The sequence below is a fragment of the Pinus tabuliformis genome, chromosome 8 (assembly GCF_031772625.1).
Source record: "Pinus tabuliformis cultivar Carrire ecotype Pingquan chromosome 8, CPIR1, whole genome shotgun sequence".
NCBI classification, from domain to species: Eukaryota; Viridiplantae; Streptophyta; class Pinopsida; order Pinales; family Pinaceae; genus Pinus; species Pinus tabuliformis.
This window is the reverse complement of record NC_142294.1, coordinates 542,069,079-542,141,167: the sequence shown is the minus strand read 5'-3', so window position 1 is coordinate 542,141,167 and position 72,089 is coordinate 542,069,079. Positions and strand designations below refer to the sequence as shown.

Sequence of the window (72,089 nt, the reverse complement as noted above, 5' to 3'; positions counted from 1 at the left end):
ACTAGCACAACCACATTAGTAAATGTGGTTGATATACATCAATCAAAAACATTTTCCACCTTTTATATGTCAATCGGTGTGTGAGAATGATGTTGATCACCGTATATCAACCACATTTATTAATATGATTCTGTTGCAATTGTTTTCGAATGAAAACAAAAAACAAACATAAGCAATGAACACACATGTGATGGTATTAGATTTGAGATTAGCTTTAAATATAAATTTTAATATCATAGGATGGTAATAATCACTTTGTAAGCATTTTCTTCCTCAAATAAGCTTTAGTAGGTGATGATGGTTGAATAAATCATAACCTCCCAAATAGTGTAACCCATTTATATTTGGTGATTTCAACTTGTATCCTATCTTTCTATTACAACATTGTACATATATATATATATATATATATATATATATATATATATATATATATCAGGAATATGGCTATGTAAGGCAATTTGTATTTTTTTCATATCTTTTTGTGCTTTTAGTTATTAATTTTTATTACCGTCAAGTTCAAGACTTTAATTTTTGCACCATTAATTGGTCAGTTCTTGGCATTTGATGTAGCACAAAATCTAGTAGAAACAACGAAGAAGTTTGTGCCCAACTGAATTAATTTTCTTGATCACCTCACACCCCTATAAGTTGATATTGTAGTTAGCTTACATGTCGAACCATTCAACAAGAATCTCCAAAGGTTGTGTCAACACACATATATTTAGATGAACTTGCCCTTTATTTCATTATATCAGTGTGTTAGTGTGTTTTACCCCAATGACTCACACACATCTATATGAAACAATAACTTACATTCCTTTGAAACTAAATCTTAGAAAAAGAACCAAGGGAGAAAAATGAACAATAACATGGACTAAAGGATGGAACATCTCTGGAGGGAGGAGTAGAGATTTGCAATAGCATTAAGAATAAAGAGCTTAAGGTAGTCCCACACAATGTGTGACAAAGTGCCTCCCCCACTCATAATTTATCAATTAGTTTGAGCTTAATGAATAAAGATGGTTGTCCTCAAGCCTTCCTTTAGGTAATATTGTTGTTATCCTTTATTACACAATGATATTCTTAAGGTAAAACAACGTTTCTATTTTCAAATTGGAGTGGATGAATATAATTTATTTTATATTTAATAATTCTAACTTGTCGCTAAATTCTTTTATAGGCATATGTTACAAGATTTCAAGGTAAAATCCCCAAGATTGATTTCTAGACATTATCCCCATGAATTATAATGGAATGTAGCTTATAGTCAATAGTTAATTGAGAGCTTGCTTGTTATAACTTTTTCTAGTGGTTGGTGGTGTTTTCCAATATATTAGGTTATGGCATCATTGAACTCTACTCTGGGCTCTCTTTTGTGTATGCTTCCTCTTTTGATAAATTGAAAACTGTTATTTTTTTTGTTATTGAGGTGCTACCCAAAATAGCAACAAAGGTATCGATTATCTATTAGACATTAAACATTTGTATATGAGATTAAGCTCTTTAAAATATACCTCTTGAAATATGGCAATTTTTTAAATTTCCATCCTAGCTAATACATCAAATTAATTCCAACACTAATTATCATTACTACCTATTTTTGTGATGACCATCCTATTCACTAAAGTCAAACTATACATTATACATAATTAATGGCATTTGGTTAAAGTACTCCTATCAAAAAAGCACACTCCTTTTCATTTAGTTAAAATACTCCTATATAAAGAAAACACACTTCTCCCAAACAACAACAAAATGTATATCAACAAATGTACTTTGTCTCATATACATGCATAAATTAGAGTTCTTAATATAAAAATACAAAAAAACATCTAATGAAGAGAAAGAGATTTTTCAACATTATCATAAACACTTTCATTTAAAAAAATATATGATAGACAACATATGCTTTCCCTTTTTCGGCGGATTTCAAACTTATTTACGTATATCATATCTTTTAGAAAAACATTGAATTTGTTATTATACTTTATAGATTCATACCTTATACATTTAGATGATGTAAATTATGTTTTTGAAAACCATGAAAACAAGGGAAAATAGTGGCTGAAGTCCCTGCCGACAAAAGGCGAAACTGACACTATCGTAGTCTATCGCAGATTGTTGGTGGCCATACAAAAGGCGTAACAAACTGAAAGTCAGGACTGGAAATTGACGTCTTACGGGACGTATTTTAAGTTTCAGAATGTATTTTATAGATGGTTAAAGTTTTTGCACGTCAAGTGTGACGTCTGTAATATATTAGGGTCCTATCATTTTCACGTTTAATTAAAAATCCAAATTATAAAAATCTATTGTATTGGAATTTACAAATCTCGAAAATGATTTATTATATATAAGATTGAGTTTAGAAAAATCTAATCATAATGTACATATTACATATAGGTGATCTACATCGGTGATGCAGTCAAATTGCTTTGTACCTATGGACTACAAGGCTATGGCTAGCTTGCTATATTCTTTCAAGATGTGGTTGTTGAGAATTAATGGGACATTATGGGGACTACAGGGATATGGGAGGGCTATGGCTAGCGTGCTTTATTCTTTTATTTGGTTGTTGAGAATTAATGGGACATTATGGGAGTAACCGTCGGCCTAGCCATATGAATATTGATGACATAATTTAATGACCTATTTACTAGCATTGGAATTGACTCTCTTGCAAAACAACTTTCAAATTTACCACTTTTGCCTTTGGCATCTAACCATATGTCGTTTGATGAATTATGTGTTTTATGGCCTTACATTTTCCTTTGTCATTACTCTTTGTTTCTAATTGGGAAAAGCAATAACATCCTTGCAATCTTTTAATTTACCCTACTGCACTGTTGAATTTGTTAGCGTTTGAATATGGTATGCTTTCTCGTTCAAAATTGCTAGATTGGTGGTATCAGCCTATCAGGTATGTACTCTTTATTCTATTAGGTATGTACTCTTTATTTACTTATGTTGTTAGTTTATTGTAAAACCTAAAAAATTCTTAAAAGTTATGTAAAATTTGATATGGTACACAACCCTTGAGGAAATTTTGAAGTAAATTAAGGTGTGGTTGCTTTATTTACTTATGTCGTTAGTTATTGTAAAACCTTAAAAATATTTACAAGTTATATGTAAATTTTGATATGGTATACCACCCTTCAAGAAATTTTGAAGTAAATTAAGGTGTGATTTCTTCCAACCAGCTTGGGGAGTAGCTCAAACTCATGTTGGCAATATGATACACCCCCAAATTCAAGAAAAAAAGGTGTGTATTTATTTTTTGTATCTAATCTATTATGTGTTTTATGGTTTTATGTTATTTGGTAGTTTTTCGAAGTTGAGGATTTTGAATTTTCAAAATTGGAGTGGATAATAGATTTAATGTTATTTTTTCAAAATTGGAATAGATGAAAATTTTTTAAGGTATTATATTTATTTATGAATCAAAATTTCAAAACCATTTTTTTTCGATTTCTATCCATTTTTTTTTGCATGATGTTCTAGCAATTGTTTTAAGAACATCAATTTTTTGCATGATGTTCTAGCAATGGTCAAACTCATCAACCCTCTTCCACCCTCAATGTATCCATTATTGTAGCATTAATACTAAGATTAATGTAACATCAACCATGATCACCCACAGTCGACAAGTGCTAATCATGATCATCCTTAATTAACTCTCTTAAACCTTGGTCAACCTCATCAAACATGGTTAGCCTCATGAACTCTCTTCAACCATGGTCAACCATCAACAACCCTCAACTACCATGGTCAACCCTCGACAACCATTTTTAACCATAATCAATCAACATTAACCATAATCAATCATGGTTAATGAATCTGCCACATGCACACCAACAATCTACTACCACAACCACATTAGTAAATGTGGTTGATATACATCAATCAAAAAAATTTTCCACCTTTTATACGTCAATCAGTCTGTGAGAATGATGTTGATCAGCATATATCAACCACATTTATTAATATGATTATGTTACAATTGTTTTTGAATGAAAACAAAAAACACACATAAGCAATGACCACACATGTGATGGTATTAGATTTGAGATTAGCTTTAAATATAAATTTTAATATCATAGGATGGTAATAATCACTTTGTAAGCATTTTCTTCCTCAAATAAGCTTTAGTAGGTGATGATGGTTGAATAAATAATAACCTCCCCAATAGTGTAACCCATTTATATTTGGTGATTTCAACTTGTATCCTATCTTTTTATTACAATGTTGAACCAATTATTTTATATATATAAAAAAGGAATATGGCTATTTAAGACAATTTGTATTTTTGTCATATCTTTTTGTGCTTCTAGTTATTAATTTTTATTACCCTCAAGTTTAAGACTTTAATTTTTACACCATTAATTGGTCAGTTCTTGGCATTTGACGTGGCACAAAAGCTAGTAGAAACAATGATGAGGATTGTGCCCAACTGAATTAATTTTCTTGATCACCTCACACCCCTCTAAGTTGATATTGTAGTTGGCTTACATGTTGAACCATTCAACAAGAATCCCCAAAGGTTGTCTCAACACATACATATTTAGATGACATTCCCCTTTATTTCATTAGATCAGTGTGTTAGTGTGTTTTACCCTAATGATTCACACACATCTATATGAAACAATAACCTACATTCCTTTGAAACTAAATCTTAGAAAAGGAACCATGGGAAAAAATGAATAATAAGATGAACTAAAGGATGTAACATCTCTGGAGGGAGGATTAGAGATTTGCAATAGCGTTAAGAATAAAGAGCTTAAGGTAACCCCACCCAATTTGTGACAAAGTGCCTCCCCTACTCATAATTTATCAGATAGTTTGAGCTTAGTGAATAAAGATAGTTGTCCTCAAGCCTTCCTTTAGGTAATATTTTTGTTCTCCTTTATTACACAATGATATTCATAAGGTAAAACGACGTTTATATTTTCAAATAAGAGAGGATGAATATAAATTATTTTATATCTAACAATTCTAACCTGTCGCTAAATTCTTATATAGGCATATATTACAAGATTTCTAGGTAAAATCCGCAAGATTGATTTCTAGGCATTATTCCCATGAATTATAATGGAATGTAGCTTACAGTCAATAGTTAATTGAAAGCTTGCTTGTTATAATTTTTTTTAGTGGTTGGTGGTGTTTTTCAATATATTAGGTTATGGCATCATTGAACTCTACTATGGGATCACTTTTATGCATGCTTCCTCTTTTGATACATTGAAAATTGTTATTTTTTTTTGTTATTGAGGGGCTACCCAAAATAGCAACAAAGGTATAAATCATTCAACATTTGTGTATAAGATCAAGCTCTTTAAAATATACCTCTTAAGATATGGCAATTCTTTAAATTTCCATCCTAGCTAATACATCAGATTAATTCCAATATTTAACTTCATAACTAATACATCAAATTAATCCCAACACTAATTATCATTACTACCTATTTTTGCGATGATCATCCTATTCACTAAAGTCAAATTACATAATTAATGGCATTGGGTTAAAATACTCCTATCAAAAAAACACTCCTTTACATTTAGTTAAAATACTCCTATCTAAAGAAAACACACTCCTACCAAACATCAACAAAATGTATATCAACAAATGTACTTTGTCTCATATACATGCATAAAATAGAGTTCTTAAAATAAAAATACAAAAATACATCTAATGAAGAGAAAGATATTTTTCAACATTACATAAACACTTTCATTTAAAAAAATATATGATAGACAACATATGTTATCCGTTTTTCGACGGATTTCAAAGTTATTTTCCTATATCATATTTTTTAGAAAAACATTGAATTTGTTATTATACTTTATAGATTCATACCTTATAGGTTTGGATGATGTAAATTGGGTTTTTTTAATTAATTTTCAAAACCATGAAAACAAGGGTCAATAGTGGCTGAAGTCCCTACCGATAAAAGGCAAAACTGAGAGTATCGCAGTCTATCGCAGATTGTTGGTGGCCATACAAAAAGCGAAACACACTGAGAGTCAGGCCTGGAAATTGACGTATTTCAGCACGTATTTTATAGTTCGTTAAACTTTTTACACATCGAAACTAATGTGTAAAATATATTAGGGTCCCATCTATGGTTAGCTTGTTATATTCTTTCAAGATGTGGTTGTTGAAAATTAATGGGATATTATGAGGACTAAAAGGATAGGTGAGGGTTATGACTTGCGTGCTTTATTCTTTCATCTGGTTGTTGAGAATTAATGGAACATTATAGGAGTAACCATCGGCCTGGCCATATGAATATTGATGACACCATTTAATGACCTATTCATTAGCATTGGAATTGACTCTCTTGCAAAACAACTTTCGAATTTACCATTCTCGCCTTTGGCATCTAACCATATGTCGTTTGATGAATTATGTGTTTTATGGCCTTACATTTTCCTCTGCCATTGCTCTTTCTTTCTAATTGGAAAAAGCAATAACATCCCTGCAATCTTTTAATTTACCCTACTGCACTGTTGATTTTTTTAGCGTCTGAATATGGTATACCTTCTCATTCAGAATTGCTAGACTGGTTGTTTCAGCGTATCAGGTATGTACTCTTTATTCTATTAGGTATGTACTCTTTATTTACTTATGCTGTTAGTTTATTGTAAAACCTAAAAAATACTTAAAAGTTATGTAAAATTTGATATGTTACACAACCCTTGAGGAAATTTTGAATTAAATTAAGGTGTGGTTGCTTTATTTACTTATGTCATTAGTTATTGTAAAACCTGAAAAATACTTACAGGTTATAGCTAAATTTTTATATGGTATACCGCCCTTCAGGAAATTTTGAAGTAAATTAAGGTGTGATTTCTTCCAACCAGCTTGGGGAGCAACTCAAACTCATGTTGCTAGCATGATACACACCCAAATTCAAGAAAGAAAAGTGTGTATTTTATTTTTTGTATCTAATCTATTATGTGTTTTATGGTTCTATGTTATTTGGTAGTTTTCCGAAGTTGAGGATTTTGAATTTTAAAAATTGGAGTGGATAATAGATTTAATGTTATTTTTTCAAAATTGGAATAGATAAAAAGTTTTTAAGGTATTAGATTTATTTATGATTCAAAATTTCAAAAACATTTTCTTCGATTTCTATCCAATTTTTTTCATGATGTTCTAGCAATTGTATTAAGAATATTTTAAGTTTGGCAACCTTGTTAAATAAGGAACTTCATAACTAAGGATCTGCCAATGCCCACCATTGAGAAGGATCTGTGTATGCTTCGTTTATGAATTGAACTCTAGTCTTGATCTTCAAAAAAAAAACTTAAGTTAATGTTCTAGCAACATTTGGGATAATCGAATTGTCAACCCAAAGATAAATTTATGAGAACGATTTGTAATTGTTCAATCCTCTTGCTTTAATGGTGAAATTTTTTAGTTGAATGGTCAACTAAGACTCTGCTGCTTGAAGATTTTGTTTTCAAGTGTTATGTTTCTTGAATATTGTCCCGATTAGGGATCACCTATTCATATTTCAGCGATTTGTTTTTGTTATAGATGGATATATCTATGTGAAGTCTCAAAGTTTGCAATTATAAACACAACTTTGGTAATTTGGTTTAAAGAATGTTGTGTTAAGCATGAATAAATGCTGGTAGCTGTTACTTTTAGTAAATATCCATAATTCCACTACATTTTCAACAACATACAGTGTAAGATGATTAGTGTTATAGTCACATTGGAGGCTTGGATAACTGTGCTCATGCTGGGGATGTTGTACACTGCTCACTAGAATCTATGTGAAAACTATATGATTCTACCTTGAACCTTTATGAACAAACATAGAATTATTTCTTGATTATTACATAGAAGAGTTAAATGCGGAAAGATCCAATACTACTAGTTTAGTTTATTAGCGTGAAAAATGATTTATTGGAGTAAAATGTAAAGTGAAGGGTATGCAAAATGTAAAAATTTCATAATATTCTCAGTTGAGATGTTGTACACTACTCACTAACATCTATGTGAAAACTATATGATTCTACCCTAAAGCTTTATGAACAAACATAGAATTATTTCTTGATTATTATATAGAAGAGTTAAATGCTGGAAGATCCAATACTACTAGTTTAGTTTATTAGCATGAAAAGTGGTTTATTGGAGTAAAATGTAAAGTGAAGGGCATATAAAATGTAAAAACGTCATAATATTCTCATTTGACAAGTAGAAGGAATTTGAAATTCCAGGCAACTGTACATTTCGTGATGGTATGAGACTTGAATTTGGATGTAGAATAACAAACTCTTTTAACACAAAAAGATTAAAAGAATTGAAAGTTGATCAATTGCAATATTTTAGTAACTTTCTGCAGCTCAAGGGGAGCTGCGGATAGTTAGAGATGTTGATAGATTTAACCATGGGAATTTTGGGGATGCCTATTTGAGTTGATGAGATTATAAGATAATCAAATTATAGGAGGGTAATTTATTTTAAAATTGTTTAATAATTAATGATTTGAGTTTATGAGATTCTAAGATACTTAAATTAGAGGATAATAATTTATTTTAAAATTGTTTAATAATTAGTAATTTTATTTGAGCTGATGAAATGATAAGATCTTTAAATTATAGGGCGGTAATTTATTTTAAAATTGTTTAATAATTAATAATCTATATGATAGAAATATTTTTGGAGAAATCACATCAAAATAATTTTGTCTAGGTGTTTCGAACCAACTAGTACCACACTAGTTGGTTCGAAAGGCATCAACAAAATTCTTCTGATATGATTTTTCCCAAAATATTTCTATCATACAGATTATGATAGCTTAAATTCGAATTAATAATTTTATTTGATAAAATTATATCCAAATTATAGGCTGATAACTTATTTTACATTTTTTTAATAATTAATAATTTTATTTAAGTTGATGAAATTATAAGATACCCAAATTATAGGATGATAATTTATTTTAAAATTGTTTAATAATTAATAATTTTATTAATATATAAGATGCTAACTTATTTTAAAATTGTTTAATAGTTAATAATTTTATTAATATATATAGGATAGTAACATGTTTTAAATTAATGAATTTAGGCTTTTGTGATCCATATTAATTTTGAGAAGAATCTTTGGCGAAAAATCACATAGAGATATTTTAGTCGATGAGTTTTGAACCAACTTGTCGTGACAATGAACCACACTGGTTGGTTCAAAACGCATCGACTAAAATATCTCTATGTGGTTTTTCACCGAAGATTCTTCTCAACATGTTTTAAAATTGTTTAATAATTAATAATTTTATTAATATATATATATTTGACTTTTTAATAATTTGAATTTATTTATTCTATAAAATTTTGATTGATATAAATTTGGATCATTCAAAATTCAATAATTGTCAAATTGTTTTATCGTGATCTACTGTGATCGAGTTTTGCCACGATCTACTGCGATCTATACGGGTTCTAGAATATTGGATATTGTTGCGTAATCTAGCAACCTGGCAAACCGTTCTGCCGCGAGATCTGATAACTTTTTGCATTTGGGTATCTATTGATTTCTGTCGCGATCTATCGTGATCTGATTCTAGTTTTGCATTTGGGTCTCTATTGGGCCACGATCTAATTCTAGTTTTGCCGCGATCTTATGTTCTGCCGCGATCTGATTCTAGTTTTGCATTTGGGTCTCTATTGGGCTGCGATCTGATTCTAGTTTTTCCAAGCTCTTCCGTTTTTCCACGATCTGATTCTAGTTTTGCATTTGGGTCTCTATGGGGTCATGATCTGCCGCAATCTACTACGATCTATACAGGTTCTAGAATATTGTATATTGTTGCGTAATCTAGCAACTTGGAAAACTGTTATACCGCGAGATCTGATAAATTTTTGCATTTGGGTATCTATTGATTTTTGCCACAATCTGTCGTGATCTGGTTCTAGTTTTGCATTTGGGTCTCTATTGGGCTGTGATCTGCCAAATAACAAGTCTCACCACAATCTCCTGAGTTCTCTTCTTGGCAATCTGGACTTCATTAAACAACAGAGGGACCACATTGTAAGAAATACTTTGACTCTGATTCCAAATGGCTCCCAGCTTTGTGAAGATAGCTACTAGATCAGCTCTGTCTGCCTCTGGGGGGCAAGCTCCTGCCCATATCATCAGTGAAGCCCCAACTCCCACTGTCTAGATGGTCCACGCATCACTCGATGAGGCTTTGAGGTTTTTTGAAAGTTCCCTAATCTATCGATTCAATAGTTTTTGGCTGCGGCTGAGAGCTCTCCACAGTTGGATCTCGGAGGTATGGAAGCCTGTCATTTCTAATGAAATTAATATCTACCCATGTGCTAAGGGTTTCTTTATAGTGGATTTTGAAAACCCTGAAAGCAGACAATGTATTCTAGATTCTGGCCCTTGGTTTTGGGAAAACTCAGGCCTATTCATGAAGCCATGGAACCCATCACTCAATCCCTTAACAATAGTCATAACCTCAGCACCAGTTTGGGTGAGATTGCCAAACCTAGCCATGCATCTCTGGAATTTCTCCTCGCTAAATGTCATTGGAAATGCAATTGGGAAATTTTACTGCAGGTGCCCAGAAACAGAGGAATATGCCAAAACCACCTATGCATGCATTTGTGTGGAAATGGACTTCAGCGTCGGATTCCCAGCTGAAATAAACTTAACAAGTAAAGACTATATGTGGAACCAAAAACTCGATTATGAAAGTGTCATCTTCAGATGTTGATCATGCTTTGAGACAGGCCATCTAGCTAAAAATTGCCCAAAAGGCTCCCAGAAAAATTATGCTAGAAAGAATCACCACAAATCTACATGGTGGGAAGGAGAACAAAAAGAACATTACACTGTCATCAAGGAAGAACACTCTCCAGAAAACTCTGAATCACATGAAATCGGGCAAGAAAGAAAGAACTCTCAAGACAAGCATGGGGAAAGCCCCGCCCAACAGCAAAAAAATGAACTCGACAACCCCTCAAGCATCAACAATTATGTGCATTCACATACTGCACAAAATAAAACTTCATTTAATAGCAAAGTAGATCTCCCAGACCAAGCTTCTTCTCCAACTATCTTCAAAAGGACGAACACAACAGATCGCGAAGCTAAGACACCAATGTCCCAAGAATTAGAAGAGATGAAGTAGATGCAAGATAAAGGAAATTGGAAGACCGTAGAGAAAACAAAAAAGTCTACAACACCAATCTTGCCAAGAATGGCGAGAAGCCAAACAATTAAGACCTAAGAAAATTATAGGTCCGATCGACCAATTTGGCCTCAGTAGACGTTAATCACCACCACTACCACCATCATCATCAATATATTTTTATTACAGTTGTTCTATAATTTCTTTAAACTTCTGAAAAGAAATAAAATGATATAAATTTTATTTTTAAATTGTTTAATAATTAATAATTTTATTAATATATATATTTGACTTTTTAATTATATATATATATATATAATTTTCAAATTGTTTTACTAATTTTATAATATATTTTTATTCCCGTTGTTCTATAATTTCTTTAAACTTCTGAAAAAGAAATAGAATGATATAAATTTTATTTTGAAATGGCTTAATAATTAATAATTTTATTAGTATATATATTTCACTTTTTAATAATTTATATATATATATATATGACTCTTTAAGAATTTGAATATATATATATATATAATAATTTGAATTTATTTATTCGATAAAATTTTGAATGATATAAATTTAGATTATTGAAAGTCCAATAATCGTCAAATTATCTTACTAATAATATAATTGTTTTATTAATTTTAAAGTATATTTTTACTAATTTTATAATATATTTAAACTTCTCAAAACAAACAAAATGATATAAATTTGATCATTCAAAGTTCAATAATTGTCGAGTTACCTTACTAATTATATAATATTTTTTTATTACGGTTGTTCTATATTTTCTAATTTCTTCAAACTTTTGTTCTATAATTTTTAATTTCTTTAAACTTGTTCTAAAATTTCTTTAGACTACTGAAAACAAACCGGAGTTAGATTGGAAGTTTTTAAATATTGTAATTCAACTGATTTTTTTTTTTTTTTTAAATAAGAACATGTGAGAGAATTAACCACAAAAGAAATTTTAACCATATAAACTATTTATTCCACAGTATCAAAGTGTATACAGAAATTTGAACTGGTAAACTATTTATTCATTCATATCAAATAGAGTATCATTCGTATTCCGCATAGCTGCCCTCTTAAATTTCATACCGTATTCACATACTAATAATAAAATTAATAGTGGTTAAATGTTTGGTCAAATGATTTCAAAAATTTCATACCGTATTCAAAGATTAATAATAAAATTAATAGTGGTTAAATGTTTGGTCAAATGATTTCAAAAAAATTGTTTCAGAGACGCTTACTTCTCTCACATCATGATCTAAAAATCTGATTTTAGATGCAATTTTAGATGCTTGTCTCCGAATACCTAATAAATTGTCCCTCGGTACACTTTTGCAAAGATAATTTGTGGGAATATAATGTAATGCCGTAGTTTAATTAGTGGGAAAAATTGTCCAGAAAGTTATGGAATTCAGGGTATATTTAGAGAAAAAAGTTATGGAATTCAGGGTATATTTAGAGAAAATCTGGCAAGGATTTTATAAATCCAAGTTATAGCTGTTAAACTTCAAAATTTTAGGTGTAATGGACATTTTTGATTGTACTGAATCCATTTCTACCATCAAAAACACGATTCAAACAGTGTCTCTATAAGATTTTTTGAAATTTTTTTGCCCCATTCCGACCACTTTTGGCCATCCGGGCAATTCCTCCACCTCGTTAGACCACTCCAATGTAATTATGAGAAACTGAGTTGTTTTTCCACCCTGGGTACATCTCCTAAAAAGATAATATACCACATTTCCTAAAAGGATAATATACTTTAATATAGAATGTAATATGACTTTATATTTTTTTTTACACATATAAAATAAAATAAAAAGGATAAATTCTACCAAATATGGATAAACTCTACCAAATGGCATATAATGGATAAATTTTAAAGCAAAATCGTAAAAAAATATTATGACAACATGAAACATGTAAAGTCAATTTTAATTTATGGATTCTTTCACATTTATCATTTGGAAAAGGTGCAAAATTCATTTATCACACTAACTCAACAAATTAAAAATCTGAAATATAATTCATGTATCAGACTAATTCGGCAAAATAAAAATCTGAAATATTTTCTTTTATCTTTTTTTAATTACTTCCCGATCAACTATCCTGGTAACGCTGATTAAGTGAGTGAACCAAATCCATGTAATTCAAAACTAATATTGCATTTGTAATACTGATTAATTATATCATGTGAGTGAACCATATTCATGTATGACAATAATTTGGCAAAATAAAAATCTGAAATATTTTCTTTTACCTTTTTTGAATTACTTCCCAATCAACTATCCTCGTAACATTGATTTATTCTATCATGTGAGCGAACTAGATCCATGTAATTCAAAACTAATATTGCATTTGTAATACTGATTAATTATATCATGTGAGTGAACCATATCCTTGTAATTCAAAACTAATATTGCATTTTGTGTGCGAGTCCAGCAAAGTGAAGCAAATTACTCATTGTAAAAATAAAATGTTAAATATATAAAATTATGTGTCCTTAAAAAAGTTTATTCAAATTTGTAAATTCAAATATGTAAATGAGCAAAGTCCTAAAGCAAAAACCAATCAATTCAATATTCTAAGCAAGTCTAACCCTTACATTAGATAGAAAAAAATAAAAAATTTCTTAAAATAATTCCTATATCCTTTCCTCGCTCTATCGCATACTTGTGGACAAAAAACCTTCCAGACATCAAAACATCCGTCATATAACAGAAAAATTAAAAACAAAGCACACAGAAAAATTAAAAACAAAGCACACCCATAAGAACACTGTACCAGGTATCAATAAAATGATGGAATATAATACTTTGGTTAGCAGCTTCTTTCGTTCGCTTTAGGTCCTACAGTTTAGAAAAAGAGTTAGGTCTTACAGCTTAAAGAAAAGAGTTATGAGCATAATAGTCCTACAGTTAAAAAAAGAGTTATATGGCAGAATAGCGGAAGCAGATGCTATAGCTCTTATATTGCAGAATTTTCTTTACACGTGCAACTGCAAAATAGTTTCTTCAAAAGTGCAAGTGCATTTATCCTAGGTCTTGAAAAAAAATTACAAAATGACATCTATTCTCATATCGAGAAGATTCGGGACATCCTCTATTCTACATGTTGTAACTGGGACCATTGATAGATTAGAAGCATCGTTCGTGAGGTCTGGCGCTTTTGTCTGTAAACTGTGAGTAGCCCGCTTAAAGGAGAACCATCAATAACACAATAATAATTCCAGAAGCTCACGAGACTCTCATCCTTAGCGTCATTATTAGAACTAACTATAATAAACCAGAAATATAGATTCAGTGAGGCACGTGTAAGCCATGTTCATATTAAATATTAGGGAAGGACATCGTTTTCATAAGTCATGAAAATGCTTTCTAAAAATAATTCAAACCAGAGCCCACATCAGGGCCACTTTCCTTATCAATCAAACAAAACAACCATGCAACCTTGCTAACATATGCTACTTTTCCCTTGCTTTTGGTGTTACCTTAGATTATGGTTAATACGTTTGTTGTCCTTGGTCATTTGCTTAATCTAGTAAACTAACATAGGAATATAGGAATTTAATACTGCTTTTGGTGCTTCAATCCCTGTCACTGTTTTTCGACATGAACCATCTGCATATGCTGAGTAGTCTGCTTACTCACTTGAATGTATCTATTCATATCCTCTTGTCATCCCAAACCAACGAGAAACTGAAACGTAAGAAACCAATGAGAAACTTAAGAAGTTGAGAAACTTAAGACAACACCTCTAGCATCCTTTCCATATAAGAAAACATAGCAACACCTCTAGCATCTTTTCCATATAGGAATCCGGAAGAAAACACATCGATAACATATCCTGCATATCCATATTGTGATTGGGATGTGGGGAAGGGTTGGTTGTTTTAATATAAAGAAGAGGATACCACTTTAAAAATAGGAGGCGAGGGAGAACCTTTCTTGCACTGGTGACGGGTAAGGAACAACACGAGGAGGAAGAGATCGGTTTAAAGAGAGAGTGATGGAGAAAGTGCCCCAAGGGTAAGGGTAGGGGTCGGGTTCAAATAAGCCGAGCTAGGGTGGGGTGATTGGGTTAGCTAGGATAGGATCGCGTGAGCTTGCGTTTATATCTTTTGGTTGAGGAGGTTTGACCTAACTAAACAGAGTCACATATATCTAAAAGACTAGATAAAAGAAGTTGGACTCTCTCACTTCCTTAGATACTCTGGATTTTCCTTTCTGGGGTTGGGCATGAGACATGCTCTGAGAGGCTTTAGTATAGCACGGGAAGGCTTAAGCACCTTCATGCATAATTTTCCTATTTAAAATATCTTGCAGCAGATCCATGTACTTCCTAACTCCACTCTCTGCTACAAAATTCTTCAAGAAGTCTTTGCAGAACTCTTTGTCGGCTTTGAAGTCTAGACCAGGCATTTTCAGACCAGCTTCAACAATGCAAAAACCCTAAACAGATACAAATATCTTGGAGTGAATTTTTTTTCTATGCAAAGAAGCGTATTATAGCTCTGCAAATTGATTGTAGACGGATTCGGCTACGTGTGATTCGGCAGCCGGGAGACAGGATTCGTTATAATTAAAACAGAAAACTCACAAACTTCATTAATCTATTTGTTCAATTACATCACACTTATATAGGAATAACACCTAACCACTCATAACTAATTCTGTTCAACCACCTACAACTAATTCAGTTCAACCACTCATAACTAAATCTATTTCTGCATTATTCTCACATCCTCCCTTAATGGAGAAATGGATTTTCTACAATACCTAACTGACTTCTAGAACTTGTGCTTTGAAGATCTGCTGTATTCTCTAGATTGATCTAGCTACTGCATTAACAGAGGGTAGTTGGAATTAATACCTTCCAACACTCCCCCTTAATTCCAACTATATAACAAATATATACTATAGCACGATATACAAGAAACTATATTCTTAATCATGACGACTTAAACTTTAACTTGCCTGCTGGTCTAAGTCTCAGCTAGGCTTACAACAAAACATTTCATTTTTGTCTTCTTATTAAAAGGTCCATGCTTGTTCCTTTTCCATTGCTGGTGCAGTTTCATCTTCACCTTTTTGGGTTTCCTTATGAAATTCCTTTGCTCCTTGCTTACATACTTAACGTCAACAACCTCTTGTGGATTGAGAGGCAATGCAAGATCTCGAACGAGGTAATTTAATTCATGTTCTCCCCACTTTCCATGAGGAACCAACGAAGGAGTCACCAAAATGCAGTCATCTTTGAACATGAGCGGCCTTCAAAGAACATCCATGGTAGTATCCTCCAAAGTAGCAGTCATCTTGAAAGTAGATCCAATAAAACTTCTAACAACCGGGCAAGTTTTAATCTCAGTGATTTCTTCAACAGCGTGATCCTCAACAACATGAGTGATTTCTTCAGGGACATGATCTTCAACAACATGAAACTCTTTGTCAATGGACTCAACAACACTGCTAATCCCAAATGGGTTCATGAGAAAATGATCATTAAAAAGATCATTGTCAAAAAAATCTAAAATAATAGACATATCAGTTAGCTTTATCACACTTCAAACAGCTTTTCTACTGCCTCTCTCTGCTCTCCTTGGCCCTCCGGGCTCCTCCAATCAGACCCGCTGTCACAAACGGTGCTCACTAACAGCACTCTCTTGAACAAGACCCACTTACACGATTTTTGCAACAAAACAAAGAAAACCGGGCCGACTGAAAAAGAATATGACCACGGTAGTAGAAACGGTGGAAGCTTGCAAAACACACCAGCAAAGTTCTGGCAGCAAGGTTTCAAGAAAATCAAAGAAACACGCGCAGGGAGTCTCCGTCTTCTTCTGGACACACCGGTTCTCACACCAGCAACTGCAAACGGTTCACAACAGCTTCTTGACAGCACCGTCTCCGTCTTGCTTCTTGACAGTTCTAATACCCGAGTTCTGGTCTCGACGGTTCTATTCTGGACAGGGCGGTTCTGGACAGGGCGTTCGACAGCACACCAGCAAACCTCGACGCAACTGCTCACGGAGATCTCGCTTCTCCACCACGGCACGGCCACACTTCAGCACTTATCAGCACCAATGCCCGAGTTCTGGACAGGGTCAGCAATGGCTTCTCGACGGACGGTTCTGGACGCCTCACTGTCTCGCTTCTCGACGGACGATTCTGGACGCCTCACTGTTCACGGCAGAGCGCAGCACAAAGACAACACCGCAGACACAACAGTTCACCGCAAATCAAACGGTCGACATTCAAATTACTCCACAATGATTTAAAGAAAAACACAAACCTCCACACAATCTTTCTTCAGTTTAAAAACCTCGACCCACTTCAAACTGAACGTAGGCACAGAGACGTTTTTGTTTACTCGCTCTGAAATGGGGCGACAATGCTCACTCTAACAGCAGGATGGGATTCTGCAAAATAACATATAGCAGGAACAAATTCACAGTTGTTTCAGCGTATCTGGCAATTTTCGCGTCTTGCCCTTATGTTACAGCAGGCGGCAATGGCAGCACTGAGCCTTCAACAACAGATTTGATCACTTTCACACATTAACGCTTCTTTCACTCCTTCTTGGCTTGGAACACATCACTCAACACCTTCCAAACACTGGGCACCACCAACAGGTAGTAGTTGTCGAGGACACAAATCTCCTCCTCAATGTGCATACATTAACAAAACTTATTCGACCCTCTATAGGTCACGCAACCTCACCAAAACTCCAACGCACAACGCCCTCTTCTCAACACAGCGTCACAACTTTACAATACTGCAACTAAGCTGAAACCCTCAGCTCCACATATGCACAACTCCAACTCAGAGGCTCCAAAGCTAGCCTCACACTTGTGCAACACTCAAACAGTGGCACTCAACAGCACCCAAGCGGGTCTCAGGGCTCTCGGCATCTCCAGCAGCAACAGACAAAACACTTGGTTCCACAGCTTCGCAGGTGGCACAAACAAGTTCACTCTTCAACAACAGATACACCACTCAGCCTTTCTCACCTGCGCTCTCACCCCAGCTCAAACCCTGAGCTCTGATACTAAAACAGAAAACTCACAAACTTCATTAATCTATTTGTTCAATTACATCACACTTATATAGGAATAACACCTAACCACTCATAACTGATTCTGTTCAACCACCTACAACTAATTCAGTTCAACCACTCATAACTAAATCTATTTCTGCATTATTCTCACAGTTATTTGGACTAGGTAGCAGTAATCGCAGATGCACAACTTTACCTCTCATATAGAATTTCTCCTTTTAGATTTCTGGAAAGATGAACTTCTGCTCTTCGACGGCTTGGTGGCACTGACTCGTACCTGGACCTAGAATCGAGTTGTTGTGGGTCTATGGCACAATGGAACAAGCTGAACGTGTGTATGGCATAGAGCAAGTGTGTTGAATTGAAAGGTGAACATGTTTAACCCAATATTCCCCGTGGGTTGCAAGTTGAATTGGTTCAAAAAGTGTAGCTAGATTTGAAAAAAAAAATGGTATTGTGGCATTCCAAGCCATTTATTATAAAAATTTGGTATTGTGTTCATGTTATGCTTTGAATATTTTAATAACAATGTCTGTGAAAGAAGAGTTTAGGGTTCAAAAGTTACTCTCGGCCTTCTCTAGGTGCTTTGAGACTTGCACATATATTTCAATCATTGTGGCCTTTTTGTTTAGGTCTTATTAGGATATCAAACATTGTTAATACTACTCGCCTTAAATGGTGGAGATTGTTAATGTGTTGACTTTAAGTGGTCAAGTTCTTAAGTGGTGGATATTTTGAGGCACTACGATTTACAAATTTAATATGCTCCTGCGTTGTTTTCGTTGAGGATTTTTTCTCTACTTCGCTCTTGAGGTCTTTAAATGGCTTTAAATGGTAAAGTATTAGACTTCTTAAAAAAATTGATATAGTCTACTACTGATGACACAGTTAAAATTAGCAAAGCCTCTCTTTCACAGATTCAAATTTATTTGGAAGAAACACAAGACAAAATTGAATTTTTGCAACTTGAATCACAACTACAACAAGAAGAGCTACAACATCCTAAGCATCATTCTGTTCAGAACATTGAGACAAACTCCCATCAATAGCAAGTCAATATTTTTGAAGTTCATTCAAATTTAATACCCAATGAAGTAGCAGTTGTGCATGCTGATGCAGAAATTCGGCATACACTTCCCAAGACCATGATCAAACCTTGGGAAGAGGTTGTCCATAACAAGCACATAACTGGTCTTGGATATGACAAGGATGTGTCCATTCATATTCCAGATTAGTTAAAGCCCATCCAGTTTCAGAATTTTGGATTGCTTCATGACAGTTCACCTTCAGCTTTTCCAGATTCTGCTCCTCTTCCATAGAAACAACAATAGATTGTGAAATGCCAACACTGCTACTGAGTTGGCCATATGAAATATCAATGTTTTGATCTTCATCCATGTAAGCACTGTCATAAAACCAATCATTCTTCAAATAAATGCTTCAAAAATAAGCCTCATGTAGAAGATATTTCAGTCATATGTCAGAACTTGTTCTAGAGTATGGAACAATCTTGCCATTGAGTTTTCTCCATCATCTCACCTTGTATCTAACAGGGGGGGAATTGATGGTCATATACAAGCTTCAAAGTCACATCAAGCGAGCCTGAGCCGCAACTTGCCATACCATATTCAAAGTTGTAGCCAGAGATGAAGATTCTTTTGATCATGCCTTCAGTTGGTGATGCCTCTTCAAAGAATTGGCAACGCTTCCTCTAGCAGAAGACTTTGGCGTCTTGCCAGTTTTTGAAGAGTTCTAGGAATTGCATTAAGCATTCGAGAGTTGATGGTAATCCTTAAACCATTACAAGTTGAGACCTCCCTTTTCAGGTTGAGGTTCTCCCTTTTATGCGAGGTGAGACCTTCCTTTCATGGTTGAACGTTTCCCTCTTCAAAACACCAGGAGCACTTCCTCTAGCAGAAGACCTTAGCTTCTTGGTAGACTTGGAAGAGTTCTGGGAGCTGCACTAAGCATTCCAGTGTTGGTGGTCATCTTTAAACCGCCTCCTTTGATACCAACATTGCAGAGAGCACATTTATCCTAGTGCTTCCTTGCATTTTTTCACATTTTGTATTACAACTCTCTTCTTGGACTCATACATACCCCTTCGGATTAGGGGGGAATGTTGGACACCTAATCCTCTAAGGGTTGGTGTGGAAGCTGAACAATGAAAGAGAGTCGAAGAAACCACTTGAATATGAATCCAAGGGTCACACCATGTACTATAAATGTATATCATTGTCAATAATAGAGATACTCTCATGCTTATCATTCATACTCTGTTGCTGCCATGTATGAGTTTAATAGGTACCCCATGAAGTATGAATATCTATTTCATCAAAATATCAACTATTTTCAAATATTTCAATGCTGACAACACTAGTATAAAATGGGTTGTCTTACTCTGTTTATCAACTACCACCATGATATAATTATGTTGTCCTCTAGTTCTAGGTAGACCTATAATAAAATCTAAGGAGATAATTTACCATTTCCCCTTAGGAATAAATAAAGCGTATAATAACCTAGCAAGGTTGATAGTATTCCAACTTAAATTTTTGGCACTTCATACATTTTTCTTAATATTCAACTACTTTTTCTTTCATTTCTAGGAAATAAAATAATCTCCTAAGTGTTGTAACAAGTTTTTTGTAGCCTAGATGAGTTGAAAAATGTTTCTTGTGATGTTTATCTTGGATTAGTTGTTTAATTTTGTGCACATTTTGGATGTAAATTATGTTTTTGAAATTCAACAAATCATTGCTATTTAAAGCATAATATGATCCTTCTCTTGAGTCAGCTTCATTTTTCAATCTTTCTTGTATTTGTCAGTATTCTTGATCTCCTATGGATATAACCTTAATATGTTCATTAAGTGTGTTTAACATTGCTAAGAACATATTAGATATTTTATTTAAGCTTCTACTCAATGCATATGCAATTTATTTCTATTCCTTTAATGTGTTTGATGTCAAATTTAAATTCACTAAGGAAAGGAATCCACCTTGCCTTCCTTGCATTTAAATCTAGTTGACTCAAAAAATATCTCAAGCTGATATGATTAGTAACTAATGTGAATTTCATTCCCAAAATATAGTTCCACCATATTTTAAAGAAAGGAACTACTATATCTAGCTCTATGTCATACACAACATAGTGTTTTTTCGTGTTCCTTTAGCTTCCAAGACTTATAGATTGTAACATGGTTATTTTGCATTAAAACTCCACCTAATCCTTCCAGAAAATCATATTTTCACACTATATAGTCTGTATTACGATCAACAATCTTATCTGTAGGAGCTACAACTAGTAAATATTTCAATTGATTAAAACTTTCATAACACTTTTGAGTCGAGATAAATTTAACTCCTTTATTTCGTAAATATGTTATTGTATAGGACATCTTGGAGAAACCTTCAATGAACCTACGGGGATAACGTGTAATTCCAGTGAAGGATATGATGTCAACTACATCTTTGGGAATAGGATAGTTGAGAATTTTCTTAACCATTTTGTGATCTATAACAATTCATTCTTTGGATATCCTCAAATACTTAATTTGATGCTAATAAAAATCCCACTTCCTAAATTTGGCATATATATGATGCTCTCTGAGTGTTTGCAACATTACGCTTAAGTTTTTTAAAATCTTTTAATGTCCTGGAATAAACCAAGATGGCATCAACAAAATCCAATACAAATTTATCCAGGTACTAGCTAAAAACACTATTCATTTGACACATAAACATGGTTGGGGAATTGGTGAGTTTGAAAGGAAGAAAAAAAACTAATAATGGCCATATCTAGTTCTAAAGGCATTCTTATGTATATCCTCACATTTAATTATGATTTGCTAGGAAGCATATCTAAATTCTATCTTAGAGAAGTCTATATTAAAGAAGACTCTTATATCATCAATTCTAGGCAATGGGTATTTTATTTTAATGATCAACTTGTTTAGATGGATACAATCAATACATAATATTAAGGGTTCCATCCTTTTTCCTTACAAAAGGTATCAAAACTCTTCAAGGCGAGACACTTGATTTGATATATCCTTTTTCCAAAAATTCTAGTAGTTTCATTTTTAACTCATTCATCTTCGGTACACTCATTCTATAAGGTGCCTTTGATATTAGTGTTTCCCCACGTATTAATTCAATGGTGAAATCATTTTCCCTTTTTGGTGGAAACACAATAATTTATTCCAAAATAACATCCTTAAATTCCCTCACTAATGCGAAGTCATGCAAATTATTTTATTTGTTTTCCTATCTTAAATTTCTCAACTATATTGTAGATAATTTACAACCCTTCCTTGTACATATTTTTAACTACAAGGTTGATATCTATATTGTTTGGATTGTTCTCGAATGACTTGTACCACTCCTTCATCATAAGTACAAGTAATAGTATATTCTACGAAGTTCATGAAAGCTCTATACTTTTCCAGCAAATGCATACTTATTTACACATCATAAGATCTTAGAGGTAGGATATTAAAATTAGTTTCTAATTTTGACCCATTTAAATTAATGGAAAATTCCCTAATCAAATTGTTAATGTTCCTCTTTGTACCATTTTCTAGCTATATCGTCCATGATTTTTTATGTTTTTCCATTTTTAGCTTACATTTGTCCATTATTTTTAGAGTAACATAACTTAATGTAGCTCCTTGATCTATCATAATTGACATAGATTGGTTTAGAATGTTATCTGATAATTTGATCATAGTGGATTTGTGTTCAACTTTTCGATCATTCATGGCTACATTAATTCTGATTCTAGATCTTATTTGCAGATGAGTCTTTTGTTGATTATTGTTCCTATTAAAATTTATGTTTTGATGATTCTTAATAGAATTCATAAAGGAGGAAGGTTTGAACCTTTTATTCCCTTGCATAAACCTATCTTTTTTATTATTTTATGAAGGTTTTGAATTATCATTTATTCTCTTAGATTGTTGATAACGTGTTTTTTCCTTTTGGATTTTTTCATCCATAGTATTGGGATTCATGTCATACTTAATATTTTCTTGGAAGGAAAGTGGTAATTGAATTTTATCTTTATCTTTATTAATTTACAATACATGTCATAGGAGATGGGTGAATTTAGTGACTAATTCATCCATAGTCATATGACAAAACTTCAAATCATGAAACTCTTTAGCTCAGTCATCATAATACATTTTTTTCACATATCTTTCTTTCAAATATTTTTTTAAACATTCCCAGCTTATAGTTTTAGATTCTATATTATGTATAGTTTTTATTTTATCCTAGTACAGGGATGCCTTACCTTGCAATTAGTAAGTGGGTAATTTGGCTTTCACATTACTAGGATATTCATATACTAGAAAATATTTGTTGATGTTACAATTGATGTGCTTTATTTGCCTCCTCTAATTCAACATAAAATACCAGAGATATGATCTTCTTAATTTTTCCTTGAAATTCTATTTTCTAATTCTTCATCTCATTATATGCTATCAGTGGCATTTTAGCTTAATTATGTTCACTTCCTTCTTCTTCTAGCTCCTTTTCATTTTCAATTTCAGTGGTTCACTCTCATTTATACTATGTTGATCCTTCCTTTTATGGAATTCATATATTTCTCCATTATCTGAGTTTTGACCTATTGTTTTCTAATTTTTCCTTTTTGTTTGACCTTTTATGAGTTTCTCCTAATTGGAACTAGGTTTCAAGACCTTTTCACTTTCTTCTTTAATACTTTCCAATTCTTCTGAAGTTCCTCCCATTAGGAGTTCTTGAACATGTTTTTTCATGACTTTTCTTTACATTTATCTTTATGGTATACAAAACATTTTTTTGTTAAATTCCAACCATGATCTAGCTCATAAGCCTGAGTGCTGCAACTTACAACTTTGATACAACATGTAATGTACCTCCAGTACCACATAAAAAATGTTATCTTTACTTAATCCAATAAAGGTATGAAGTCCTTGGCTTCATATAGCAACAAATCAATATGTATTTTCATATATATGCTTTTGATTTACAATTGTTTTTCCTAACTTTAAAAAAGGTTAGTATTTTATGCGTGTGTGCACGTTTATAGAAGGACGTGACTTGAAATCTGAACTGTGGATTCATAACACCTAAATGATCCTCAACTATCGACCATGATATGCGTGTGCCTTACGTCAAATGACTACCCTTCATATGAGGTTACTTGAACTTTTTAGCCTTAATCTAACCCTTATTCATATCTATGATGTCTACCTGATAATAAGTCATTATCAGAACCTCCATGAGTCCCATTAAAGTGCACATGATGTGAGTCCTCTATCCACATGTCAAACATTCGAACCATTGTTCTAGTAGAGTCACAAATGGATGATTCAGATGGAATAGAGTGATCGAAAGATGATTGTGATCCTATGAATACTCTAGTCGGATTAACTACCCTTCTAGACATATTAGTCCTTGCGGTCTAATATTTTTGCAATCTTGAACTAGGTTATATAGTTTTATTCATTGGTAAAAAAATGGTTATAATGCATCCGATCATGGCTTCTCTTTCTTCTTGTAGGACGCCTTGAGTTGATTGTGACAAATATGTTCATCGTTTTCCTTGCTAAGTATACCATTTGTTTGAGTTGTCAAGGGTTTTATAAAACTCAAACTCAGAGACTTGAGTTTTTAATGTTACGGGTGTAGAGAAGCTTATCTAAACATTTATTTTTATAAGAAATATTTAAACGATTTTCTAACCACTAATTGTTTAGAGATTTGCAAGCCCTTTTGACAGCCGCTTGACAAAATCCTATTAAATAAAGTTTCTTTTTGGGGTTTTGGATGTTACGTGTGTAGAGAAGCTTATCTAAACATTTATTTTTATAAGAAATATTTAAACGATTTTCTAACCACTAATTGTTTAGAGATTTGCAAGCCCTTTGGACAGCCGCTTGACAAAATCCTATTAAATAAAGTTTCTTTTTGGGGTTTTGGATGTTACGTGTGTAGAGAAACTTATCTAAACATTTATTTTTATAAGAAATATTTAAACGATTTTCTAACCACTAATTGTTTAGAGATTTGCAAGCCCTTTGGACAGCCGCTTGACAAAATCCTATTAAATAAAGTTTCTTTTTGGGGTTTTGGAGTTTCCACTTGATTTCCTAGACAAAATATTTGAAACATCAACTTTCACCCCAAACATAATTATCTTCTCAAGTCTGCTAAAATTTCAAAGAAAGGGTGGAAACCTAACGAGGATTTACATGTTGAGAAGAGAAATTGCAATGCAGCCACTCCTAGGGTTTCGTCCTTGAAGGAAATTTTCTCCTTTGTCATTTTCCATTTCAGTAAATATAGTTTGAGATAATGCATTTGATTTTTAACATATTAAAGAAAGGGCAAGGGTTTTCAGCTTAAATACTTTTCTGGTTCTTTAATGCAAATATTTTTTTATTTGAATTTATTTTAGGGTTTGAGATGACCAATACCATGTTACTTTAGGACCAGCCCTGTTATGGAGACAAACATTATCCGGAAGTATTAGATTTCTTTTCCTTTCTTTCTACTTTCTTTTATTTTTATTTTGGGTTGTTAGAGTTTAAGTCCTCCAGTTTCTCCTTAACATTTTCATTATTCCTTTCTAATCATCTTTCTATTTATGTATTGAAGGGTTTTAAAAACCCTTTCTTTTGACTATTGCTATTATTATAAAATTGTGAGTCTCAAAACCTTATTGGCTCTCAAAACATTGTATGCAGACTAAGAAGGGTTTCATTTCTTTGAACTCTTTCTTCTTTTCTATACTAATCATATCTGCAACTAAATAATTGGGTTTTAAACATTGGTTATCATAATTTAAGCAAATAGGAATTTTATCTTATGAATCCCCTCTTTCCTTTTTCTTTGAAATTATAACCATTTATGTATTTCATACTCCTATTTGTATGTATACTTTTACAGGGCTTCCAAGACTTCGATTTATTTGAAACATATGTTCAAGGTATGATTTACCATTAATATTCTTGACTCCTAATATTAATTTAAAATTATTGTTAACCTGTTAACATGTTTCAATCTATTAATCCTTTATATTATGGCTTCTTTGAAACATATGTTCAAGGTATGATTTACCATTAATATTTGTGACTACTAACATTAATTTAAAATTCTTGTTAACTTGTTAACATGTTTCAATCTATTAATCCTTTATATTATGGATTCATGATTTATGGCTCTGTAGGAATGTTATATTTCCTATCTAACCATAAATTTTCTAACAAGTCGTTCAAGGTGAAATTAGTTAGAAACCATAAAGTAAATTCACACCTTGATATACTTATTTCTAATATATTTTTTATGGCTTAATTATACAATAGGATAATATTTGAAATTTTTATGTTAATTTATAACATGTACATCCTTCAACTCTAGTTCAAAGCTTTTGTCTAAAAAGTTTGTGTTACCCTTACAGGTATGATTCTCTTAACACCACCTTTCTTTTATAAGTATGGAAAGAGTGGAAATCAAGTCATTTGATATTAGCCTCAATTATTTTATATATATATAAAAGATCTATTAACCTAGAATTCAAACTTTTTTTGACTTATTATTGGATTTTTGAAAAATCAATTTTATTTTTTTTTTGGCTCTAGGGTGTGCTTGAGCAACTCTTTTGGAGATGTTTAATCACTAAGAAAACTCTATTTTTTATAGAGTACCTAAACCCTTAGTTATATATGGCTTATAATTTATAACAATTATTTAGATCCTTTGTTCGGGGGAAAGTAGTTTGTGTAAATCTTCTAATTCTATGTATTGGTGTATCTATATCCAACAATAATTTCGATTATAATTTATTTTTTAAATAATTTAAAAAATAAAAAATAAAAAATATTTTAAACTATTAATTTAATTTTTAAAATTATATAATTATTCTAAAAATAAATTTAATAAATATTAATTATAATTAAGATTGAGATAAACACAATAACTATCAGTTAAACAACTCTTTTTATTTTTAATGTTTTTTTACAATTTCCTTGTGCACCATCACATAATATTATTTAGGATAATTATTAATGTAATAGTTTAAATTTTGTATGTTTTTTTTTCCGTATATTTTTTGGTCAATTTTATCCAAATTTTTTTTTTGAAATTACAAGTATGAATTTTGAAATCTACAAGTATAAGTCATAGACATAATTTTAAATGTCAAATCTATTTATGTATTCAGGAACACAATTTATATTTTAGAAACCATGATTTTAACCAAAAAAAATTATAAATTTATATAAAAAAGTAACCAACATAAACATTTAAAATACACAATTACTAATTGCATGAATAAATATGCCTATTTTGAAATAGGATATTCTAAAATTGTAATTTAATTATAATAATTAATAAATAGATTATAAAACTTCTATACAATATTCATCGAATATTTTAGAAATAATTATGATAAAAATTAAAATTTATTTAGAAATAATTAAATCAATTTTAAATTTCAATATAATTAAAAAACTATAAAATATAATTAAAATAAATATTTTCAATATGAAATAAATTATGGTTTTTTTTAAATTCAAAATTGTGTAACCAAACCTATTTATAACTTAAAACTTTACATAAATTAACCTATGTGAATTTTTTTTATGTTATGTTAATGATATGATACATACACATATTGTTCGCTACACACGACCCATTTATAAAAGATAGACATCACAATTATAAGCAACCTTAATACTACATAACATAGCATAAGCCACGGAGTAAATTTCATCACATCCCACTAAACCTTACGACCCACCATCGAAAATAAATATTATTTAGCAGGCTCCAGCTTTAGTCTGGTGACTCGGTGAGCGACCTGCATAATTTTACAGTCGATTGCTTGCTAAAGAAAATAAGCTAGTAGACTCTGGCATGGAGTTTTGACTTTGGGGCAGCGTTATCCATTCATAGTTTTAAAGTCAATGATCAATAATGTGAGAAGCTAGTAGGCTCTAGCATGGAGTTCTGACATCGTAGGAGCGTGATTCGTTGAATTCTTCTCCTCAGAATGACCTAGAGGTAAGAGATGCGAGGCTACAAAATGTAATATATTGAGCACTAAAATGCAACGTCACGATGGTATGTACTGATAACATGACACAACATGACCCGTCTAGAGCTCACGATGGTATGTACTGATAACATGACACAACATGACCCGTGGAGAGCTTGGGGATCGAATCCGAGCAAGGAACATAGTAAAATACGAAGGTGTCAAATAATGCCTGATACAAACTTTTCAGGGCATATATTGACTTTCTCTGAGTATTTAGCGGCAGAAATAGAACTCAAACCAATCACAGGCTTAGATTGACAATTCATTACAGTCCTACATCGATCAAACTAGCTATATGGAACATTACAATTAATTTTTTTATATTTTTACAACTTCCCAGGGTTTGTAAGGCCATGTTTGTACTAGTATATGTAATTTCGATGAAAGAAGATGATAATATGTGACATGTTTGAAAAGGAATTACAGAAAATTTCAATGAAAGTGAATGAGAATATGTGACATCTGTTTGATGACGAATTACAGAAACCAGACCGCTACGTTAGGTCTTTAATACATAATCAGTTTTGTTCCATAGCGGGAGGAAGCGTCAGAGAGACCGCGTGCCGTAGGGTCACACAAGACGCGTGAGTTGCTTCAGACACTTGTTTTTGGGTTTTTATCTGGATTGTAGTCTTCCTTTCATTTCCCTTCGCTCTTCGTAATTGATTATTAGATTAAGAAATTATTTTAATGTTTATTAGGTTAAAGATAGTTTATGTGATATATTGTTTTTTTATTTGCTTGATATATTTCTTGTTTTTTTATGTGAAGTTTCACAATAAATGCTTCAGTTTTTTAACAAACCCATAGCTAAAGAGATTATCTCAAGAACTAGTGGCTAGGGTATCTGTATATCTTGCATATTGTCTTTGAATGCCTGGCATTCTAAAATGAAATGCTGCTGAATAGATTATCCCAAGAACTAGATGCCAATTTATTTTGGATAACTTTTCATATTGTTTTTGAAGGCCTCACATTCTAAAATGAAATAAGGCTGAATAGATTATCCCAAGAACTAGCTACCGAAATATCTGCATAAATTTCCATATTGTCTTTGAAGACCTCACATTCTAAAATGAAATGTTTTTCTCTTTCCATTTTTTGGGAAGAACAAAAAATGCATACTCTTTTCTCCCACACTTTTTTTTGGTCTTTTCAAATCTTTAAAAACCTCACATTCTAAAATGAAATGCTTTTCTCTTTACATTTTTGGGAAGAACAAAAAATGCATACTCTTTCCTCCCACACTTTTTTTGGTCTTTTCAAGTAGTTGATGAGAATTAGTCCTAACCAATAAGAATTTTGGTTGATGACTGAGTGGAATTAAACATTTCAATATAGTATTTTTTATTTCTTCTGAATTAAAAACAGAAAACCCACAAATTTTATTCATCTCTTTACTCAATTACATCATGCTTATATATGAATTCCTAACCACTCATAACTAACTCTGTTCAACTACTTATAACTAATTCTGATCAACTGCTCATAACTGCTTCATAACTAAATCTATTTCTCATTATTTTCACATCCTCCCTTAATGGAGAAATGGATTTTCTACCATACCTAACTGACTTCTAGAACTTGTACTTTGAACATCTGCTGTATTCTCTATCTAACTACTGCATTAACAGAGGGTAGTTGGGATTAATACCTTTCTACCACTTCCCCTTAATTCCAACTATATAACAAACTATATATTCTTAATGATGACGACTTAAACTTTAACTTGCCTGCTGGTCTAAGTCTCAGCTAGGCTTACAACAAAACATTTCATTTTTGCCTTCTTATTAAAAGGTCCATGCTTGTTCCTTTTCCATTGCTGGTGCAGTTTCATCTTCACCTTTTTGGGTTTCCTTATGAAATTCCTTTGCTCCTTGCGTACATACTTAAGGTCAACAACCTCTTTTGGATTAAGAGGCAATGCAAGATCTCGAACGAGGTAATTTAATTCATGTTCTCCCCACTTTCCATGAGGAACCAACGAAGGAGTCACCAAAACGCAGTCATCTTTGAACATGAGCGACCTTCGAAGAACATCCATGGTAGTATCCTCCAATGTAGGAGTCATCTTGAAAGTAGATCCAATAAAACTTCTAACAACCGGGCAAGTTTTAATCTCAGTGATTTCTTCAACAGCGTGATTCTCAACAACATGAGCGTGATTCTCAACAACATGAGTGATTTCTTCAGGGACATGATCTTCAATAACATGAAACTCTTTGTCAATGGACTCAAAAACACTGCTAATCCCAAATGGGTTCATGAAAAAATGATCATTAAAAGGATCATTGTCAAAAAAATCTAAAATAATAGACATATCAGTTAGCTTTATCACACTTCAATCAGCTTTATCACACTTCAAACAAAACGACTTCAATCAGCTTTATCACACTTCAAACAAAACGCCTTTTCTACTGCTTCTCTCTGCTCTCCTTGGCCCTCCGAGCTCCTTCAATTAGACCAGCTGTCACAAATGGTGGTCACTACCAGCACTCTCTTGAACAAGACCCACTTACACAAGTTTTTGCAACAAAACAAAGAAAACCGGGCCCACTGAAAAAGAATATGACCTCGGTAGTACAGACCTCACTTCTGATTAATGAATAAAACAATACCGCAGGTTTTCGACAGGGGTCTTGGCAGCACGCGGACGGTTGGTTCTTGACAGCAACTCACTTCTATCCATAACTGCTATAGAACATGATCAATTGCTGGATTGAAAACCTACTGAAACAACCAAATAGCTTAACTCCTACGATGCTACCTCCGCTCCTACAAAACGGACCTCCCAATGTCCTTGCATGGTTGGATGAAGGACAGGGAATTTAACTTTTTCCTGTAACTGTAATAGTAAAATACTTCAGTTAACGCTTCAAACCAATCGCCTAAAGTCAAACCAATCGCCTAAAGCTGTTCTCGAGCATATGAGTAATATCAACAACCGCCAAACTATGAGTGACTCATTTTCCTCGACCCTTTATAGGAATTCGACTCTTACAGTTGATTGTAGTATAATTTTGAAAATTTCAACGGTTCTCGACAGCACACGGTTCCGATGGCTGCAATTCTCGGATGGCTGCAACGATAGTGAAATCTCGAATGAAAAAAAAAAAAAAACGCAGTCAAGTTTTCCTTACCAAAAATCCAATATTCGATAACCTTTTCCGCAACTTTGCTTGGCACGTCGAACAGAGGAATGGGCTCCTCAGCGACCAGGTCTCCCAAGATCTGAATCAATTTTATAACCTCCGACTGCACTGCCGCCTTCACTGGCAGGTTGACAGTTCAACACAATCACGTTTCTCAGTAGATGATCCCTGCATCGGGAACTTGGCCTGGGACCTTCACGCAGGCTTTACACAGCCTCCTCTCTCACAGCAAGACTTCACGGCTTCTCACGCTGCAACACGCCCTCTCCACTGCAACAGACAACAAGACTTCACGGACAGCCTCTCACACCTTCAACGCACAGCCACGGCTTTACACAGCCGCTCACGGATCTTCACGGCCTTGGCTTCAGGCCAGACTCCTCTCACGCAACAGAAAGTCACCACACCAACACGGATACCAACACCACAGCGTCAAACTGCACAACGCCTCCGGAACTGCACTCTTCACATCGGGTTCACCACGCCAACACGGGTACCAACACCACAGTGCCAAAAATCCAAGTTCTGGACAGGGTCAACGATTCCAACAGTTCAAAAAACGAACCGGCTTCACACAGCCTTCAGCAACCGGCTTCACACAGCCTTCAGCAACTCGGCTTCACACAGCCTCTGCTCAATAAAACAGCAAACTCACACACTCAAGTTTGAAACCACGTACCCAGCCTCTCACGCCTTCTACTCCTCTGCTGTTTTCTTTACGGCTCTATTCCTCTGCTGGGCTCCACGCAGGTGGCACAAACCTCGGCCTTCCTCACCTGCCCTCTCACCCCAGCTCAAACCCTGAGCTCTGATACCAAATTAAAAACAGAAAACCCACAAATTTTATTCATCTCTTTACTCAATTACATCATGCTTATATATGAATTCCTAACCACTCATAACTAACTCTGTTCAACTACTTATAACTAATTCTGATCAACTGCTCATAACTGCTTCATAACTAAATCTATTTCTCATTATTTTCACATTCTGAGATCCTTATCCAAGTACACTTGTGAAACTTAAGTTCAAGAAAATACCCCATTTACTAAAAAGATTTGTTATTTTGCTACATCAAATTTTTTTCTGTTGTACAATCTGTCATTAAAAACAACCAGCCTATCTATACTCTTCCATTTGCTCAATTTTTTTTAAATACCTTATGACTCTTATCATAAATATTGCTTCAATAGTAACAGTCTGTGTATCACTTAACAAGATAGCATAAGAAACTCACTTTTAATTTTGAATTTGTTTGTAATCAAATATTTCTGAATTTTCTGAATTTATTTTAATTTTAATAAATTCAAAAAACAAAATGTCGATTCTTCTCTGGTTTTTGAAATTGATTTTAAATTTCAAAAATAATTTTAACGGTAAAAATTGTAGATTTTGAAAATATTTTCGAATTATAGAACATGACTGAAGGGTGGAACAAATAATAATTCACTTTTTACTGATATCCATGGAATTCCTAATATTCTAAGCTCTGCCCACGACACACAACCGTAACTTTTATTAGACCAATGCCATCCACCGACACAAATACCGTTATATACATCTATAAATACTTGTAGCTTCGCATAGACGATTCTCAGTATTCAGTAGCAAACTTGAATACTATTATCTCCCATCTCAGATTTTGAGTACTAGCTCAGCTAACGATCAACTCCCAGTTGTAATCCAAGGTGAGAACTTGGGTAGCAATAGATAGTCTTTCAGGCGTTGTGATAGACGTTTTTGGGATGCATATTTGTAAGCAAATTAATGTTTGGAATGACTTCATTTTCTGTTTCTTTTATGTCGGTTTCCAGGGAGGGGAAATGGCGCAGACTCTGTGCCATAAGGTGACCCTCTTTGCTATATTATTTTGTGCCTTAGCTGGGGCTGCAGTAAGCGACAACCTTGTAGTGGGCTATTACAATACTATTTGTCCACAAGCTGAACCCATTGTGAGTCGGGTAGTTACCAGCGTGTTCCTTAACTTTACTGTCCCATTGTGCGGATAGGGATAGTGCATCACTGGTACTCGTCTTAAACATCATACATGACTACAACTGAATTGAGTATAGCATAGCATAGCGGAAATGCTCAATGATTTCTAATAATGAATCAAGATTGATCGCAGGCATCTCCATCCCTCTCTGCTGGGATGTTCCAGCTGGAAGAAAGGATGGAAATATTTCACTAGCTTCCAATATTCGGGGAAATCTACCTCCCCCTACCTTCAATGTAACCCAGCTAACTCAGCTATTTGCATCCAAAGGTCTATCCCAGGACGAGATGGTTACATTTTCAGGTATATTCTCAGACCTGCAAATCATCAATATGTCAATACTAGTAGATGATACAAATGGTTGAGCAAAAGCATTTGTCGAGTATAATCATGTTTGTATTGTTTGCGCGAATGCAGGAGCACACACAATTGGTGTATCTCACTGTTATTCATTCGCCGGTAGGCTCTTCAATTTCAACGGCACGAGTACGACGGACTCGTCCCTTGATCCGACGTATGCACAGATACTAAAGCAGAGTTGTCCCCAAGGCAGCCCTAGTAACGTCAACACGACCGTGTTCATGGATCCTCATACGCCACTCACGCTGGACAACGTCTATTACGACGAAGTTATAGCTAACCGTGGTCTGTTTACATCTGATGCAACCCTCCTTACAGATCCAAACACCAAATCCAGTGTGACTGCAAACTCGGGGCTTGACTTGGTAGGATGCCAGAAAAAATTTGCTACCGCCATGACAAAAATGGGAGAGATTAGTGTCTTGACTGGCAAGCAGGGAGGAGTCCGGGCCAACTGCACGGTTGCAAACAGTTAAAACAGATTGGAAATTTCCCTTTCGTTGGATTAAAATTTACATTCTTAATTCAATTAGAAATGTGTTTGTGCTTAACCACGATTAAATTATATGTACTCCTGTCTCTTCAACACGTGTATTAACTGTTACATTCCCTTGGTAAAATAATAAATCATCACAAGAATTCTTCTATAAATTTTGGGTGTAAGTACTCTATAACTTTTTGGTGACCTGACGATATTGGAAATTGAGCGCCTGTAGTTTCGAAATTATATTCGCTGATTTTTAAACCATAGTTCGAGTTAGATCATATTACTAAAGTGGTTATCGGAAATTCAAACTCATTCCTCAAACAACTGAATAAAATGAGAGAAAAAACGATGTCCCCTGCCATTAACAACCACCCCTTCTCCGAAAGAAGATAATAAATTTCTATAAAGTGGAAAACTAATGTCAATTTCTATAAAGTGGAAAATTAATGTCACAGTCTTGGTAATCATTTAGGGAATTTTTCAAATTCTAAATATATATAGTATGATTTTAGAATTAAACGTGATTATAATTTCTTGTGCTGAATAACATAGTTTATTTATATATAAATAATAAAGGGGGAATTGCGTGTTCTTGGTTTACATTTATTTTTCCATCAACATTCCAAATATTAGAGTTAGGAGCAACAAATTCCTACTGACGTAGTCAAATTACACTTTCAATTGCACGAATTTAACAATTTGATAAGTTTTTATAATCACATCAATTTATAAGTTATTGGTTATTTGCTTTCTATGAAGTTTAATCTTCAATTTGATAAGATTTTATAATCACATCAATTCATAAGTTATTGATTATTTGCTTTCTATGAAGTTTAATCTTCAATTTATAAGTTATTGATTATTTGTTTTTTATATTTAAATTTTATGAGGGGTCATCGTGAGAATTATTTGTGCGTTAAAATTGGTTTATGGTGTATTTAAATCAGTTTTTTACAATTAAGAAAATAACATTTTATAGGTAGGTAGATAGTTTTTCTCGTTCAAGCTGATATTTAGATTTAATTCTGCAAAGACAATATCTAGTAAGTGAGTAGATAGTTCTTCTATCCAACATTATGCAACAACAAAATTTCCTAGTTGAATACATCATTTTTCTATCAACTTAATTGCTAATACTTAGATTTACTTGTAATGTTTAAGTTTATATATATATATATATATATATATAAATGAAAAATTGTAAAATAATAAGTAAGTCTATGTTAAGTTTAATAGCAACACATATACATTATATATAAAAATTAGCAGGAAAGTAAAAGTTAGCATATGTGAGTGTGATGGTCTTATAGGTTCAGTTGGCGATGGTCTCACAGGATGAGTTGGTGAATATGGAAAAAACAAAATATGTTACTATATAGAGATGATATGTTAAATTTAATTGAAAAAAATATATTTGCACCCTCCCTTTCATTCTAGAGTGATTAAAGTATTAAGTTATTGGCATACATATAGAATAAGATCAATCAAACTAGATAGCATATGTGATTGTAAATTAATTATGGTGCGTTATGATGAAATGGTGGTGATGCAAATATGAAAAACAAGAATATGTTAATACGGACAAATGATTTGATCATGACAAAACAAAACCTGAAGAGACAAGATGGGCGATTGTATAGAAAATGTTTTTCTATGTTGCGGAGTACATATTTCAGTGGTGGAATAAATGTTTGACCATACATATTTCACCAACCCTTCATTAAATGTCCATTTGTTCTGAAATGCTTGATGTGTGTTGAGGAATGGTCTGATGTGTTGCGGAATGGGGAATTTGTACTCCTACTCATAACTTCATTTATTTTTTCCTTTAGCCGCAAAACAAAATCTGCAACTTGAAATTAAAGGTGTACCACACGTATGGTTGTTGTTAGTTTAATAACTACAATGGTTGAGATTATCTTTTCCAATACTCCTTTCTCTGACATTATAAGGCATTATTGTTAAAAAAATGGAAAGAAAAAGTAGAATGAAACTTACAAATTGAGACTAGCAGCTCAAAGGTGAGCCGAGCTACACTTGAAGAATGCCCAACAAGTATTGCTCTAATCCGTTAATCATAAAATCATAAATATATAAGTTTACATTCAATTTAGGGAGATCAAAACTATCTCCTAGAAAATATGAAGTAAGTCTAAACTAAGACACACACAAGCGTGAAACAAACTTTCTCCATTATTTTCAACTCTCCCCCTTAATGGATAAAGGTTCACTTGCACACCTAACATCTCCCTAAACAATTCAACTTTGATCTTCCCAAGAGGCTTGGTGAAGATATGAACTACATTTTCACAGGTGTTACAATATTCAAGAAAAATATGTTTGAACTAAACCTTTTCTCTGACAAAATGAAATTGTGTATCTATATGTTTTGTGCTTTTATGAAAGACAGAATTATTTGCCAGCTTGATTGAACTTTGGTTGTCGCACTTAATCACAAAAGGATCATTTTGTTCTTCTCTTGTATCATGAAGAAGTCCTCTCAACAAAATTGCTTCACAAGTGGTTGCACACACAACTTAATGCTCTGCTTCTACTGATGATAAATATACAATACCCTACTTTTTACTACTCCAAGAAATGACCCTAGACCCAAAATTGAAAGCTTACCTAGTTATAGATCTTTTATCTTCCAGATTTCGAACCCAATCTAAATTTGAATAGCTTGTCAGTTTAACATAAAAAGAATAAGTATATTTAATGCCATAATTTATGGTTCCTTGAAGATACCTTAAGACACCTTTTGATTTTCCATCCAATGATTTTCAAGAGGTTTTGTCATAAACTGACTCAACACACTGACTGAATATCCTAAGTCAGGTCAGGTTGTAGTCAAATAAATCAAACTTCCACCTAGTTGTATGTATAATGTAGTATGCACCTCTTTAGAACCATCATCACTTTGAAATTTAACATTTTATTGTATAGGTACTAAAGTAGCTTTACATTGATCCATTCTAAATTTCTTCAACAAGTCCCTGACATACTTTCCTTCAGTAAGAATTTTTTTTCCAGAATCGCTCTGGACTTCAATATCTAAACAATAATGTAGTTTTCCAAGGTCCTTCATTTCAAATACCCATGACATCTGCACTTTAATTTCTTCAACCAATTCATCAAAATTTCCAGTAACAATTAAATCATGATCATATAAAGAAATCAACACAATCTACCCTTTTGAATCAAATGTGGTATACAAATTTGGATCAAGTTTACTTCTCTTATAACCAAGTTGTAAGAAGAAAGATTCTAGTTTCTCACACCAAGATCTGGAGGCTTGTTTCAACCCATAAAATGCCTTCTTTAATTTACAGACCAAGTGTTCTTACCCCTTTTTAATGAACCCTTCTAGTTGTGTTAAATATAGTTCTTCCTTCAACTCCCCATTCAGAAAAGAAGATTTTATATCTAACTAGTGTAAGCTCCAATGGTACTTTGTAGCTAGAGCTATTAAGATTCTAATAGTATTTAACTTAGCTACATGAGAAAAAGTCTCCTCATAATCAATTCCTTCTTTCTGTGAGTACCCTTTGGCCACCAACCTAACTTTATACTTCTCTACACTACCATTTTCTTTGAACTTAGGTTTATATAGGCATTTAAAACTAATTCCTAGGTTTTATTTTTAATTATGGACTCATAATCTGCTTTCATAGTTGACCTCCATTCATCATACTGATTTGCTTCATTATAATGAATGGGCTCAACAACCTTTAAAATACTAGTCATAAGAGAATAATCTTTGTAACTTGAAGGAGTATGTCGTCCCAATCTCCTTGGTAACAAACTTGCCTCAATTCTTCCTTGGATGATTTCTTTCTCACCTCTCAATGGACTTCGACTGCTGAATGTATCCACATCACTAGATTCCTCTTTCCGATGCTGCTGCTGCAAATGACTATCTTTGGCTTCATCATTGCTGTCATCAATCACTAAAGGCATGTGCCACTCCTCATAACTTCTGTCCTTATTCTCTTCATCAAAATTTTCATGGAAGATAACATTTGTACTCGCAAATACCTTGTGAGTAGATGGATTAAACATCTTATATGCTTTGAAAACAAAACAATACCCTACAAATATGCATTTTATAGCTTTAGCATTCAATTTATTCCTATCTTCCTTAGGAATGTGTGCAAAATATTTAGAACCAAATACTCTCAAGTGATGGATTGTAGGTTTAAAACCATACAAAGCCTCAAATGGAATCATGATATCAAGACACATAGTTGGACTTATGCTCTTTAAGTAAACTACAGTAACAATTGCTTCTGGCCAAAAACCATTGGATAGGTTCTTACCTATAATCATGCTATGTGCACACTCCACCAAAATTTTGTTCTTTCTTTCTACAACCCCATTCTATTATGAAGTGTGGGGTGTAAATTGTTTCACTATTCCATGATCTCTGCAACATTTGATGAATTTTCCAAGCATGTATTCTACTCCTTGATCTGAGTGGAGAATTTTAATGACTTTTCTTGTTTGTTTTTCAACTAAATTTATAAATTCTTTAAAGTACTCGAAAGAATAACTTTTCCTTCTAAGAAAGTATACCCAGGTATACCATGTGCAGTCATCAATAAAAAACAAGAAATATTAAGCTCCACCTAAGGACCTTGCCTACATAGGTCCATAAATATCAATATGTACAAGTTAGTGTATATCTTTCTTTCTCCAATTTAAGCTAGAGGGAATTTCATCCCTATGTAATTTTCCAAGTGTGCATCCTTCACATTCAATATGTTCATTTATTAAAATAGGAAGCCCATCAACCATACCTTATTTATGTAGCAACAATAAATCATGAAGGTTGATGTGACCAAACCTTTGATTCCAATGATTTTATGTTTGCATAATCGTTTAAGTGAAAGCTTGATGTGGCATGCTTCTAACAATCAACTTATATAAGCCTCCAACTTGTACTCCTAATGTAACTGACTTCTGATGATCCAAAATATCCTTTACAACACATTAAGTTTTGAAAAATTCTACCTTTAAATTATGATCTGTAATCATGGAGACATAGATCAAATTGTTGGAGTTAATGCTTACATTCCATATTTAAGAAGTTGGTTTGTGATGGTTGAGAAATTCTCTCAACCTCTCTATCTAATTTAGGAATAAGTTGGATCTCAGAAACTCTATTTAGTAGAGTAATCTGAATGTAAATCCGTATGTGAATGTCTTTGCACATACACCATTTGTGCATAATATATGATTGAGTTTCTGTAATTGTGTTGTTTTAGCCATTTTTATCATGGTATCAGAGCGTAGGATTAGAGGCTTGTGTGTTGTGTTGTGATAAAATTCCTAGAACTGAGATGAGCTTCCGTTCAAAAGTTGTTTGCTTTGTGTTCTGGACAACATATTCTCTATTTTTTAAAATTGCTGCCATATCTCCAGTCCAGTCCAGTCCAGCCACGGAATTAGGGAAGTGACCACAGATTTTCAGAACGTAATACATGGAGTGAACGAGAAGATCTGCATATTTTTCATTCATTTGCTTCACAGACCGACCTTCCTTCTCATGTAGACACTTCACACTGTGACATATTATGTCCTATGCTCTGAACGTGGGAAATCGCTTAAGAGGGAGAAAAATTTACAAGATCTCCATCTGAGTTCATATAAATCATGGGTTCAAACCATGATCAAGTGCTGTCAGAATAGCAGTTGGAGGGGATTCTTGCGCGAGAGAAGTGGAGCTCCGTGAAGGAAGAGGAGATGTTCGACAGATGGGACATGTTGCGTGTAGGCGAAGCCATTCGTCGATGCAATCCATGTGGAACATGTGATCGCAATCAGGAATAATCCTCACATTCTCCGGCTCCTTGTAATCGCTTAGGCAAATTGAGCAACACTTGTTATCCTCTCCTTCTTCTAACTTATTTCCATGTAAAAAATTGAGCGATTGGCAGGCTTTGACGGAATATAACATCTTGGGGAATGAATCCAAAGTCTCCTTATCTATCCCAATTACAACACCATTATCATTCAAATGGACGGTATGAAATCCGATTGCACGATCGTTAGCCCATATCTCGTTTCTTACATGTCTGATGTGTTGCCTATTTCTGTCACGGCATGGTTCGAGGCATTCAGTGCTATCGTATTCATAGCCATTATATTGTTTGTTCTGCTCTCTGTCTTAGTAAGCTGGCAAAACCATTCATATTATGATGAATTCAATGAAGAGAGTGAACCTATTAAACTCTTTTAAAAATAACCAGCAGTTCAACTATGTGTCTGATGCCAGTACTTAAAGATCAAGTAGCAGTAAGGCTCAATATGGATGGTTTTCTAGATAGTATGGAAGTTGTGGATCTAGGGAAGGATCCCTTATTAGTGGTAGACATGGAAGTGGTTTCCTAATGAGGTTATGCGACAGATTGGGTTGTTGTCCAGTAATTGACTTCGGGAGGTCCTTGATTCGGGAGTTGAGGAAGGGAACTCGGGAATCCAACTTGCCAACTACACCTTTCCGAGGGTTATGAGGCAACTTGATGGAGCATCTACTGATAAGCTTGATTATATTGTTATTTTCATGTAATGTAATCATTAAGGGGGGATGTTCGAGTTAATGCTTACATTCCATATTTAAGAAGTTGGTTTGTGATGGTTGAGAAATTCTCTCAATCTCTCTATCTAATTTAGGAATAAGTTGGATCTCAGAAAATCTATTTAATAGAGTAATCTGAATGTAAATCCGTGTGTGAGTGTCTTTACACATACACCATTTGTGCATAATATATGATTGAGTTTCTATAATTGTGTTGTTTTAGCCATTTTTATCACAAATTCTTTTTAATATTAGGCACATACATGACATTCTCGATGCGCCTAATATTACCACTAGGAAATATCACAAGAATATCTCCATACCCTTTAATCTAATATGTTCTGTCATCTCTTAGGTAGATGTTAGCAACGTTGCTGGTCTCCTTAAAATTTTGATACCAATGTTTATTGCATGTCATATGACTAGATGCTCCAGAATCCACAAACCAAGTTCCAACCTCATCAGTCTCAGTAGAAAGAGCAGCATTAGACACAAATAATTTAAGATCATGATTTAGATCTTCACTAGCAAAATTCCCTGTATCCCTTTTGTGTCTATGTTTGTTTTCATTATTCTTCTTTTTATAACAATCTCTAATAATATTACTAGTTCTGCCACAGTAAAAACACTTAATTCCCGAATCATTTTTGGCGGATTACATACCTTGAAATGACTTTTTTCTGAGATGGACCACCGCTTTTATGTCCTCCTCCTAGTTTCCATTTGAAGAAATTTTTCTTTATCACCAATGCCAGATCTGCATTTTGAGGCTTCAGATTATTACATCTCTCTTCTTTTTACATCAAAATCCTTATCAACTCTTCAAACTTGGGAGCTTTCTCCCTTGCTGCAAGCCCTGTAATGAACATTTGATAATCCTTTTTCATGCCATTTAAGGTAATCGTGACGAGATCGACGTTGGACACTTTCTCCCCTATGTCACCCAACTTGTCTCTCGATTCTTTAATCAGTGAGATGAATGTAGCAACATATTTATTCTCTTTCATTCTAATGGAGAGAATATTACTCTTCAGAAACAACACACGATTTTTATTTTTCATTTTATACAAATCCTTGAGTGTCACCCAAATCTCATTGGCAATTTTGCAGTCTCAAATATGAGGGATTATGTTGTCTTTTACCGATATCTTTAACAACGCCTTCGCTTTATTTTCCCTCTTTTCTCAATCTTGAAGTGATGTTGTTGTGGCACCACCAACTGCAATCGACTTTGCTTCCTCTTTGTTTGCAATTGTCCACGCACTAGAACCCTTGAGCAATGTGTTTAACTTGAACTTCCAGATGGTGTAATTTGACCCATCGAACTTATTTCTCTCATTAAGGTATGTTTCTGCAATATGATTATTCATTGTGGCGAAAAAATTTCAACAGTACCCTGCTTTTAATCATGAGCACCACTACTACCTTGTCTAATCAATAAATCCACGACTCAAATAATAGATCCACTGGTCCAATCTACAGATCCAGGAATCCAGCAATTGATCTACAGATCCAACACCAAATCCTCCACTAATCGATATACAGATCTAACACTAGATCGTCAACAACCGATCTATGGATTCACCTACAGATTCTCCAACAATCGATCTACGAATCTACCACTAGAAATGACCTTCAATATACAAGAGAACATTGGACAAGACCACCAACACATCTACATCTAGTCTCGAGCCACCTTTAACAGGCAAAAAACACCAGCACCAGTTCACCTTGCTACAGGTCATGCTGACCAAAATATCTATAAGTTTATGCTATTAGCGCGGGTAGTAGTACTGACTATCAGCGTCGGTTAGCACGCTTTCCCCATGTACTTCCAGCACTAATCAGCACGCCCTCTCTATGTTGGGGCGCAGTGATCATGTTTATTAAAAAAAATCGTCGCTTTGTCACACACAACAAAAAATTGTACGAGCATACCTCTCCCTAAGCAATTCCTCTTCCATTCCTATGTCGCCTCCAACAACAGCTTCACCTGTGCTCACTAGCAAATGAGGCTTACTTGCTCTCCAATCTCAGCCATCAGTGGTCTCACCCACAAAGGCTCAACGCACCACAGAGTCAACTCACATAGAGTTCATTCTCTTTGCTCAAATACCATGTTAAAAAATGGGAAGACAAATTAAAATAAAACTTACAAAATGAAACTAGCGGCTCACAGGTGAACCAAGCTACACCTGGAGACTGCCCAAACAGTACCGCTCTAATCCATTAATATATATATATATATATATATATATATATATTCACTTTAGGGAGATCAAAACTATCTCCTAAGAAATAGGAACTAAATCTAAACTAAAACACACAACCGTGAAACAATTTTCTCCATTATCTTTAATTATTATAATTAAAAAGTATATCCTTTCAAATTGGACTTGCCTTTTATGAAGTACAATTTTACCGTCGGACTTTTCCTATTGTGGGGGAATAAATTAGTTTAAAGTAGTATAAAGCAAAGTTTGGGGCTTTATGGCGAATATTTCAAGAATGCAATGCTCTTACACATAATCATTTATTTTGATATCACTTAACACTGCAGCTATACGTCAAGAAAACGTAGAAATTTAACTTGTTTTCAAAACAAAATCTTATATGGCAAGGGACGTTTAATCGTATACTTTCCAGCGATACCTTATAGAGGGCCATTTCGTTAAAGAGTGCGAGGACCCATAAAATATTTTTCCGAATCTAATGCTTACATACATACATTGACAAGTAGCACTACTCCCGTCGAGCTATATACCTTTTGGCCTGACAAATGGAAACTGGTCGAACATGTTAGTAGTATAATTGCCACATGTTATATATGCATATCTGTATTATGCTTAAATTAGAGCACCATGAAAACATATATTTTCATGTGGTTGCCTACTCATCCTTGTGTAGAAGTTCATATTTAAAATAGTGTACGGCAGCTCATTGTGACGAGGTCATGCATATCTGTATTATGCTTAAATTAGAGCACCATGAAAACATATATTTTCATGTGGTTGCCTAGTCATCCTTGTGTAGAAGTTCATATGTAAAATAGTGTACGGAAGTTCATTGCATACTTACCAAGTTTGTCCGTATTGGCAAAAAAAATACGTTAATTCGTCGGTTCGATTCGGTACGGCGATTAATTCGGTTAATTCCAATTCGTTTTGGTGAATATTTTTGTCAAATCCCCTGTGCGAGATTGCTATCTCCTGCTTTGTCCCTTGACTTGAATGTGTTTCGCACCCGAACATGAATACTTCACGTGTTTCGTTGCACCAAAGAATGACCTGTGTTTCGTTACACGGACACCTGACTATGGCCATACCCAATGGGTATGGTAAATTGATTTGGAAGTTTGATATATATCTATCCACATGGTTGATTAAATGAATATGAATTTTTTAAATTAAGGGATTTTCTAACTTTGTTTAAATATATTTTATAAATTCATAAGATCTTGTTGTATGTATGTAAATTTAAAAGTATTGATTTACTCATTTTTTACTTATTTTGTTAAAAAATAAAATTTACATTTATTTTATTAAATTAAAATTTTATTTTTTAATGGTTAAATTAGTAGAAATAGATCATTGAACTTACTTTTTAATTGTTGAATAGGAATCGGCAAGGTAAACTTTTAATTCCAGCTTTGCTTTGTTGATCCATTGGAAAAATACAAGTTCTCATCTGCACAATGTTGATGAAAACAATACAAGGGCAAAACAAGTTTGGAACTAGGCAACCTTAGTGGAAAATTGAAATAATGTATTGAAAGGCAAAGCTAATGCTCAGATCAATTACCTTTTATAAATTTTCTTATAAGAATATATATATATATATATATATATATTTTTTTTTTTTCCTATAAAAATAATTTTTTTTCCAATAAAAAATATCAACTTGCTTAATTCATTATGTGATTACTGAAGCTTGAATACAGAAAATACCAACTTTTTATATTTTAACAAATTGATCATTTTTATTGGAAAAAAATAAAAATATATATATAATTTTTATAAAAAAATAAAAAATAGTAATTTCTATATTAGAAAATTTTTATAAAATGACAAATTGCAATTAAGAAAAAGATAATTCTTATCTTACAAGAAATTATAAAATAGAAAATTGGTTGCAAATCAATAACTTTTATATAGAACATAAAAAAATAATAACTTCTATTTTGGAAAAAAATCAACTTATACAACTTTTATATTTTGTTAAAATTTTGAATATAATGATTGTTTATATATATATATATATATATATATATATATATATATACTTGTAATATGTATAGTGAATTTAGACTTCTGTGATCCATAACATTGTTTAGTAATCTTCGGCAAAATCACATAATCAATCTTTTGTCGACGCATTTCGAACCAACCAGTGTGGTTCATCGTCAGGACAAGTTGAAGAACTGATCTGGCTAAGCTTGATTAAATAGAGTGTGCAGAGACCCCAACGGTTATATTGCAACGGCTAATTTTGACCTGATGATCATAGTTAAACTACTAATTTTATTATTAACAGAAACCTACTATTATTAGTTAATTGAATATAATAAATATAATGTTTAAATATAATGGTCATTATATTTATTAAAAACCTATATTTATTATTATTCCTAAATTAATTAATTCCAAATAAATAGTATTAAATTACTATTAATCTTTAGAATTTAGTTACAATGGTAACTGCGTATTTATTTAATAAAAATTGTTTATTAATAAAAATTGTTTATTAAAAAATCTTTGGATTGATGGTGAACGGGTGTACTGTTAAGACACTCCTTGCCATAGGTCACCGGTTCAAATCTAAGTGCTTAGGTAGTACTATATAGAAAATATATATATATATATATATATATATATATATATATATATATATATACTTTTGATTTGTGTATAAATATTCTAGAAATCTATATCATTTTCCATTGGATCCTTAGGTATAAACAATTTTTATTAAATAAATACGCAGTTACCATTGTAACTAAATTCTAAAGATTAATAGTAATTTAATACTATTTATTTGGAATTAATTAATTTAGGAATAATAATAAATATAGGTTTTTAATAAATATAATGACCATTATATTTAAACATTATATTCATTATATTCAATTAACTAATAATAGTAGGTTTCTCTTAATAATAAAGCCGTTGCAATATAACGACCGTTGCAATATAACCGTTGGCGTCTCTGCACACTCTATTTAATCAAGCTTAGCCAGATCAGTTCTTCAACTTGTCCTGACGATGAACCACACTGGTTGGTTCGAAACGTGTCGACAAAAGATTGATTATGTGATTTTACCGAAGATTACTAAAAAATATGTATAGTGTCGAATTTTTTTCGTATTGAATTTTCTAGAGTCGAATTTTTTTCGTATCGTATCGAATTCGAATTCGAATCCGAATTCGAATTTGGTAACTATGGTTCATTGTGACGAGGTCATTGTGGGAGGACCTCTGAATAATGAACTTTGGCACAACATCTTGGATCGTAGCTATGACGCGAAACTCTCCACTTCCAAAAGTTCATCATCATAGAAAAGCTTTAGTCACCAATGTTGGAAACCATTAAAGTCATCTTAAAATATCAGAACCTGGAGTAGAGATAGCCTTCATTGAAGTCTCTATCAAAATTACATACATGAAGCATAAGATCCATTGAAATTTCACGAAGAGAGATCAGATTTAGCAATAATTGCTTCAAGTTTTCTATCTTATCTTTGAAAGAGATTCACAATTTCACATGATAACACTAGTTGATAAAATGCAACCAAAAATGTAGGAGGTGCAATGTCCCAACCACAAACTCTTTATTTTTGTCGAGGAAGAGCAAGAGGCACGAGATCCATTGAAATTTCTCGAAGAGAGATCAGATTTAGCAATAAATGCCTTCAAGTTTTCTATCGTCTCTTTGAAAGAGATTCACATCATAACACTGGTTGATAAAATGCAACCAAAAGATATAGCAGGTGCAATGTCCCAACCACAAACTCTTTATTTTTGTCAAGCAAGAGCAAGGTCATAAGAGGAACAATGCCCCCTGAATTAGTATAAAATAAATAAATATGAGTGCAGAATAGATAAGGTATGACATGTTAGATATCCAGAAGGCATGCTAAAGAGGTCGTTCCCGAAGAGAACCTATTATATAAAAAGTTCTCCCAAACGAGGGAACAAGTCTCTGACTTTGAAATAAATAAAACGAGAAAAGGACAGGCGAGAAGCTAAACCTAGATGTAATTGGAGGTTGGTGCCATGAGACACTGATGGAGTCAGGAACCGGTTGTCCTAAATACATCAAACTGACTGGAGTTGTTTCTCTACACAGTGAGTCCTTAGAAATAACTCCAGTTGATGACACTGTTATGGTTTCTTTGCTGTTACGTAGTTCGTGCCTCCTGTGGAGAAGATTTATGGCAATGAGATTCGACCTTGAAGTTTTGCATGCTAATGTATGTTTCTCTCATGGCTCTCTCCGCTTCTTTCTTCAGGTCTCCAACAGTCGCGTGGGGGGTAACACGACCATGTAAGAAGGAGGTGGAGAACGTGGTAGGCTCTACATGTCTGGAAACACCTCACTGACGTGGTAGGCTCTACATGTCTGGAAACACCTCACTGCATATCACCATGAGCATCTCGTCATCATCGATGGCCCAATCATTATTTGCACCTTTCCTAGTCATCTTCCCCTTGTAGTCCTTTATCAGTTGCTTCATGACCAGAATTATCCTCGTCACTCTTGGGATGCCAGATAGGACATTGTTATTTGACGTCGCTTCCACACCTTTCTTGGTGGGTCCGTAATTCTCCAGAACATGTTTACACAAATAAACAATGTCCCTCAAAACTTATGTCCTAACAATCTAGCACAACACATGATCCATTACACTAATTATCTTCCACGTGGGAAACACCGTGTTCACATCCTCTATAAATAACTTTGGTTAGCGGGTTTACAGCACGACAAACCATGTCCATTCCAACTATCCCAACTTGATCCGGGCGGGCCGCGGAACACATGATTTCTGATTACATACGCATGTTTGATTATAGGCCAATCGATATGCCAGATTCATTCCATTTCTGCACATCAACTGGATTCATTCTTACCGTAAAAAAAAGTAATAGATATGCATGTTAGTAATATAAGCTTAATTAGTTTTTAATCCCCACCCACCAAATCAGCTTTTCCCACTAACAATTATAGGGAGAAGCAACAACAATGTCAGTATTGGATGCAATAGAATAATAACAAAAAACAATTGAAAGATGCGATATTCAATAACCAAATTAAATTTCTCCCATTAACCATTATTGGGAGAAGCAACAACAATGTCAATATTGGCAATAGAATAATAACCAAACAAAAAACAATTGAAAGATGTGATATTCCGTGGGATTCGTCTCTGTAAAAGCTTTCGCCTGGTGGTGAAACCAAGAAGCTAATGTGTTTTCTCATCATCATTATGATATGGTGTGTCTGGATCTAGAGGAACCACAAAATTTTTCGGGATTCAAGAGTTTCCTATTCTAATATCCTCCATAGCATCATTGCTATATATCACTCTATTTCAATTTAGTTGGATTTCTGATTCCATCTAAATAGTTTTTTGCTTTTTGTAATATAGTGATACTGACTCAAAATGCGGCTACATATATCCCCCATTGTAATGATAATGTCAATCTGTTTTTTGGAATTTTTTTTTTAAACATCTGTCTCAGTTTATGCTTTACATCCTAGATCGTGGTTTCATAAGCCACCTTTATGTATCTCATGAAGACTATTATATTATCTTAATATAATAAAATTCTGCATTTTTTTCTGAGAAAAAAGGAAGCAACCAGCCATATTTCATCTCAATCTTTCTGGAAATTTTCTATAGCCGCTAACAATTCTGTTGGAATTTAATTCCAACTGCAACAATGAACAGCTGGATAAGAATCTGATCTGCAGTAAATACTCCAGGCTGATCGGTGCATCAAAGTCAAGCCCAATATTTTTGCACATAAATATGCATTAAAGTTTCAATTGGATTCCCCTGCAGACAGCCGACTTGTTTTTTGATAGAAGCATCACCGCCTTGCTGCATTAAATACAGAGATAAACATTAGAAGATATTTTGTAATATTTTATTGTTTTAATCAGATATGTTTTAGCATATAAATACCACACAGCAGTTCTGTTTTAAGGTTAACAGCTGAAGAATCACACAGAGCAGAGGAGAGCACGCAGCAGTGTGAGGAAGAAGAATAATTTCAGAACTGTGAAATGCACAGCAGTGCAGAAATTTGAATGTAATTTTCTTTATGGTTGTTTGCTGATAGAAATGGTAGATGTTATTTGTGTGGAACAAAAGCGTTTCTTGGTAAATCTATTTTGTAATAGAAGTTGTGAAATTCCCTCAGTATGAGGAAGACAAATCTATAACAGTTAGTTTATTTTGATGAATACAAGTTAATTTTTCCTGTTGCTGTTACACCGTCACCGTTGTTGTTACACCGTAACTCAGAAAATACTTGACGTCAGAAATTTACGTTGCTGCAACACCATTTCCAGAGAACGAATTTTTCTGTTTTCTGAGTTAAAAACAGAGTATTTTTCTGTGTTAAAACAGAGTGTTATTCTGCGTTGCTGCAACACCAAACTCAGTTGCTGCAACACCAAACTGTGTTGCTGAAACACCGTTTCTAGCAAGCGATTTTCTGTTTTTTTTTTTGCAAAAACAGAGTGCAAAAACAGAGAAATTTTTTGTCTGTCTGTTATGGAATTTATCAAAAAATTCCAACATGGTATCGGAGCCAGTCTAGGCACTCAGTGAGTCAAAAACAGAGCTTGTTTTTCATTGTAGGAGCCGTAAGAAGTTTGTTGAGCAGATTTTTCCAACAGAGAAAGTTTTTTCTTGTTTTCATTTTACAATCAGAATCTCTTCTTTACCAAGACAGGTTAAGATGGCAGATGCTGGAACAGGTTTGACAAATCCCCAACTGCCACAGTTTAATGGGAAAAACTATAGTTATTGGTCCATAACAATGAAAGCATTGTTTGCTTCTCAAGGAATATGGGAGCTGGTTGAAATTGGCTATGCTAAACCTGCAGATGCAACAGCGTTGGCTTCTTTGACAGCAGCAGAAAGAGACCAGTTGAAGAGTGACAGAAAGAAGGATGCCAAAGCCCTCTTTTTCCTCTTCGAATCAGTACATGAAAGTGTTTTTCCGCGGATTGCAGCAGCAACAAAATCTAAGGAGGCATGGGATATTCTCCAAACTGCCTATCAAGGCATGGAGAAGGTGAAGACTGCAAAGTTGCAGATGTTGAGGAGAGACTTTGAAAATCTCAGTATGAAGGAATCTGATACAATAGATTCATTCTTCACTCAGGTTATTGGCTTGATAACCCAGATAAGATCTCATGGTGAGATTCTTGAAGATAGAAGGATTGTAGAGAAAATCTTGAGATGTTTACCCTCAAGGTTTGAATCTATTGTTGTAGCAATAGAGGAAACAAAAGATCTGTCACAGTTCACGGTAGATGAGCTGAGTGCTTCTTTGTTGTCTCATGAACACAGACTGAGTAGAGGAACATATTCCTCTTTTGAGCAAGCATTCAAGACTCAGATGTCTTTTGGCCAAAGAAGAGGTCGAGGCAGAGCAAATAACAGAGGTCGTGGAAGAAGCCAAAACAGAGGCAGAGATTATCCTGCTAGCACAAGCGGAAGGAGATGCAATTAAAACCAAGCTGAAGGTTCAAGCAAACAGCTAGCTCATGGACAAAGATATGACAAATCCCAAGTCCAATGTCATTATTGTAAAAAATTTGGGCACTACGCCAATGAATGCAAGAAAAAACAAAATGACATGAATAATAGGCAGAATGCTAATTTTGCAAATGAAGAAGATAAAAACCCAAAGAACGTGTTGTTAACATGTAACATAGCACAAGACAAACAAGAAGATTTTTGGTTCTTAGACTCAGGTTGTAGTAATCACATGACTGGAAATATTGCAATGTTTGCCAATCTGGATGAAAATGTGAAATCTGAGGTAACAACAGGGACTGATGATAAGATAACTGTCAAGGGTAAGGGCAGTGTCAATATTCGAGCAAAAAATGGAGAACAGATGATTGTGCAAGCCGTATACTATGTACCTAGTCTGAAATGTAATCTCTTAAGCATTGGACAGCTCATGGACAAAGGTTACAACGTGTTCTTCAAAGATGATACGTGTACAATCAGAGACATACCTCCCAGTAAGATGATCATTGCACAGGTGCAGATGACCAGCAATAGAATGTTTCCTCTCAAACTCAGGGCAGATTTGAAGGAAGGCAGAACTATTGCGGCTGTAACACAAGAAGTCTTTCAAGAACAGGTGAAAGATGTGAATTGGTTGTGGCATTTGAGATTTGGACATCTCAATTTCGGAGGCCTGAATCTGTTGCACAGAAAGGGCATGGTAAAGGGATTGCCGTTGATTGAGAAACCGGACAGCCTTTGTGAAGGCTGCATCTTGGGCAAGCAACACAAAGAAAGCTTTCCAGTAGGAAAGAGTATAAGGGAAAAAGCACCCTTGGAAATTGTTCACACTGATGTGTGTGGACCGATGCAAATACCATCATTTGCTGGAAATAAATATGTTTTAACCTTCATTGATGATTACACCAGAAAGACATGGGTGTATATGCTGAAACAGAAGAGTGAAGTGTTTGAGAAATTCCGCCACTTCAAAACTCTTGCTGAAAAGCAGAGTGGGCATTATATCAAAGTGCTCAGAACAGATAGAGGAGGAGAGTACATCTCCCAAGACTTTCTGCCTTTTTGCAGAGAGAATGGCATACAAAAGCAGTTCACCACAAGGTATACACCTCAGCAAAACGGTGTTGCTGAAAGAAAGAATAGGACCATTCTTGACATGGTCAGAAGTATGCTGAAGGCAAAACATTTGCCATATGATTATTGGGCAGAAGCTGTTACTTGCGCAATTTACATCTTGAATAGATTCCCAACTAAATTTGTCATGAACAGAATACCAGAAGAGGCATGGAGTGGTCAAAAGCAAACTGTCACTCACATGAGAGTATTCGGTTGTGTTGCATATGCACATGTACCGGATCAGCTAAGGAAAAAGCTTGATAGTAAGGGGGAGAAGTGTGTCTTTATTGGCTATTGTGATGAGTCAAAAGCATACAAACTCTATAATCCATCCACCAAGAAATTAATAGTAAGAAGAGATGTGCAGTTCATTGAAGATGAAGCTTGGAAAAAACAGTGAATGTAAAGAGAATAGTGTCTCATGAAGAACAAGAGGAAGGGACAGCAGCAAATAATCCTTCCTTGGTGGCTCCTCCTACACCACAGCAAGTACAACAAACCACACCACAAGCTGGAATCCGAACAACCTTGAGAAGTCAAGGAAGAACAGATGCTGTTACACCACAAACAGCTAATGCTGAAACACCACAGGGATCTGAAATACCCTCAAGTTCGGATGGAACTCCAAGCACACCAAGAAGACCAAGATTCAGAAATCTGAATGAGATTTATGAACAAGGAGAGGCAAGTAACAATACAGGTCTGAATTCATTATTCGCTTTGTATTGTCATATTGATGACCCAATCCATTTTGAAGATGCTGTAACTGAAGATAAATGGATTGAAGCAATGAATGAAGAAATTAGTGCAATTGAGAAGAGTAAAACATGGGAGTTAGTGGACCTCCTTGAAGGCAAGGATGCCATTGGAGTTAAGTGGGTCTATAAGACCAAAAGTAATGCTGAAGGTAAGATTGACAGACACAAAGCAAGGCTTGTTGTGAAAGGCTACAAGCAGCAACAAGGCAGAGACTATGATGAAACCTTTGCACCAGTAGCAAGGATGGAAACAGTCAGAACAGTGGTGTCTATTGCAGCACAACACAAATGGAAGATTTATCAGATGGATGTTAAATCTGCATTCCTGAATGGAGTGTTAAAAGAAGAGGTTTATGTTGATCAACCTCCGGGCTATGAAGTTGAAGGCCAAGAGCATAAAGTTTGTAAATTGAAAAAGGCTCTTTATGGGCTGAAGCAAGCTCCAAGAGCATGGTACAACAGAATTGATGCTTATCTGATTGAGAATGGGTTTGATAAGTGTGATGGTGAACCCACACTCTACATAAAGCAGAATGACGGTAAGATTATTATTATTGTTTTATATGTAGATGATCTGATTTTTACTAGCAATGATGCTTCTCTCATTGCTGATTTTAAAGCAGTCATGAAAAGTGAATTTGAAATGACTGACTTGGGCTTCTTAAGATATTTTCTTGGAATTGAAGTAAACCAAAGTGAAAATGGTGTTTTCATTTCTCAAGATAAATATGTAGAAGCTGTGTTGAAGAGATTTAACATGCAGAATAGCAAGGCTGTTGTGACTCCAACAGTAGTGGGGCTGAAATTAACCAAAGAAGACAGCAGCAAATATTTTGATCCAAAAGTATACAAGAGCATAGTTGTCAGCCTTATGTACTTGACTGCAACTAGGCCGGACATTATGCACGCTGTGAGTTTAATCTCCAGATTTATGGAAAGACCGAAAGAGACTCATTGGCAGGCATCCAAGAGGATTCTAAGGTATGCGAATGGAACGAAGGGGTTTGGTATTTTATACTCCTCTTCTAAAAGTTTCATGTTGACAGGTTACACTGACAATGATTGGGCTAGAAGTGTTGATGATAGGAAAAGCACATCGGGATATGTGTTTCATATGGGATCGGGAGCCATCTCATGGGCTTCCAAGAAGCAACCAGTTGTAGCTTCGTCAACAGCAAAGGCAGAGTATGTGGCAGCAACAGCAGCAGCATGCCAAGCAGTATGGCTGAGAAGAGTTCTCAAAGACTTGTGTCATGAACAAGAAAAAGGTACAACCATTTACTGTGACAATAGCTCAGCAATAGCATTGTCTAAAAACTCTGTTTTTCATAAAAGAACAAAGCACATAGACACCAAATTTCACTTCATACGTGAATTGGTTAACAATGGTGAGATTGTTTTGCAGCACTACAGAACAGAGGATCAGCTTGCTAACATCTTGACAAAACCATTAGCAAAGAAAGGTTTTGATCATTTCAGGAAATGTCTGGGTATGCAACAGTTGAAATTAAGGGGGAGTGTTGGAATTTAATTCCAACTGCAACAATGAACAACTGGATAAGAATCTGATCTGTAGTAAATACTCCAGGCTGATCGGTGCATCAAAGTCAAGCCCAATATTTTTGCACATAAACATGCATTAAAGTTTCAATTGAATTCCCCTATAGACAGCCGACTTGTTTTTTGATAGAAGCATCACCGCCTTGTTGCATTAAATACAGAGATAAACATTAGAAGATATTTTGTAATATTTTATTGTTTTAATCATATATGTTTTAGCATATAAATATCACACAACAGTTCTGTTTTAAGGTTAACAGCTGAAGAATCACACAGAGCAGAGGAGAGCACGCAGGAGCGTGAGGAAGAAGAATAATTTCAGAACTGTGAAATGCACAGCAGTGCAGAAATTTGAATGTAATTTGCTTTCTGGTTGTTTGCTGATAGAAATGGTAGATGTTATTTGTGTGGAACAGAAGCGTTCCTTGGTAACTCTATTTTGTAATAGAAGTTGTGAAATTCCCTCAGTATGAGGAAGACAAATCTGTAACAGTTAGTTTATTTTGATGAATACAAGTTAATTTTTCCTGTTGCTGTTACACCGTCACCGTTGCTATTACATCGTAACTCAGAAAATACTTGACGTCAGAAATTTACGTTGCTGCAACACCACGAACAGCGTTGCTGCAACAAAAGTTACAGCAACTAGAAGAAAAACTGCGTTGTTGCAACACCATTTCCAGAGAACGAATTTTTTTGTTTTCTGAGTTAAAAACAGAGTATTTTTCTGTGTTAAAACAAAGTTTTATTCTGCATTGCTACAACACCAAACTGAGTTGCTGCAACACCAAACTGTGTTGCTGAAACACCGTTTCCAGCAAGCGATTTTCTGTTTTTTTTTGTGCAAAAACAGAGCAATTTTTTGTCTGTCTGTTATGGAATTTATCAGAAAATTCCAACAAATTCTTCAATCAAAATTCCATGAATTCTCCATTACCTGTACTATCAAAATTCAAGGCTGCGTCAAAAAGTATTGGTTGGCTCTCACAATTTCTTGATTGGTGATCTCTTGAATCTTTTGTGTGAAAACGATAATTAATATTAAAAAATAATAAAACGGAGACAATGTTTCTAGCGGCCTGGATACCAAGACCGGCATAAATAATGTTTTGTTATAAATCACTATGGTGAAAAGTGCCTACTTGATCGTGGTACAGAATTATACCATCAAATGTAACTCAAGTCAGTGTCTGCCTCTCAGATGAGGCCGAATTCTGTATTTTTTGAGTTGCAAAGCCTGAACACGTCCAGAAGAACACCATTAGCAGGTCTCCAAGAACACCAAAAATTTTGGGTATTTTGTTAGAAGACTTTTTGTTTAGAGGGTTTTTTGTGTGGAGTGGAGGTTTGTTTGTCTGGAGCTTTTATTATGCGGGAAGTTTCATACACACACTGCTTGTCCACACAAACATAAGCTTGTTTCGGGTAACAAAACTAAGTGTACGGAACAAATCATAACATGAATAGAGCTAACCAGAAGATCAACAGAGGATCCTGAGAAATGTGGAAGTTGCGGAAAACTGGCATTAGTGCAATTTTAATCCCTGCTTATATACATAATAGCTAACCTTCTCATCATTCCTCAAGCAAATTCGAGTGCAGGCGCTGGGAACCTGGACAAGAATGTAGACAGGCAGTTGGAGTGGGAGAATGTAAGGTAGATGATGTTAAAATAGCTAATTATTTTCCGATGAAGAGTTGGTTAAATTTAGAGTCAAGTCTAGTTAATTATAGTTGAATTTATGTCAAGTTAATTAAAGTTGAATTTTATGTCTAGGTAATTAAAGTTGAATTTTATGTCTAGGTAATTAAAAGAATTTTTATAATATTGTTTTTGAAAGGACTTTATTTTTTAAAAATGGGCTATTTGAAGTTGTTTTTATAAAATATTTTATATAAAAAAATGATCGAGAAATTTTTGAAGGAAGAAGGCTTTCTCAAATTTCTAGTCTTGTTTCCTACTGTTTACAAGAAAAGATTATGAAGTGTGGACTATAAAATGGAGACCATGTTGAAAGCTTATGATGTTTGGGACCATGTCCAGTTTGGGTTTTCAAAACCTAAGGATAAATCAAAAGAACGAGCTCTCACTAATGCAGAGAGGGCTCTTTGGAAGAAAGACAAAAAGAAGAATGCACAAGTGTTGTAGCTTATCGAGCAGGAAACAGACTGAGCAGTGTTCCAGAAGATTATGATCATGTCTTTAGCAAAGACAACATGGGATACTTTGGCGACAAGCTATAAAGGTATGGTAAAAGTCAATATTGTTAAGTTGCTGAATACTGGGAGATATTTTGAAATTCTTCAGATGAGAAAGACAGAGGACATCGATTCATTCATGAATCGAATCATGGTCATTGTAAATCAGTTAAAAATTTATGGTGAAGATATTAAAGATCAAACAGTGATTGAGAAGGTCCTCAGATCTTTGTCTACCAAATTTTATGTTGTGGTAGAAGCAATAGAAGAAGCCAAGGATTTGGCACCATTGACAGTTGATGAGTTGATGGGATCACTTCTATCACATGAGGCAAGGGTAGACAGAAATAAGGATTCCACTTTAGAAATCGCTTTCAAAAGTCATGTTTCTATTTCAAGAGACAGCGTTTGAGGAAGAAGTAAATCGAGAGGCAGAGGATGAGGTGAAAGACATAGTGGTCAGAGAGATGGCTGAGAAGAGCATGAACATGAAAGTGGAAGAAACAACAAAAGCTTCAACAATAATCAAAGAGTTGATATATCCAAGGTGAGTTGTTATTATTGCAATAAATCCGATCACTATGCCCATGATTGCAAGAACAAGAGAGATGATCAAGGGAACCAGAGAGCTAATGTCACTATAGAGAGTACTAACTCCATGTTCCTAACTTTCCATACCATGCATGAACCTTCTGATAATGTTTGGCTATTAGACAGTGGTTTCAGTAACCACATGACAGGTAACGAGCATTTGGTTGCAAATTTGGATCAATCGTTGAAGACAGAGGTAAAGTTGGGAACTCGAAAGACTCTAGATGTAGATGGAAAAGGAGTGGTCAACATTGTGACCAAGCATGGGTAGACAGAGACAATCTCAGAGGTGTATTATGTCCTTGGTCTCAAACATAAGTTGAAAGTGTTGGTCAATTGAAACAAAAAGGATACAAAGTTACCTTTCAAGGACAAGATTATGTTATATATTACAAGCCCCCAAGGAAGCCGACGATAGCAAAGTTGTAGATGACAAGGAACAAACTCTTTCCTCTAATCATGTATTACAGTGATTAGGTCAGTTTTTTTACAGTTTCATGTTCTAATGATTATTTTTTATGACACCTTCGGTTTGGACACTTGCACTTTTCTGATTTAAGATTGTTGTTGCAAAAAAATATGGTCAAAGGATTACCTCCCATCAAAGAACCTGCTAGTACTTGTGAGTGTTGCATCTTGGGAAAGAAACACAATGAAAATTTTTCTAAGGGAGTTTCATACAAAGCAAAGTAACCTATTGAGCTAGTGCATACAAACTTGTGTGGACCTATGAGGACATAGTCGATTGGTGGAAGTTGTTACTTCCTCACTTTCATTGATAGCAGAAAGATTTGGGTTTACTTCCCGAAGCAGAAGTCTGAAACATTTGCAAAGTTCAAAGAATTCAAAGAATTAGCAAAGAACCAAAGTGATTGAAAAATCAAGGTATTGAGGTCAGATCATGGTGGATAATGTGATTCGAAGGAATTCCATGATCACTGTAAGAAACATGGAATCAAAAGACAATTTACAACCAGGTACACACCGCAACATAATGGTGTAGCTGAGAGAAAGTACAGGACAATTATGAACATGGCAAGAAGCATGTTGAAAGGAAGAAGCTTGTTTAATGAGTATTGGGCAAAAGAAGTTGCAATCAATGTTTATGTGAAACAGATCTCCTATGAAGAGTGTGATAAAAAAGGGAGTTGTCTATAATGCGACTTTTTGGAGATTCCGGTGACGGAATCTGGCGGAAGAAATTGAGGTTAAATCTTGATTTGTTGCAGTTAAAATGGTTTTTTAACTGCATATTTGGATTCGGCACCCTGAAAAACCCCTGGGACGCTTTCATTGTGCAGAAACTAGCTATCAAACTTGCGATTCCAATAAATTCCTGCCGGATTTCGACCGGAAAAACCCGCCGGAAAGGCTTTAAAAAAGTTGTGTTATAGACAACTGCATAAAAAAGGTACTAGAAGAAGCATGGGCACGTATGTCTTATACGTATCTCCTCTCAGATTGTTTGTATGTGTAGGTTATGCACATATGCCTAAGCATCTAAGAGGTAAGTAGGATGATAAAAGTGAAAAATGCATATTTACTGGTTATAGTGAGTAGTCAAAAGCATACAAGTTGTATAACCCGTCACCAAGAATACCATGATGAGAAGTGATGTTTTGTTAAAAGAACAAGAGTCATGGAATTTGATTGTAGACGAAACAATTGATGCACATGAACCATTGATGGAAGAGGATGTAACAAAGAACGAGAAGCACGAATTACAAGAGAAGACATCAGCAAGGGCTCCATGATTTTTTGGGCGGCATGGATCTTCAAGAAGATCAATAGACCAAAATTCTCCCAACAATCAATCAGGTGATGAACCAAGCAATGGTAAGAGAAAGATGAGAATTGTGAGAGATGTTTATGATGATTTGGATTTTAGTTCAAACTTTGCATTGTTCTCATTCCAACCTTCTTCGTTTGAAGAAGAAATTAGAGATGAAAATTGGGTGCAATACATAGATGAAGACATTCAAGCTATTGAAACTAATGATACATGGGATTTGGTTGAATTACCAAAGGATAAAAACCCCATTGGAGTGAAATGGTGTACAAGGCAGAGTTTAATGAGAAAGGTGAAATTGATATATTTAAAGCAAGACTTGTTGCAAAAGGATTCTCACAACAACTGAGAATATATTTTGGAGAAACTTTTGCTCCGATAACCAGTTTACATACTATAAGAGAAGTTCTAGCCACAACAACACAGAACAAGTGGAAAGTATATCAGATGGATGTGAAATCAAACTTCTTGAATGTAATTCTAGAAGAAGGAATTTATGTGCAATAACCTCGAGGTTATGAAGTTCAAGGTAAAGATGATGAAGTTTACAGGTTGAACAAAGCACTCTATGGACTGAAGCAAAGACCTAGAGCTTGGTATAACATAATTTATAGCTACATGATCAAGAATGGATTTTATAGAAGCAAGATTGCGTCTACCTTGTACACAAAGGTAAATGAGCATGGGCAGATTGCGTCTACCTTGTACCTTGTAAACATTCAAAAAGTCTGTTACTGCAGGGACAACTACATGGGGATTTCCGATGAGGATGTAAATGAAAAAGAATGTTTTCTCATCAATGCCCATAAAGTGATGCAGATTTTGGATGTTTCAGCATTTATAGAAAGTAAAAATTACAATGAAATGGCTCTTATGATATACGAATATTTTAAATAAAGTGGGTGAAAATATTTATGCACAAATTCAAATGTATTACCATTTCTAACTAGTTTGAAGGCATCCTCTATGGGTATGTTTGCAAGAAGAATTATCTCCAATCTATTGTGGGAGGAAAGCTACACACAAATGCTAGGGATACATTTCAAAATCTTATCCAATGTGCCTTGCCATTTTTTCCAGGTAGTTCACTTTTTGAACTCTTTCATTGTTTCCCAACAAGCAGAAGTTGAGTTGAACTAATATGCAAGTCATACATGTCACATATGGATTATAAGGCCATGTGCAGAGGGAAAGAGTGCATAGATGTGGTGGAAGAAATGAGGGGGTGGGGCCTGAATGTTTTATTTTGTGATTAATTTATCGAATATCTCTAAACTAGTATGATAAATATTGCTTTTTGTGTGGGGTGCGGAAGTATTCATGTGCATAAAATAAAAAATAAAATAGAGTAGTTGGGTAATGTGTAGAGAAATTTATTGTCCCACACAATTAACCTCTTCAGACAAGGAAAAGGACACATCAACTCCATGTGCAAGAATGTGGAGTTTCATTGTCTAGAGAAAGTTATGTGGAAGAAGCATATACAAAGACATAAAAGCGAAATCAATTATTTAACATAGAAACAGGGGCTATACTACTATGTAGCTATTACCCTTCTTTCCATTTTACATTAATTCATATGGTGTTACACTTATTAAGGTATCAACTACGATTTGTCATAATTTGTATTCTTATTTATTTTGAGTCTATCTTATAATAAAGAGCCGTCCGAAATATTTTCGTCTGAAAAAAAACTATAATATTGTATTTATTCACTAACTATGTTGTAAAATGATTTACAATTATATCTTAAAATGGTTTTAAGAATAATTTATAAATTACTATTGGTTATGCATCATTTTATTAATTTAATTTTAATTATATAATTTTTTTTCTAATAAAATGTTATATTATAAAATGTTTCAAAAATGATTTATAAATGCACAATTGTTTTGAATGATTTTATTATTATAAAGAATAATATAATAATTATTAATTGGTATATTAACCCAATTACATCAATACAGTGGTTGACATATGCGAGTAAGCATCATTTTCCACTCATAAGGGTCGATTGGCATATGAAAGGTGGAAAATGATGTCAATCAACATATATCAACCACTTTATTGATGTGGTTGTGCTAGTTGACAAATGACATACATGAGGTAGATTAGTTGATTATTGTTGGGATTATCTCACTATGGTTAAAAATTGTTGAGAAAGGTTGACCATGGTTGATAATGGTTAACTATGGTTGTCGAGAGTTGTTGATGGTTGATGATGGTCTACTATGGTTCAAGAGAATTTATGAGGTTGGCAATGTTTGACCATCATTAACAAGGTTGACTATAGTTGACTTTTGTTAACAAGGTCGACCATGGTTGAGTAGGCATAACCTTGGTTAACCATTAATGTAATAATTTATTTATCTTACATTTATGTTGAACATTGTTACATTGATATTTGTCAAACATCATTGACCATGGTTGATGTTACATTGGTGTTAATATTAATTTCACATTAATGGTTAATGAGGTGGAACTTGATTAACCATAGTCACGCATTAACGTAACAATATCTTGAGGCTACATTAATGTTGGGAATTGTTAAATTAATGTTTATCAACTATGGTTTACCATGGATCATGTTATATTTATTTTAATGTTATTATTACATCAATGTTAACAAGGTTGGCCACAATTGGCCATCCTCAACCATTAATATACAAATGTACGTGTGTTACATTTATAAAGAAGTTTAGCCATGGCTAAAGTTGGCAAGCATCTTTGAGAATTGTTAAGCTTGCCTGATTATGTTTGAATATTTTTGTCTATGGTTAAATATGGTCAAGTTATGACTGACCATGAACATGGTAATAAATTTTGACTAGGGTTAACTATGGTAGACATTGTTTGACTATGGTTACAAATTCTTAATGAGGGTTATCCAATGTTGTCAATGGCTAACCATGTTTGTGAAGGGTTGTTTATGATTGATGATAGTTGACTATGATTCAAACAGTTTGTGAAACCATCATTGAATACATTGACCATGGTTGAAGAAGCTTGAGCATGGTTCATCATCATTTACCAATAATGTAATAATGTATTCATGTTACATTAAAGTTGAACATTGTTACATTAATACTAATCAACCATGGTTGATATTACATTTGTGTTGATATTAATGTTACACAAATGGTTGAAGATGGTTGCTTAGGTTTACCTTTACTAACCATAGTTAACCATTAATGTAGCAATGTATTTATCTTACAGACATGAGATGAATTGGATGGTTATGTTTCACCATGGTCAGACTTCCTTGACCTTGTTTGACCATAGTTGAATATGGTTAAATATCATCTAGTTATGGTTGGCCATGAACATGGTAGTCCATGTTATCCCTATTTGCCATCGTTTACTATGGTTGAAATTGTTTGACTATGGTTATAATTTTTTTACTAGAGTTGGCCAAAGTTAAGAATCATTAAGCATGAGTGCTAGGATTTCTTTTATGATTAATGATGCTTGATTATGGTTCAAAAGGGTTCACTAGTAATGTTTGACCATGGTTGATAAGGTTTACTATAGTTGACCTTGATTGACAAGGGGTTAACCAAGGTTAACAAATGGGTATTATTATGAGTTGAAAAATAACACCAATGTGCTTATATTAACCACTTTATTGATGTGGTTGTGCTAGTTGATGTCTCATATCATGGGGCAACATATTAGTAGGCCATGATGGACTATGGTTGACATTGTCTCACCATAGGTAAAAATTATTGACGAGGGTTCACCATGATTAATAATGGCTAATCATGGTTGTCAAGGATTATTGATGGTTAATATTGATTTAAATTTTCAAAGTTATATAATTATTTCAAAAATTGATGCACTGAAGATTAATGATTATATTAACCAAAATTAGTGAATATTTAAATAACTATTAATTGAGATTAAGATAGAGATAATAATTATTATCTAAATAACTCTTTTTACATTTAATGATTTTTTATATTCTATTTATGCAACATCACAATAACTTCTTAAAGGAATTTTTTTGAAATCATTTATTAAGATTATTAATTTAATAGTTTTAATTTTCTATATTTTGTTTTTTTTTTAATTTTTTAGTCAATTTTACTAGCAATCTGGTAAGAATTCACAAGTTTGAGTTTTGAATTTACATAAATAGAATGTTGAGAGATTTTTCAATGATAAATCTATTTATGCATTCGAAAGAACAGTTTAAATAACACCAACATAGATCCATCTTAAGTACTGATCTAACATAAGATGAGAAGCATCAAATTTCTTCAAGCTTAAACTTCTTTAGAGTGAAAAATACAATGTGTTAGTTTTCACTGTTTAAATTGGATTTTTTGAATACTAAATAGGTTATATATAGGACTAACCATAAAAACTTAATGTTTTCATAATATGTACATAGGCTTTTTAAAATGATATATAATATAATGTAATTGACATTAAAATAGTTTACATAACAGCTACTTCAAAATGTTGATATCTACATAAATTAGTTAACATAGATCTTCAAATAGTTTATTCAAATTTCTTGTTGAACTATTTTCTAAAAGTATAAGATTTAAACATCTTGCTCACACATTCTTTTACTTTTAATTACTTTACAGTGATATTTCCTCAAATAAAATATTTCAATGTTGTATATATAAAAATATTCAATGTGAGTTATCAATAAAATATTTTAATATAATTTAATATTGATGTATACTTAAAAATATATTAATAATAAAAAAACCATTTTAATTTGCCTGCTAATAAAATTTCTGGATTTACATGTTATGTAAAATATTTTAATGTCAATTACGTTATATTATATATCATTTTAAAAAAATTATGTACATATCAATAACAAATTAATTTTTTACTTTAGTCTTATATATACTTTATTTAGCATTCAAAAAATACAATTTAAACAATGAAAAATAATAAATTGTATTTTGCACTCTAAAGAAGTTTGAGTGTGAAGAAATTTGATCCTTCTTCATATGGATCTATGTTGGTAACACATTTTTTATTTTTACTTTCAAGGGGACTAGACATACTTGCACATCCCCTAATATTGGGTTGTAGAATGAGCCAGGATTAAAAATAAAAAATAAAAAATCCATGATTTTACTATCAAAGAATCATTGAATTTATAGGAAAAAATACAAAGCATAAAAAAATTAAATTTCACCATTACTAATTGTGCTTATAAAAAGTGTTATAAAATCGTATTAAAATAAAAATAAAAAATAAAAATATATTTAATGGGTAAATGAGTTTTTGAGGTTGTGGTATTGATAAGAAGGGATGATATTGACTAAGAGTATTGTAACAAAGCCTATTTATAGTTTAAGAATCTCAATGACAAAGTGAAAGTAAATTTGTATGGTTAAGATACTTGTTACATGTTTTTTTGAATGTATATATAATTAAATTTACATAACTAGACTAAGAAGTATATAGTTATACTAGTTACGTTGGGAGGTATACTAGTTAGCTCCAAAAACTACTAGAATATAGTTATGTTCCTTATGTACTTTTAATTAAATTGATTAATTAAAAAAATATTATATGAACCTCTGTCATATCAACATGACTTAAAGGTTTTTAGGGCGTGTGATATTAGGAAGCCATGGTGTTGGTCCATGATATTGTAACAAAGTCTCTTTGCAAATTAAAAATCTACATAATAAAATAAATGTAAATATGAAGAATCTTGTTATTCATTTTTTAACTAAATATATATTTGGTTCATATATTAATTATTTTATAATTAATATTAATAACGATAATTTAAAATAAAACTATAATTTAATTAATTTTGATTATATATATATAGCTTTATTCACTAATAATTTAAACTTTGAATCTGATCACTAACACAATACTTATAACACAACTCAACTATATCTAATGTAACATCATATAGTTACATTAACAAATTTCATGTTATTCTTCATCTAGTACACCATCTTACAGATAAAATAAGAAATATTTTAATAATTTTTCAATTTCCTATCACAGAATTACAATTACAATTTAACATTATTTGTTTTCCACTCCATTGCCTTCCACCACATCCATTCTTCCGGCCCGATCCACTCATCCATTAAAATAAAATGTTTAGCGTTATTGAATGATTCCATGCCGCTCCATTGTCTTCTACGGCTGCCAGTTCCATTCTTCCACGGGCCATACTCTAACTGTTAAACTCATCAATTTCACTCCCATTTCAACGGTTGCTCTTCGTGTAGCTGAATGCCTTGGAGATGATAGCGCTGTCATTTTATTTAATGCCAGAGCTTCACGAGGTAAATAATTTTTATAATATTGTTCACATAAATTCTGTTTGCAAATTCATCAACAACTCATTGCATTATATACTTGATATCATTTCATTTCAATGCATCTAATGGAAGCTGGAATGACGGTGGTTCTGTTGAACGCCAGGGTTATAGTATTTAGGGGTTCAATGCAACTTTCAGTGCACAGGCTGCAGCTTGGCACCCAAAGGCTAACCTTAGCACCAACACCGTAATCAAATCAAACTTTCAATTCCCCTCCCATTTCAACAGTTACTCGTCCTGTAGTTGAATGCCTTGTGGGAAATGACAGCGCTGCCATTTTATTTACTGCCAGAGCTTCACAAGGTAAATAATTTTTCTGTTATTGTTCACTTAATTTTTTTTTCAAATTCATCAACAACTCATTACGTTATATATTTGATCTTATTTCATTTCAGTCCATCTAATGAAACCTGAAATTTTGTGGAACGCGAGGGTTACTGTATTTAGGGGTCCACCTAAATTTTATTTGCAAATTCATCAACAACTCATTACATCTCATTTCATTTCAGTACACATTCAGTGCACCCTCAAAAATTTCATGATATTCCACATAAGCTGACAACCGACCAGCGAAAGTAAATATTATTTAGCCGGCTACCAGCGTTGCTGCAGTGAGCAACCTGCATATATTTACAGTCAATTGATAAAGACGAGATTCTACTAGGCTTTAGCATGAATTTTTGACTTTGTAGCAGTGTGATCCATTAATAGTTTCAAAGTCAACGATCAGTAAAGAATAGAAGCTAGTAGGACATAGAATGGAGTTTTGACATCGTAGCAGCGTTATCCGTTGAATTCTTCTTCCCAGAATCAGGTAGAGGTAAGAGATGCCCGGCTACACAATGTAATATATTGAGTACTACACTGCAACGTAAAGATGGCATCTACTGATCATATGGAACAACATGCTTACCTGTCATGAGTGTGCCGGTCGAATCCGAACAACAACCATCGTAAAATACGAAGGTGTCAAATAGTGCGTGGTAGTAACATTTCAGGGCATGCATTTGACTTTGTCTGAGTATTTGGGAGCAGAAATACAACTCAAACCTATCACTCGCTTATGTTGGGAATTTTTTTGCTAAATTCCAAAACAAAATAATGAACAGAGAATGGTACTCTATTTTGCCACATGATCTTAACACATGGAAGCTTAAAATTGTTTGTTTTGCCACATGATCTTAACAGAGGGAAGCTTAAAATTGTTTTATGAGCAGACAGAGTTTCTCACACACATAAAAACATTGTATTCAATAATAAAACAACTTGTTACAAAAGGATCTTCCTCTTAACAGAGGGATTCAGCAAGAACTTCTAGTTCCATACAAAAAAAAAATTGCTCTATCTCCTTGCAAACTTTACTCTGTCTCAGCAAAAAAAATCAACACACAACTGTGTAAAAATTACATATATTTATGCTGCGTCTCCCATTACATTTGTTCAACAAAAAAAACATTGCATTTGCTGCTGCATTTTTACACTTCACATTCGCACTGCTTTGCATAAGATTTTTCCTTGCGCTATTGTGAGTTTCACATTGAATTACAATGAACAACAAAAAACTACATATGCGGTGCTGCACTTTTCATTCCTTTCCATTACATTGTGTATACAATGAACACAACAAACATTATATTCAACAACAAAAAAAACATTACTTCGCGCTTTCACTTTCCATACCCCTGTAAAATAAAAAAGCATTAAAATTAAAATCTTACCAACATTTACGACCATAGTAAATTGCATTAAATTAATTCACTGACAAGCCGACGGTCAAACAAAAACTTTCGCTTCACGTTAACTCCATGTTGCTGCAGGTCTGTATGCATCTTGGTTTCAATCGACGGTGGACAGCCTTCATCTCAATCGAATGGATATCGCTCGGTCAAACCAAATGAACATTACGCTCCGATGAAAACCGCTTTGGTAAAACTTTTGTGCACGTGTCAACTGGTGTACAATATTGTGACTTTTGAGAAAATACCACCAACTTGTGAAAAGTGGTGCAATGGAGACTGGTGGATTTGGGAATTAAATGCGCAGGTGAAATTATAATTTCAACACTCCTCCTTAATTTCAACTGCTGGGTTATCAGTCATTCCCAAACACTTCCTCAAAATTTCAAAACTTTTCTGCCCCAAAGACTTGGTCAGAATGTCAGCGACCTGCTCCTGAGTTCTACAATGCTCTAAGACATTTTCTCCATTGTTTACCAATTCCCTAATGTAATGAAACTTCGTGTCAATGTGTTTCGTGCTCTTATGAAACACCGAATTCTTGGATAATGCAATAGCTGAGCTATTGTCACAAAAAATCACAGTTTCTTTTACTTGCTCTTAGCATAAGCTCCTTAACATCCTTCTCATCCCAATTGCTTGACATGTTGCTGTTGTAGCTGCCACATATTCTGCTTTTGCTGTAGACAATGCTACAATAAACTGTTTTTTAGAAGCCTATGAAATGGGTCCTGAATGCATGTGAAAAACGTAATCGGATGTGCTTTTCCGATCATCTACACCACTAGCCCAATCACTATCAGTGTATCCAATTAAATCTGAACATTTTGAAGTAGTATATAAAATGCCAAACCTTTTAGTATCTTTAACATACCTCAGAATCCTTTTTGCTGCCTGCCAATGTGCTTCTTCTGGCTTCTCCATGAATCTGGAAATTAAGCTAACAACAAACATTATATCCGTCCTAGTTGTAGTCAAATACATGAAGTTGCCAACTATGCTCTTGTACAAACTAGGATCAAAATCCTTGTTGTTGTCCTCTTTGCTGAGTTTTAATCCCGTCACTATGGGAGTGATTGCTGCCTTGCTCTCTTGCATATTAAATCTTTCCAACACTTCATTAACATATTTCCCTTGTGAGATAAAAATCTCATTTCTATTTTATTCTACTTATATTCCTAAGAAGTATCTCAGCAAACCCATGTCAGTCATTTCAAATTCTTCTTTCATAACTGTTTTGAAATTTTCCATAAGATAATCATCATTACCTGTGAAAATAACATCATCAACATATAACACAACAATTAATATTTTACCATCATTTTCTTCGATGTAAAGGGTGGGTTCTCCCTCACATTTTGCAAATCCATTTTCCAATAGATAGGAATCTATCCTACTGTACCATGCTCTTGGTGCTTGCTTCAGCCCAGAAAGAGCTTTCTTCAATCTGCACACTTTGTGCTCTTGGCCTTTCTTTTCATAGCCTGAAGGTTGTTTAATGTAAACCTCTTCCATTAACACTCCATTTAGGAATGTTGACTTCACGTCCATTTGGTAAACTTTCCACTTGTTTTGTGCTGCTGTGGACAACATTACTCTCATTGTTTCCATTCTAGCAACCGGTGCAAAAGTTTCCTCATAGTCTCTCCCATACTGTTGCTTATATCCTTTGACAACAAGTCTTGCCTTGTGTCCTTCTATTTTGCCTTCAGCATTACTCTTGGTCTTGTAGACCCATTTAACTCCAATGACTTCTTTTCCTTTTGGTAATTCAATTAAATCCCATGTCTTGTTTATTTCTATGGCAATAATCTCCTCATCCATAGCTTCTATCTATTTCCTATCCTTAATTGCATCTTTGAAATGAACAGGGTCATCAACATGACAATATAAAGCAAATAAAGAATTCATACTTTCATTTGCTACCTCTTGCTCATAAATCACTTAAATTTATGAACTTCTTACCTCTTTCATTTGGTGTGCAAGTGCTTGAAGAGGCACTTGAATTTCCTCCTTGTGGTGTGCTTGGAGAAACACTTTCATTTCTCCTCAAGAGTGTCCCTTGCTATCCTTGTGTTGGTGCTGCTGTTTGGGGATGTATTTCAGCGATCTCCTCATCATGTTCACCATGTGACAAAGAGCTTTTAACATTCACTTTTTTCTCTATGCTTCCATCCCAAGCTTCCTCCTCAATGAACTGAACATCTCTACTCATAATGAGCTTCTTGGTGGATGGGTTATACAACCTATAAGCTTTGGATTCCTCACTGTATCCAATGAAAATACATTTCTCCCCTTTGCTGTCCAACTTCCTCCTTAGCTGATCTTGAATGTGTGCATAAGCCAAACGTCCAAAAACTTTCATGTGGGTGACTCCTTGCTTTCTCCCACTCCATGCTTCTTCTGGCACTCTATTCATGACTGCTTTTGTAGGGCATATATTTAAGATGTATGTTGTACAATGTACAGCTTCAGCCCAATAAACATTTGACAAATGCTTTGCCTTTAACATACTCCTCGCCATGTCTATGATTGTCCTATTCTTGCTTTCAGCAACTCCATTTTTCTGCGGGGTGTAACTAGCTGTAAACTGCTTATGAATTCCATTTTCTCTACAAAAACATAGAAATTCCTTGGAGATATAATCACCTCCTCTATCAGTTCTCAGAACTTTGATATGCAGCCCGCTTTGGTCTTCTACAAGTACTTTGAAATGGCAAAATCTTTCAAACACTTAACTTTTGTTCTTAAGGAAATAAACCCAAGTTTTTCTTGTAAAATCAACAATGAATATTAATATGTAATTGCTCCCTGCAAGTGATGGAGTTTGCATCGGTCCACATAAATCTGAGTGGACAATTTCTAAGGGTGCTTTTGCCCTTATGCTTTTCTCTGATGGAAAACTTTCTCTGTGTTGTTTCCTTAAGGTACAACCTTCACAAAGGCTGTCTAGTTTCTCTATCAATGGTAATCTTCTTACCATTCCTTTTCTTTTCAACAAATTAAGACCTCCAAAGTTGAGATGTCCAAATCTCAAGTGCCACAACCAATATTCATCCTTTGGTTCGCTTTGCAAAGCCTTTTGTGTCACTACTGTTATTACTTCTTTACTTTTTAAATCTGCCTTCATTTTGAGAGAGAACATCTTGTTCTTTGTCATCTTCACTTCAGCGATACATTGTTTGTTGGGTGCTCTATCCATGATGGTACATACATCATTCACAAAGAAAACATTGTACCCCTTTTGCACAAGCTGTTTGATACTTAAGAGATTACATTTCATTCTAGGAACATAATAAACATCTGTTATGTGTTTCTTGTCACCTTTCTTTGTTAAGACTTTTACTTCTTCTTTTCTCATAACAGAAACTTTATTATCAGTCCCTAGTGTGACTTGTGACTTCACATTTTGATCTAACATAGAAAACAGGGCTATGTTTCCTGTCATATGATTACTGCAACTGGAGTCTAGAAACCATACATCTTCACTCTTTTCTTCAGCCATATTACAAGCTAAAAAAAAATTATTTTGGTTGATATTTTCTCTAGTGAAATTTGCACTAGTTCTATTGTTCATATCATGTTGTTTCTTCCTACATTCATTTGCATAATGCCCATATTTTTTACAGTAGTAACATTGGACATTGGATTTTTCATACCTTTGTCCTTGAGCATGATTTTGTCCACTTTGTTGGCTCTTGCCTTGGCCTTGGTTCTGATTTGGATTGTTGCCTCTTCCTTGGACATTTGCTGGACTGTTTCTTCCACTTCTGTTTTGGCTTCTGCATCTTCCTCTCTTGTTTCCTCTGCCTTGACCTCTTCCTCTTCCAAAGGACATTTGGGTCTTGAAGGCATGCTCTAGAGATGAGTTTTCATTTCTACTCAATCTCTGCTCATGTGTTATCAGTGATGCATGTAGTTCATCAACTGAGAAGTTTGTGAGATCCTTTTTCTCTTCTATGGTGGTGACAATCACATCGAACTTTGAGGGTAGGACCCTCAACAGTTTCTCCACAATCCTCCTTTCATCAAGAATCTCTCCATGAGACCTTATCTATGTGACCAGACCAATTACATGTGTGAAGAATGAGTCAATACTATCTGACTCTTTCATGCAAAGATTCTTAAAATCTCTCCTCAGTAACTGTAGTTTTGTTGTCTTCACTTTCTCCATGCCTTGATAGACTGTCTTGAGAGTTTGTCATGCTTCTTTGGATGTTTTGGTTGTTGCTATCCTTGGAAACACACTCTCATGCACTGCTTGATACAAAAATACAATGGCTTTTGAGTCCTTCTTCTTATAGCTCTTCAACAGATCTTTCGCTGCTTGAGTTAACCTATTAAACTCATTTTCATCTGCTGGTTCTTCAAATCCATTCTCAACAAATTCCCATAAGTCTTGTGAGGAAAGAAAAGCTTTCATGGTTATTGTCCAATAATCATAGTTTTTCCCATTAAACTGTGGGAGTTGAGTATTAAAGATACCCATGCTAGTGCTGGTGCTGGAGCCAGCCATTCTTGCACTCTTAAAAATACTTGACTGTGTATTAAAAATTATTAATTCTCTTCAACACAAAAAAAGATTGAGAAATACCTTGGATTTTTGATTGAGTCTTCACTCCGTTAGAGAAGATGTTGTAGCAAAAAACCTTCCTTCAGCTTCTTTGACACCTTCAAAGAGCCTGGACAAGCTTTCATACTACTGTTGGGAATTTTATGCTAAATTCCAAAACAAAATAATGAACAGAGAATGATACTCTGTTTTGCCACAGCATCTTAACACAGGGAAGCTTAAAATTGTTTTTCTAAACAGACAGAGTTTCTCACACACATAAAAACATTGTATTCATTAATAAAACAATCTGTTACAAAATGATCTTCCCCTTAACAGAGGGATTCACCAAGAACTTCCAGCTCCATAAAAAAAAAAATTGCTCTGTCTCCTTGCAAACATTACTCTGTTTCAGCAAAAAAAAATCAACACACTGTTGTGTAAAAATTACATATATTTATGCTTCGTCTCCCATTACATTTGTTCAACAAAAAAAACATTACATTCGATGCTGCATTTTTACACTTCATATTCGCACTGCTGTGTATAAGATTTTTCCTTTGTGCTGATGTAAGTTTCACATTGGATTACAATGAACAACAAAAAACTTCATACCCCGTAAAATAAAAAAACATTAAAATTAAAATCTTACCAACATTTACGACCATAGTAAATTGCATTAAATATTAATTCACTGACAAGCCGGCGGTCAAACAAAACTTTCACTTCACATTAACTCCATGTTGTTGCAGGCCTGTACATAGCTAGCTTGGTTTCAATCGATGGTGGACAGCGTTCAACTCAATCGA

General features: G+C 33.9%; 1 pseudogene; it reads left to right on the top strand.

Moving 5' to 3' along the window:
* Nucleotides 1-33,287: 33,287 nt before the first annotated feature.
* Nucleotides 33,288-34,296, top strand: LOC149236561 (peroxidase 5 pseudogene; annotated as a pseudogene).
* Nucleotides 34,297-72,089: the final 37,793 nt, after the last annotated feature.